General features: G+C 40.1%; 1 protein-coding gene across 1 annotated transcript; it reads left to right on the plus strand.

Annotated features, from left to right (window-relative positions):
• Positions 1 to 22,393: 22,393 nt before the first annotated feature.
• On the plus strand, positions 22,394 to 30,002 carry LOC124147764 (short-wave-sensitive opsin 1-like). The gene has a single exon (XM_046518521.2). It carries the CDS (start codon positions 23,617 to 23,619, stop codon positions 24,904 to 24,906), a length of 1,290 nt encoding a protein of 429 aa, XP_046374477.1. The 5' UTR covers positions 22,394 to 23,616; the 3' UTR covers positions 24,907 to 30,002.
• The last annotated feature ends 42,087 nt before the right edge of the window (positions 30,003 to 72,089 follow it).

Raw genomic sequence — 72,089 nt, forward strand, 5'->3', positions numbered from 1 at the left:
TACTACTGGCTGAGATGGTAACTGTGCTATTAAGTACTACTGGCTGAGATGGTAACTGTGCTATAAAGTACTATTGGCTGAGATGACCACTGTGCTATTAAGTACTATTAGCTGAGATGATTACTGTGCTATAAAGTACTACTGGCTGAGATGGTAACTGTGCTATAGAGTACTACTGGCTTAGATGGTCACTGTGCTATGAAGTACTATTAGCTGAGATTGTAACTTTGCAAAAATGTACTACTGGCTGAGATGGTCATTGTGCTATAAAGTACTACTGGCTGAGATGGTCACTGTGCTATAAAGTACTCTTGACTGAGGTGTTCACTGTGCTGTAAAGTAATATGACCGGAGGTTGTAACTGTGCTATAAAGTAGTATGACTGTGATGGTCACTTTGCTATAAAGCACTACTAGCTGATATTATCACTGTGCTACAGAGTACAACTGGCTGAGATGGTCACTGTGCTAAAAAGTACTATTAGCTGAGATGGTCACTGTGCTATAAAGTACAATAACTGAGATGGTCACTGTGCTATAAAGTAAAACTGGGTGAGATGGTAACTGTGCTGTAGAGTACTACTGGCTGAGATTGTCACAGTGCAAAAATGTACTACTGGCTGAGATGGTTACTGACCTATAAAGAACTACTGGCTGAGGTGTTCACTGTGCTGTAAGGTAATATTAGCGGAGGTGGTATCTGTGCTATAAAGTACTATGACTGTGATGGTCACTGTGCTATAAAGTACTACTAGCTGAGATAGTCATTGTGCTATAGAGTACTACTGGCTGAGATGGTCACTCTGCTAGAATGTATCACTGGCTAAGATGGACACTGTGCTATAAAGTACTATTAGCTGAGATGGTCACTGTGTTATAAAGTACAATTACTGAGATGGTCACTGTGTTATAAAGTACTACTGGCTGAGATGGTCACTGTGCTATGAAGTAATATGACTGAGATCGTCACTTTGCTATAAAGTACTACTGGCTGAGATGGTAACTGTGCTATAAAGTACTACTGGCTTTGATGGTCTCTGTGCTAAAATGTACAACTGGCTTAGATGGTCACTGTGCGATAGAGTACTACTGGCTTAGATGGTCACTGTGCTATGAAGTACTATTAGCTGAGATGGTAACTGTGCAAAAATGTACTACTGGCTGAGATGGTCACAGTGCAAAAATGTAGTACTGGCTGAGATGGTTACTGACCTATAAAGTACTACTGGTTGAGGTGATCACTGTGCTGTAAGGTAATATTAGCGGAGGTGGTATCTGTGCTACAAAGTACTATGACTGTGATGGTCACTTTGCTATAAAGTACAATTATCTGAGATGGTCACTGTGCTATAAAGTACTACTGGCTGAGATGGTAACTGTGCTATTAAGTACTACTGGCTTAGATGGTAACTGTGCTATAAAGTACTATTGGCTGAGATGACCACTGTGCTATTAAGTACTATTAGCTGAGATGATTACTGTGCTATAAAGTACTACTGGCTGAGATGGTAACTGTGCTATAGAGTACTACTGGCTTAGATGGTCACTGTGCTATGAAGTACTATTAGCTGAGATGGTAACTGTGCAAAAATGTACTACTGGCTGAGATGGTCACAGTGCAAAAATGTACTACTGGCTAAGATGGTTACTGACCTATAAAGTACTACTGGCTGAGATGATCACTGTGCTGTAAGGTAATATTAGCGGAGGTGGTATCTGTGCTATAAAGTACTATGACTGTGATGGTCACTGTGCTATAAAGTACTACTAGCTGAGATAGTCATTGTGCTGTAGAGTACTACTGGCTGAGATGGTCACTCTGCTAGAATGTACTACTGGCTGAGATGGTCACTGTGCTATAAAGTACTACTGGCTGAGATGTTAACTGTGCTGTAGAGTACTACTGGCTGAGATGGTCACTCTGCTAGAATGTATCACTGGCTGAGATGGACACTGTGCTTTAAAGTACTATGAGCTGAGATGGTCACTGTGTTATAAAGTACAATAACTGAGATGGTAACTGTGCTATAAAGTACTACTCGCTGAGATGGTCACTGTGCTATGAAGTACTATGACTGAGATGGTCACTTTGCTATAAAGTACAATTATCTGAGATGGTCACTGTGCTATAAAGTACTACTGGCTGAGATGGTAACTGTGCTATAAAGTACTATTGGCTGAGATGACCACTGTGCTATTAAGTACTATTAGCTGAGATGATTACTGTGCTATAAAGTACTACTGGCTGAGATGGTAACTGTGCTATGAAGTACTATTAGCTGAGATGGTAACTTTGCAAAAATGTACTACTGGCTGAGATGGTCATTGTGCTATAAAGTACTACTGGCTGAGATGGTCACTGTGCTATAAAGTACTCTTGACTGAGGTGTTCACTGTGCTGTAAAGTAATATTACCGGAGGTTGTAACTGTGCTATAAAGTAGTACGACTGTGATGGTCACTTTGCTATAAAGCACTACTAGCTGATATGATCACTGTGCTATATAGTACAACTGGCTGAGATGGTCACTGTGCTAAAAAGTACTATTAGCTGAGATGGTCACTGTGCTATAAAGTACAATAACTGAGATGGTCACTGTGCTATAAAGTAAAACTGGGTGAGATGGTAACTGTGCTGTAGAGTACTACTGGCCGAGATTGTCACAGTGCAAAAATGTACTACTGGCTGAGATGGTTACTGACCTATAAAGAACTACTGGCTACTGTGTTCACTGTGCTGTAAGGTAATATTAGCGGAGGTGGTATCTGTGCTATAAAGCACTATGACTGTGATGGTCACTGTGCTATAAAGTACTACTAGCTGAGATAGTCATTGTGCTATAGAGTACTACTGGCTGAGATGGTCACTCTGCTAGAATGTATCACTGGCTAAGATGGACACTGTGCTATAAAGTACTATTAGCTGAGATGGTCACTGTGTTATAAAGTACAATTACTGAGATGGTCACTGTGTTATAAAGTACTACTGGCTGAGATGGTCACTGTGCTATGAAGTAATATGACTGAGATCGTCACTTTGCTATAAAGTACTACTGGCTGAGTTTGTAACTGTGCTATAAAGTACTACTGGCTTTGATGGTCTCTGTGCTAAAATGTACTACTGGCTTAGATGGTCACTGTGCGATAGAGTACTACTGGCTGAGATGGTCACTGTGCGATAGAGTACTACTGGCTGAGATGGTCACTGTGCTATAGAGTACAACTGGGTGAGATGGCCACTTTGCTAGAATGTACTACTGGCTGAGATTATAACTGTGCTATAGACTACTACTGGCCTAGATGGTCACTTTGCTAGAATGCACTACTGACTGAGATGGTCACTGTGCTATAAAGTACTACTCGCTGAGATGGTCACTGTGCTATAAAGTACTACTGGCTGCGATGATAACTGTGCTATAGACTACTACTCGCTTAGATGGTCACTTTGCTAGAGTGTACTACTGGCTGAGTTGGAAACTGTGCTATAAAGTACTACTGGCTGAAATGGTCACTGAGCTTTTAAGTACTATTGGCTGAGATGGTCAGTGTTCTAAAAAAGCACTACTGGCTAAAATGGTCACTGTGCTATAAAGTACTACTGGGTGAGATAGTAACTGTGCTATAAAGTACTACTGGGTGAGATGGTCATTTTGCTATAAAGTGCTACTGGCTGAGATGGTCACTTTGCTTTAAAGTACTACTGGCTGAGATGGTCACTTTGCTATAAAGTGCTACTGGCTGAGATGGTCACTTTGCTATAAAGTACTACTGGCTGAGATGGTCACTCTGCTAGAATGTACTACTGGGTGAGATTGTCACTTTGCTAGAATGTACTACTGGCTGAGATGGTGACTTTGCTAAAAAGTACTACTGGCTGAGATGGTGACTTTGCTATAAAGTACTACTGGGTGAGATGGTCACTTTGCTATAAAGTACTACTGGCTGAGATGGTCACTTTGCTATAAAGTACTACTGGCTGAGATGGTCACTTTGATAGAATGTACTACTGGCTGAGATGGTCACTTTGCTAGAAAGTACTACTGGCTGAGATGGTCACTTTGCTAGAAAGTACTACTGGCTGAGATGGTGACTTTGCTATAAAGTACTACTGGCTGAGATGGTCACTGTGCTATAAAGTACTCTTGACTGAGGTTTTCACTGTGCTGTAAAGTAATATTACCGGAGGTTGTAACTGTGCTATAAAGTACTATGACTGAAATGGTCACTGTGCTATAAAGTACTACTCGCTGAGATGGTCACTTTGCTAGAATGTACTATTGGCTGAGGTGGTCACTTTGCTATAAAGTACTACTGGCTGAGATTGTCACTGTGCTATAAAGTACTACTCGCTGGATGGTCACTGTGCTATAAAGTACTACTGGCTGAGATAGTCAGTGTGCTATAAAGTACTACTGGCTGAGATGGTCAATTTGATAGAATGTAGTACTGGCTGAAATGGACACTGTACTATAAAGGACTACTCGCTGGATGGGCACTGTGCTTAAAAGTACTACACGCTGAGATGGTCAGTGTGCTAAAAAAACACTACTGGCTAAAATGGTCACTGTGCTATAAAGTACTACTGGGTGAGATGGTCACTTTGCTATAAAGTACTACTTGCTGAGATGGTCACTTTGCTATAAAGTACTACTGGGTCAGATTGTCACTTTGCTAGAATGTACTACTGGCTGAGATGGTCACTTTGCTAGAATGTACTACTGGCTGAGATGGTCACTTTGCTAGAAAGTACTACTGGCTGAGATGGCCAGTGTGCTAAAAAAACACTACTGGCTAAAATGGTCACTGTGCTATAAAGTACTATTAGCTGAGATGGTCACTGTGTTATAAAGTACAATAACTGAGATGGTCACTGTGTTATAAAGTACTACTGGCTGAGATGGTCACTGTGCTATGAAGTGATATGACTGAGATCGTCACTTTGCTATAAAGTACTACTGGCTGAGATGGTAACTGTGCTATAAAGTACTACTGGCTTTGATGGTCTCTGTGCTAAAATGTACTACTGGCTTAGATGGTCACTGTGCGATAGAGTACTACTGGCTGAGATGGTCACTGTGCGATAGAGTACTACTGGCTGAGATGGTCACTGTGCTATAAAGTACTCTTGACTGAGGTTTTCACTGTACTGTGAAGTAATATTACCGGAGGTTGTAACTGTGCTATAAAGTACTATGACTGAAATGGTTACTGTGCTATAAAGCACTACTAGCTGAGATGGTCACTGTGCTATAGAGTACAACTGGGTGAGATGGCCACTTTGCTAGAATGTACTACTGGCTGAGATTATAACTGTGCTATAGACTACTACTGGCCTAGATGGTCACTTTGCTAGAATCCACTACTGACTGAGATGGTCACTGTGCTATAAAGTACTACTGGCTGAGATTGTCACTGTGCTATAAAGTACTACTCGCTGGATGGTCACTGTGCTATAAAGTACTACTGGCTGAGATATTCAGTGTGCTATAAAGTACTACTGGCTGAGATTGTCAATTTGATAGAATGTAGTACTGGCTGAAATGGACACTGTACTATAAAGGACTACTCGCTGGATGGGCACTGTGCTAAAAAGTACTACACGCTGAGATGGTCAGTGTGCTAAAAAAACACTACTGGCTAAAATGGTCACTGTGCTATAAACTACTACTGGGTGAGATGGTCACTTTGCTATAAAGTACTACTGGCTGAGATGGTCACTTTGCTATAAAGTACTACTGGGTCAGATTGTCACTTTGCTAGAATGTACTACTGGCTGAGATGGTCACTTTGCTAGAATGTACTACTGGCTGAGATGGTCACTTTGCTATAAAGTACTACTGGCTGAGATGGCCAGTGTGCTAAAAAAACACTACTGGCTAAAATGGTCACTGTGCTATAAAGTACTATTAGCTGAGATGGTCACTGTGTTATAAAGTACAATAACTGAGATGGTCACTGTGCTATAAAGTACTACTGGCTGAGATGGTCACTGTGCTATGAAGTGATATGACTGAGATCGTCACTTTGCTATAAAGTACTATTGGCTGAGATGGTTACTGTGCTATAAAGTACTACTGGCTTTGATGGTCTCTGTGCTAAAATGTACTACTGGCTTAGATGGTCACTGTGCGATTGAGTACTACTGGGTGAGATGGTCACTTTGCTATAAAGTACTACTGGCTGAGATGGTCACTTTGCTATAAAGTACTACTGGCTGAGATGGTCACTTTGCTAGAATGTACTACTGGCTGAGATGGTCACTTTGCTAGAAAGTACTACTGGCTGAGATGGTCACTTTGCTAGAAAGTACTACTGGCTGAGATGGTCACTTTGCTAGAATGTACTACTGGCTAAAATGGTCACTGTGCTATAAAGTACTACTGGCTGAGATGGTCGCTTTGCTATAAAGTACTCCTGGGTGAGATGGTCACTTTGCTAGAATGTACTACTGGCTGAGATGGTGACTGTGCTTTAAAGTACTACTGGCTGAGATGGTAACTGTGGTATAAAGTACTATTGGCTGAGGTGGTCACTGTGCTATAAAGTACTACTCGCTGGATCGTCACTGTGCTATAAAGTACTACCGTCTGTGATGGTCACTTTGCTATAAAGTACTACTGGCTGAGATGGTCACTGTGCGATAGAGTACTACTGGCTGAGATGGTCACTGTGCGATAGAGTACTACTGGCTGAGATGGTCACTGTGCTATAAAGTACTCTTGACTGAGGTTTTCACTGTGCTGTAAAGTAATATTACCGGAGGTTGTAACTGTGCTATAAAGTACTATGACTGAAATGGTCACTGTGCTATAAAGTACTACTCGCTGGGATGGTCACTTTGCTATAAAGTACTACTGGCTGAGATGATAACTGTGCTATCGACTACTACTCGCTTAGATGGTCACTTTGCTATAAAGTACTACTGGGTGAGATGGTCACTTTGCTATAAAGTACTACTGGGTGAGATGGTCACTTTGCTATAAAGTACTACTGGCTGAGATGGTCACTTTGCTAGAAAGTACTACTGGGTGAGATGGTCACTTTGCTATAAAGTACTACTCGCTGGGATGGTCACTTTGCTATAAAGTACTACTGGCTGAGATGATAACTGTGCTATCGACTACTACTCGCTTAGATGGTCACTTTGCTATAAAGTACTACTGGGTGAGATGGTCACTGTGCTATAAAGTACTACTGGGTGAGATGGTCACTTTGCTATAAAGTGCTACTGGCTGAGATGGTCACTTTGCTAGAATGTACTACTGGGTGAGATGGTCACTTTGCTAGAATGTACTACTGGCTGAGATGGTCACTTTGCTAGAATGTACTACTGGGTGAGATGGTCACTTTGCTAGAAAGTACTACTGGCTGAGATTGTCACTTTGTTATAAAGTACTACTGGCTGAGATGGTCTCTTTGCTATAAAGTGCAACTGGCTGAGATGGTCACTTTGCTATAAAGTACTACTGGCTGAGATGGTCACTTAGCTAGAATGTACTACTGGCTGGGATGGTCACTTTGCTATAAAGTACTACTGGCTGAGATGGTCACTTTGCTATAAAGTACTACTGGGTGAGATGGTCACTTTGCTAGAATGTACTACTGGCTGAGATGGTAACGGTGCTATAAAGTACTACTGGCTGAGATGGCCACTTTGCTATAAAGTTCTACTGGCTGAGATGGTCACTTTGCTAGAATGTACTACTGGCTGAGATGGTGACTGTGCTATAAAGTACTATTGGCTGAGGTGGGCACTGTGCTATAAAGTACTACTGGCTGAGGTGGTCACTGTGCTATAAAGTACTACTCGGTGGATGGTCACTGTGCTATAAAGTACTACTGGCTGAGATAGTCAGTGTGCTATAAAGTACTACTGGCTGAGATGGTCAATTTGCTAGAATGTAGTACTGGCTGAAATGGACATTGTACTATAAAGGACTACTCGCTGGATTCGCACTTTTGTAAAAAGTACTACACGCTGAGATGGTCAGTGTGCTAAAAAAACACTACTGGCTAAAATGGTCACTGTGGTATAAAGTACTACTGGGTGAGATGGTCACTTTGCTATAAAGTACTACTGGCTGAGATGGTCACTTTGCTATAAAGTACTACTGGGTCAGATGGTCACTTTGCTAGAATGTACTACTGGCTGAGATGGTCACTTTGCTATAAAGTACTACTGGCTGAGATGGCCAGTGTGCTAAAAAAACCACTACTGGCTAAAATGGTCACTGTGCTATAAAGTACTACTGGGTGAGATGGTCACTTTGCTATAAAGTACTACTGGCTGAGATGGTAACTTTGCTATAAAATAATATTGGCTGAGGTGGTCACTGTGCTATAAAGTACTACTGGCTGAGATGGTCACTTTGCTAGAATGTACTACTGGCTGAGATGGTCACTTTGCTATAAAGTATTATTGGCTGAAATGGTCACTGTGCTCTAAAGTACTATGGCTGAGATGGGTATGGTACAAAGGATAAGGTGATGACAACATTTGTTTTCAATCTCATCGCAGAAAAATATTGATCAACAGAACAATGGCTTAAATAATTGAGAAGAGACGGAGAACAGATTAGGTATTGTCCATACCATTTCATCTCCTTTCAGCTCTTTAAGCTCAGCACAACGATACCTCCTTCTCCGGGTCTATTCTGGGGGGCTTAGCCATGGTGTTACGAACTGGATAGAATGCATTCAGGGAAAAAGCCTTTTCCTAGGTCGGATCGTGGATACTTATTTGAAAGGTTACATTAGCGTTAAGGATGATTTTATCCTGCAAAAAAATGTTTTTTATGACTGAAGAATAAACAACCACAAAGTGTGCGGTTGTAATGATTTACGTCAATGTTTCATATTAGATATATGCGTAGTTTTATAATCATATTTTAGCTAAAATGGATAGAATTATCATTAAATCGCCCGCATTCATCAGAAATGAGCGGGCCGCTGTAACTTGATAATGTCCTCATATTGCTTGACGACGGGCCATTATCACGCTCGTTGTTAGGTGACGTCATAGGGATAGGGAAAGGTGACGTCACGTTCAATAGTGACGTCATCTGGTTTGTTCCATGACGTTTCCATTTTTGTAAAAGTGGGTTAGTGAAATTCGTGTTGATTGCGCTTAATGTTTCAAAACCGATATCGTTTATTTGTATTTGATAACGAATTCTATCCATTTTAGCTATAATAACGGTAACGCTATTTTTCAGGGCATTGTCATTTGCAGAAGCGCTCTGTGCTTTCAACTGCCCTCCTTCTTCGGGCAGTTAATGGAAGACCTCGGGCTTCTGCAAATGATAATGCCCTGAAAAATAGCGTTACCCTTATAATATTTGCAAGGTTTTTTACATAAAAAAGGTTCACCTTTTTAAAAATAACAGACGTCAAATGAATTGAAAATCCCATTCAAAAGTTAATGTAATTAATTAACTTTCTACACTAAATATACATTTGAAGTTTTAGATTTTGGAAAGTGTTAGGTTTAACCGACGATGCACAATCAGTATGCACGCATACAGTCTGTTCTCTTGAAGCAACATGCGGTCCACACTCTGAAGGTGCAATCCTTCATGTCAACAATTACCAGACGGCACTATTAATCTCAATGCATCCACTGAACATGCATCACGTTGTTGTGCCTCACCACGGACTCATAAAAGACGTTAGGGTCACGGAACGAGGTGCTTTCTCATATATATGTCTCGCAGGCTTCCCTCGCTGAGGGCTGTTGAGTTGTATATAGAGTGAGAGCGAAGGTTTATGTACTGCGATGTATCAACTCAATCGAAGTCTGTGCAGACAGATTTGTACATTAATTCAATTTATAACTTAGCTTAAATACTGTTATTATATAGGTGCGGATTAGGTCATGTTGATAAGATAAATCATTTTGGAGATCTTTTTTAGCGAATCCATTGCCATTTTTCATAAGAAAAATAAAATATAACTGTTGAAGAAATGTATTTTTCCCTGCCAGGTCAGTTCATTTCTTCAGTATGTAAGAAAACCACCCTGAAAATGGTTCAATTGTGAAAGACGTGTAACCAATAAAAATTAACGAAAACAAACATTTTAATTGTTATTTTAAAGGTGCCCTTTAATGTCAGCTGCAACTTTGAACCAGTGATTGATTGTTTTGGTTTAAGTGGTCAAAGTGAGTGAAAACCTAAAGTTAGTCAGGTCGTTGAGACATAAGCCACTTTTGAGACAACGACAAGTCTATGTTTAGTGCTGACAACGACGAGTCTGGGAATAGTGATGACTCCGACGAGTCTGGGTCTAGTGCCGACAACGACGAGTCTGGGTCTAGTGCCGACAACGACGAGTCTGGGTCTAGTGCCGACAACGACGAGTCTGGGTATGGTGCTGACAACGAGTCAGTGTATGATATTGACGATCATAGTCATAGCAAATCTGGGAACGAACCAGCGCGTGACACTTTCGTTACCCACCTTCGTTACAAGCGGCCATTACAAGAATCTTGATTGCGTTTTTCCTTCAAACCCAATATGTAGTGATGTAAATTTTTGTGTATATCTGAGGGAAGGCCAACTGATTTATTTTTTCCCAGATGCATTTACGTTTGTTTGTTTCATCAGATTGGTTAGAGATTGCAGACTGACCGAAAATCTTCCCCCTTACATTCACACTATACCAATTACGTAAGAGTCAATAGTCAAATAGAATTTCAAGCTGACAAACAAAGGCTATGGGAAGTATTTCGGCGTTACGCTAGTCATTAGTCGTTTGTAAACATAACGGTCAGTCGGTTGCGAGTTCAATTCCATGTATGGTTGTAACGCGCCCAAAACATTTGGGAGCTGTGACTGGTGGCAGCGATAGTACACATTTAGAGACATCTGCGAATGGGCTATCGGAGCTTGGGTGTGCGGTAGCTGAAAGAAGCACAAGCGAGTCACCGACATCTAGATTGTAAAAGAAGGTTGTGGAAAGAGTGAGTAAGTTTTAGTAAAAGAAATTGAGCAATATAGGTGACTCGTCATTAATTATAGGGAGGGAGAATGAAACAAAGTGTTAGATATATTTGGGGGTCATGAACAAGTATCAGCAAAGTAAGACACAGCCAAACACTGGTACATGTTAATGTACATACGTTTCTTTATTTCTCGTATTTTCTTTCTGGCATTTAATGTATTAATTGTGAAAAAACATACATGTAGATCTATTGGAGAGGGCGATCTAAGTTGTGATAACTTGTGTCCAATCCTTTTCATGTGAATACTACGTGTGTAAACTAAAACCCGTATTAATTAAACTTGATTACAAATCCAAAAGAAACGTCCAGAGATTAATGAAATTAATTCGTCGTGGTGTTGTAACGTCACGCAACTTAGTAACAGTAATATGGCATCAGTCAAACACTTTGACACACACAATATCGGCTATTTCGTTAAAATTAGTGAGAGTGTACGTTGATCTTAGATATTAAACATTAAATTAAATAAGCAAACCTCATAAAAACAGAATTAAATAGTATGCATCCAATTTGCCCGGACTTGAACAATTTATTGCCCAGGAATTTCAGTAGGGGTTCATAAATGCTTAGCTTTTTCAGAACTTTCGTGGGCAAGTTACACCCTACCCATTCCATAGCCCTACCCACCCACACCATCTCCACCAGCTCGAATTATATTAAATCCAAATCAACTAACAACACAGTTTAAGAATTGAATAACATTTTTTAGTACTAAGGATAGCAAACCGATAGCTCTGTCCAAGCGCTGCTTAATTTCAAAACGAGGCTTACATTTTCGTTTTATTGTCAGCGTCACCTTTTTTCTTCACATACTCTAAACTAGTAGTTGATAGAAGTGTGTGCAGAAATGTGTATTCCATTGTGCGTATTTACGTCACGCGTTACTTAAGGTGTTTCAGCCTCGATGGCTTTCTTTAACTGTCACAAACTAGACAGCTGGATCTTGTTTACCCCAAAAATAACAAGTATTTTAATTATTGATACGCTCAGATTGCTGCTGATGAACGATGAGTCAATTCAGTACTTGTATAACACTTTGTGGAATATGAATTCAATACCAATTCTTGTGGAGTTCAAACACCCCGTAATAATTATTGCAGTGTTCAACCATCCCGTAACATCCTATAAGTAATGTATTTACCGCCGAAAACATCTTTACAAATAATAAATAAGTTGCTATCCACTTCCGAAAGTAAAGAACTTGTTATCAGTAAAAAAAATCATGTCTTCATGTTCTACAAGTTTCTAAATGCCAATCAACGACTTTAAATAACTCCAAGTAGTCTCTTCACAGAATCACTCCATCGAGTAGTTCTTCATATATTACTAAATTACTATCAGTTCAAGAGTGTAACATTCCTCCGAGTGTGGGTATTTTCAGACCCAAATGACTGGTAAACAACGTTCGGTTCATGCTCAGAAGTGACTCTTGTGGAGAGAAAGTTGACAAGAAACTATAATGTCTGAGTGTCACGTGTATCCTCTAATGAGTGAGTAGCATCACGAAAAGTGGCTAGTTATATTCGTATAGAAATTGTGAGATTGGCAAACTTTGAAACCCTCTTAAGAACTTTGGGAGTGGCACTGCGGATATACCTCCCTATATTGTCTTCGGTACTCAGTACTTCGAGTTAACAAGATGTCAGCGTACAAGTAACAGTACCGTAACAGGACCATACGAAATAGCAAAAGGAATCATGTTAACGTAATATACATTTCATGAGGTGGGAAAATATAGTGTGAAAAGTATAAAATTTAACTAACTGATAAATGTAACTGTGCTTCATATAACGTTCAATAAAAATAAATATAATTCTTAGTAATGCATCTTTCAATACATATTCTTGAATACATCTCCTCGAATTTAAGAACGTGATGAACAATTAGCACGGCGCACAATTTGGATGTTTGCGTGTTTGTTTGGAGCATGATAGTCATACACGTGTTTTAATGCTCACTTGTTGAGGCAGCATAACATGTTATAGAACATGTCTGGGATGAGATGGAGAGACGCCTACGACAGGGCCAGAACCGGTCGGTAACTATCTCAGTTGGTACAATCTTCGGTTGACATTTGGAAAAACACTCCCAGGCTGTGTTCAAAATGTTTGGTGTTTACCAATGCAAATGGTGGTCACACCCGATATTGACATTGATAATTAAGTTGTTACACCATCCTCTTTCAGGGCGTGTCGCTCTGTATCCTGTTATCAGGTATGGGTTTTGTGAATGTATTTGTTATGATGATTCGACGAATGACCAAATATCATCATGTTGTTACTATCAATAACATAATATTCATACCACTTTATCCAAGTACAGATTGCTGCAGTGCATCAACTGTTCCTCGTCATATAATGTCATATGCAGAGGAAGGACGTGGGACGAGAGGATTGGATTATTAATGTAGTTATCTTTGGGAAGAAAGTGTCTTTAAATGGTCAGCACAAGGAAAACCAGGGCAAGAAAACACACAACTGGGCCTGTCGGGCAGGCCTTGTTATATACCCACTATTGGTACCAGTAATATAAAAAAGAAATCATTGATTACAAGTCGTTTATAGTTAACACAAAGAAATGTCATTCTTAAACATGCTTTGGAGCAGATATCAATCTTTCTGGTCAAAATGCTGACTGGGTTAAATAAACTAAACTTTTGAAATAGTAAACACAAATAAATGTAATAAATCCACTGTATATAAACTTCAGTCCAGATGTAAAATTGTGTTCACGCATTCATTTGGGGATTCCCATTAATTCAACAGCAAGTTAAGAACATACAGGTTGGTCTAGTCACATATAAAAAATATCATACGTATTGTAAAAACAAAGCTCATGGGTCACATTTCTCAAAACTTCGTTTAAGTAATCACAAACTAAAAATTGAAACTAGTAGATATACAAAAACACCAACCCCACTGGAACCACGTCCATGTGAAACATGTGATGTCTTAGAAGATGAGCAACACTATGCACTGTCTTGTATAAAATACAACCAAGTAGGAGAATCACTTCTTCAAATAATCATCACTCATGCTAAAGAATTCTTAATAATTTTACTAACAGTTATCCAGAAACAATTTCAGAGATCTGTTATCATATCTACAATTATAAACAATTCCTTGTATGTACAATCACATCTACAATTATAAACAATTCCTTGTATGTACAATCACATCTACAATTATATACAATTCATTGTATGTACAATCACATCTACAATTATATACAATTCCTTGTATGTACAATCACATCTACAATTATAAACAATTCCTTGTATGTACAATCATATCTACAATTATAAACAATTTCCTTGTATGTACAACATTACCACAGTTTTGGTCAATTCTCATGTTGTTTCCACATAATTATGATACACTTGTTTTAAAATGAAACTGTTATAATGTACCTCCTTTGTATGTTGAATGTACCTGTGTGGTTTGTACTTATTGTGCATGTATTTTGTAGTTTGTGATAGTGTAATATTGCCCTGTTTCTTTACGGAATGTTATGCAGTACATATTTCATCTAAAACATCTTAGTTGTATATAGTTTGTTACAGTTGTGTACGGGGACACGGTTGGCTCAATCGTCTAAGGCGCTGCAATTCGCTATGCAGAGTTGTGTCCCTTAGGCACGCCAGAAACTTATTACAGTGTGTTCGAATCCAGGTTGGCCCCGAATATGTTTCAAGCCTTATCAGCACTATACCCGGGTTCGTGGGTATAACCAAAGTGGTGAACGTCTAAGACCTGCATCAATTCGGGCTTTCCTCCTATACCAAGCTGGCACGGAGTGATATAACTGGAATATTAATTAAAGGGGCGTCAAACCAAACTCACTCACTCGTGACTCTTGTGTACTGTTCCGTTTGGTTAACTGGGTTTGTAATGTGATTACTTCCGGTTTAGAAGTAATATATCATGCAACCTTGCTATTGCAAACTAAAGACCAACCTGTTGATTTCCTATGTATCCGGAAGCAAAGAACACATACGGGTGTGTAATCTCTGCCGGAAGTTAAAAATAAACTGTCAAAGTAATACGCCATGCAGAACCGTTAACCGCCGCATGAAACGGTATGAATCATACATTACATACAGCGAACTACTTGAAACAATACTGTGCTCAACTGTGCACAGCAAGCTCAATACATGTGATAATGAAGACAACTAATAACAAACTTCTCATATCAAACCCGTTGTTTTACATGTATTGTTTATTGTATTGTTTGTCCCACAAAAGATTGAGTGCGCGTTACATGCTTGACCTGAATTCATCCCTGGAACTTTTTCTCGCTGGCTGCTTGAATAACATACGATACATTTGCAAATGTAGAGCGCAATAGAACTATTCGTGTAAGGGACATAATCACTCACTCGCAGTGATACAGCTTGTATAAGATATGATGTACAGCACTGCAAGGGCAGTGCCTGATAAAGCTCTATACTACGCCTATAGCTAAAGGAGATAATCGCTCAATGCGCAATAGTATATTCTTACAAAATTTAGCGAAAGGAGATTTATTTCCCCGAAACATTTTTAGCTCTTTTAAAAACAAAATGAACATATTGTATGGAGTATCTACATTACGACACATGACTTAGTCACAGAATGTGACAGGCGATTGGTTAAAACATGTCAACATTAAGTCACTCTCATTTTACGGACTTTTAGGGAAACCAAAATGGCGCTCTATTTCAGTCAAAAACAAACTAACCTTTATACTTTCCCGCCTTCAGGGCCGTGAAGGATGAAGCACGGTTACGCGTTTGCTCTGGTATATGAATACAACAATATAGGCTTCACGAATCCTTTCTATGTTGATTTCATATTGCTTAATAATGTAAGGGTTTTGGTTTCAAAGTTGCCTCGAGTTTCTTATGTGGTGCTGTAATGTAAACAAATGGGAAACTGAATCTGTTCACAGGCTTGCTTCAAAATATTTTCGAGTTACTACATGGAGCAAATATGGCAAGTACGTTTAAGTGTGTATATTTAGAGGAAAAATTGCATGTATTCTTGGGGCGGTGGCTAAAGTGTTTGCTCTTGACACTGAAGGCCTGAGTTTGATTCCACACAAAGGTACAAGATGTGAAGCCCATTTCTGGTTCCTGTACTGCTGGAATAGTCCTACAAGTTGCGTGAACTCATACTCACTCACTTAATAATATACTCATGGATCCATGTGACACATACAAGCATAGATGGTATTCATCTGTCATGCCGTACAATGAAAGATATTTATAGATGTTTAAATATCTGGATGGGACTTGTCATTGTTGTAGCGTGTTACGGTGTCCAACGCGTTAACATGAATAAATACAGTCTGGGGGAACAATAATCTCAATCGGTTCAGGACAGACCTGAAACTACGTGTTCAATGTCATCACTTGCAACACTCACGACATCTATACTGGTCTATGGAGGTTTCTGTTTAAAAAACAACAACAACAACAACAACAACAACAACATTACAGTAAGAATATACTTTGGAGTAAACACATGAAACTGTATCTTGATGTTTGAAAGGCAGGCTTGTAGTTCATAGTGCTACCAGAGATGTGGATATCAACTTCTGGGTTTTCGATGTTTTTCCTGACGTCAAGGGCAAGACAAAGCCTTGTTTTTAATACCTACCCCAAATATCGTTATTAAATTCAACATTCTGCAGTATTATTAGTAATGGTATCGACGATGTATCGGTTCAACTAACATCACGTCGGAGATCGTCCTGGGATTATTATGTTTTCGGCTGCAGTCAGTTTTCAAGTGATATCACCTTGGCTCTTATATAATCAGGGGTTGATATTATGAGCAACGTCCTACGCCGTCGGGGCACGATGACAACCACATCTCCTAACCACCTGATCGATCCATTTTGGTCAGCCATTATGAAAAGCAATTGAGAGTGTTGGGGTCCTATTCTAACCATGGTCCCCGCGGGGTCGTTGACATCGAGATTGGATTTAGAATAGGATTTTATCTATACCATTAAACTACCTTCAGCCGAGACTGAAATGTTATGTTCTCATCTAACATATTAATTCGTTGATACATTTAAAAATATTTGATTGGGTTAGACAGTATGTTATTACCACAACATGACGGTACAGACCTTTGGTCTACTGAGGACAATATAAAAGTGAAAGAACTGTTAACCATCATTAAGTCCTGCAACAGATTGTAAAAGGTAGTGTGTGGCTGGGTAATTTGTGTAAAACTGAATTTGTTCAATGAAGACTGGGCTAAGAAATGTATTTAAAACCACAGGACCCCTACCATGTTTGAAATGTTGTAAATTTGTGCGTAAATAAGCATATTTATAAATTTCAAAATATAAGATGCGAACGATATCCACTAATAGTTGTGTTATTTTATTTAATTTTGAAAGGTCTTTAATCACAAATAATATCGATAAGTTAAGATATTTTCAATTTAAAAACAAACATACGATATCACCTGAGAAGTATAGTTTCTTTTACTCTACAGTTTACATACAGTAAGTTGAGGTTGACATTAAAGAATCTTTGCTTTTGATGGCGACTATTTCACATGTGTTGCAATTATTCTTCTGAAATGAGCAAATTTGTATTAAACACTTGATCTATGATATTGAACAAAGAAATTATTTTACATACAGAAATGTCATTTTTATCATTACCATATGGTGCCATTATAATTATTATTATTATTATTATTTTTATTTACAAATTAAAATAAAAAATGCAGCAAAGAGGGTTTGGGTGATCCTGGCACAGTCAGACTGGTTAGGCTCATCATCAGCTCAGGGCCCTTGCCCCCTCCACACGCAGCCCAGACAGAGAATGGGACTTCTCCCAGGAAGCGTTACCTAGTCAAACCCACCCAGAACTTTTCGGAGAATGTGAAGACTCCCTAACACTGCAGCCTTCTGCATTACCCAGATTGTCAGAAGGGCTGTATTCCTGGTAGCAAACCCGGGTACTCTCCCAATGCCAGTCAACAGATTGGGAGGTACCAAACCTAAGGCACCGAGAACAATGGAGAGTCGGACAACTTGGTACTTTGGATGCAAGCGTGTCTGACATTTCGAACGCGAGGTCTGCATATTTGCCATGTTTTTCCGCAATCTTCTCAATCACATTGGTGTCGAAAGGGACAGAAAATTCAATAATTTAAATGATTTCATTGGATTTATCAAAAAGGACAAGATCAGGTTTGTTGGCCTGGATACGTCTGAGGCTGTATACGGGCCTATTCCAAAGGATTTTGTATTTATCATTTTCCATGACGCGCTCTGCATATTCCGGGTCGTACTGTGGATGGACCTCTGTGTCAAAACCACAAGCATGGCGAAGACGGTAATATAATGATCGAGCCACGCAATCATGTCGCTTAAGATACTGTCTGTGCCACAGCTGGGCATCCACTGACAATGTGTTGGACATTAAATTCATTACATAATCTACATTTCATATTCACATTTTGATGCAAAATAACACATTGACGGTTTCGAGTGGGAAGTGACTGGTCCTGGGCAGTTCTACTCAACACACTGCACATAAAACTCGATGCAGTGGTCGTTCAAATAGCCTCTCCTTGAAAAACGGAGTCTGGGCCGATTTGATATGTCCCTTCGCTTGGTTCACACTCATTTCTGTACCGTCCATCAGTAGTGAACCACAAACAAAATCAACACTGACATTGAGATTCTGTCCCACATCCTTGGCTCGTTTAAGTAAACTGTGGAATGCCTTGTTTTGATCATGAGTCTTGACATGCTTCACAAGAGGATCATCAGACAAATAAATATGTGCAAAATTGCACAAAACAATTCAACGTTTAGCAAACCATTATTAATATTATTTACAGATCAAAATAAAAAATGCAGCAAAGAGAGTTTTGGTTATTATTATTATTATTATTATTGGGGTTTCGCGAATAGATATGGCGCACTTCACATGTTCGTTACTATTAGGAGCATTATTAGTTTCTATTAATTAGTGATTATGGTGCGGTCAAGCTTACCACATGGTCTGTCAAGGTGACCACTATGACCTTTCCGTGTCCTGCAGAGCAATATTCTCCGGTCAGCTTGTTGAACCGTCGTCTTTGACGCCATAGCTAGACGCTGTCAACCTCGTCAGCTGTCAAGCCACAAGTTGGTGCGCAGACATAAGCCCGTCCTTGTCATCCAGCGGACGTCTCACACTGACCGCCACACATCAAAGAGAACCGGTCGATATTTCATCTGGCGGCATGTCTCATATTTGATGAAATGACTGGGCTTTATTTGTACATTAAACGTTGTGTAATTAAAAGAACATGTGGTTATAATGAAACACCGCCTCTCCGACATCTGAAGCATATAAGAGTTAGTATGGCGGTATGCGGAGATCTTTATATTGCATTACCTTGCAGCTACTACATTCAGCTGACTTCAAAGAAGGTGCGTGCATGGAAAACCTATCGTATATGCTGATATAATCATATCTCCAATAAACCTTCATTTCGTTTCTTGTTCATGTGTATGAGGCAAACTTCAGTTGACAATAAACTGCCTGTGTTCTATTTTATTGTTTCCCGGAGTGTATTTATGTAAAAAAAGCCAAAAATGTATATCTTTTAGAAGATATTCTAATAGGCATGATTGATTTTCCTGACAAAACTAAATAAGACAGTGTTAAACGCTTTCACTATTAATGTATATTTTCTACGTAGGGATTCTTTGGGCAATGGTTTCATTTTGTCCATGTGAAAATGATCCATTGTACTTCCATTTCGACGTCTTTCAAAGTTCCCGATGGTGACATACACATACTTCTCTGAAAAACAGTCATTGTTATGTTGGATCTTGTCTGTTTACAGATCCTGATACAAATATATCAAATACAGCCCATGCAAGTCTATAACGTTTGTCAAGTCTAGATTACTGCAGTATCTGAAAATAAAGAGAATCTCTCTGGGCTCCTTTTTATTGTAATTTTATTAAGATCATTGACCAACTGTTTTTTCTGTAAGATATGTTCATTTCAGAAACTAGATGTTCGTCTGTGCAGGAGCCATTAATATGTTTTATTTTTATCAAAATTCTGTCCATTTGGGGGTTATGGACACAAAAAACAATATCCAGGTTGTTTTTGCTCATTGTACTATTTATATATATATATATATATATATATATATATATATATATATATATATATATATGTGCGTGTGTGTGTGTGTGTGTGTTCCCTGAAATCAATGTTATCACGATGAAAAATTGACAAAGAAGTTAATAAAATATTTCACCCATGTCTTTAAAATCAATTATCATTGACATTACGCTGACATATGTTTTCAGTATCTATACTCCGGCACTGAGTGGTCCTGGCGTGTAATGTACATAGTCTGAGACTGCATCATGGCGGGTAATATACATAGATTGCTTTATGGCGGGTGTTGCTAAATTCTGAGTCAAAACTTAAAGAATTGAGAATCCTAAACACTTCTTTGTATTAATGTTTTGACGTGGTGTAGATAAAACAATGTCGTTATCAACGGATCAGTCTCCCCCAACTGTATATGAACATTGTCACCTGTCACTCTGTGTTTGAAATAGGTGTCTGCGCGCTTGCCAAATGCCAGAGACTTTTAAACTGGGCTAATAACATTTTCGTAAAGCACGCCCGACTGCCTAGAAGAAAATTATAGTCAATACATATATACTTCTATGAATTACCAACTTATTAAGGCGTCATTTAATGTCAAAGTATGTTGTCATTTTGTTTTCATTTCTTAGTTCATCGGAAGTAGGTAAGTAAGATATGACGAGGACTTGCACCATGTTTTGCTAAGAAGCCCTCCTGGCCAGTGAACAATGGCAGGTAGTTCATTCACTGCTATCTCTGAATCCTCTACATGAAACTATTAAGAGTTTGTTATTGTGGGTGACAGTTGGAACCGCTGTTTGTGAGATATTACAGATACGACTCAGATGAGGAAGCAGGTGGCAACATAATGGTCGTCTTCCTCCTCCGTTACATTCCACAATCAGGAGTTCACAGATTCTTAGGGATATGATACTTGAAAAGTCTTCTGTCTGTTTCGTTTGCGTTTACCATACCTATAATTGATTGATAATGAAAGAGCATCATATCTCTTTCCCGTCTTCCACACGTGCATTTGTAGTCTGTTACACTCTAAGTCTGCTATTGCCACAACCTATTAATCTTTCACCTGTCAGAGTGTCGTTAGGTAACTTCGGAAATTGAATTCTATGAAAATTCATTGAACTGAATACAACAAATCGTCAGATTGTGTTTCGTGTCCTCTCTTGAAGTTGTCACAACTCACAAATAACAGACTAAAAGAAATACAGTTATCTTATTTAAGCATAAACATTAAAGATAGAAAGTAAACATCAAATGGAGCGCAGAACAATACCCACAGAGCAGAGACAATCTAGCCTTGGTAATCACTTTAGTCGTATTGTAATGTATTCTCTTTGTTCTGGGACTAAACTCACAACTCAACATATTTAAGGCATTTTCCTTGTTAAAGGTATATGATATAGTCTGTGCTGTCACTGTGACTTTATAACATAGTATACAACTCATTATCTTCTTCTAATGTTCCAGCTTCATATGGAATACTAATGAAGTGATATATACGGTCAACTTTGATAATGTTGTACATCGTCAACTATAATTAAAGTATAGAATTATTACACCTAATAATAAATAACCATAATAAACTACAATGAATAACTTTAGCCCGGTAAACGTGTGTTGGGCGTTTCATATAATGAAATAACTGTGTGTATTGCTTGAAATAAAAGTTAATGTTGACCAAGACAAATATGCATGTTATCGGAATAACAGCCTCGACTTAAAAAGACATTAACTGGCAAACCAGTAGAATTCAAACTGACCTCCTGCCTGTCATATAAACCTAAAGATACTTTCATCGTGTGAAGCACAGGGAAGTGGACATCATGTAATTGTTATCGTATGCATAGAGTCTGAAGATAGGGGCCCAATGAAAACTAAGAATATCTCTGATTGGTTAATGCGTAAATAAACAGGACGTCCTTCATCACCAAAAAAGTGTGGAAAAAAGATGGGAGCAAGCAGTTTGAAACGTCAACTATAAGATTTTAATAACGTGCATAAAAATGTGAATCAGTGACGCTGATTCGTTAGGACACCTTACAAGAAAAGGGTAATAAAACATCCATTTAGTACAGTCGCTGACGGGAGGAGCGGAGACCTAACATATCATCCCTCTAGATCCGGATCTGTGAGCTATCAGAGCTATGTATATACTCCTCCCAGCAAACATGTCCTAGATGTGACGGTAGCTTCGTCCAGTTAGCACTGGCTGAAATCAATAACCTGATTAATGTACAGAGACGGATGAATAGGATTCTCTTTTTGTTTTGGATATCAATTCAACAATTTGTGAGCAAAAACACGTGTATTGTAGTGAATTCAAGATTGAGACTAAGCCGTCTTCGTAGAAGGTTTGCATGAAAAGCGTCTAATTAACACATCTCTGAACTCCGACATGCGTGTGTACATGTTCACCGCCGAGAAGCAAGAACGCGCACTACGTATTTATGACAGCAAACTGGCTGACTATAGAACTGGCTTGTCAGCTGATGGATTTGCCCTATACACGAGTGGGAGATGCAGCTAGGCAATCACCACCTTGTTCAGATTCAATACCATTACTGTGGCTACTTCACGGCCAGTGTTGTCCAGTCTCCGCCCACGAGTCATCGTAGGTCGCCCAGAGGATTCCACACCCCACGGGATGGCCATTAAAGTCTGTGAGTAGCGACAGAGTGATCTACGTCAAGACAGAACCGATTGCTTCACACGTTGTAGGGAAACCTGTTCCTTCAAATGTTTACCTTTAACATAAATGTTTAAAACATCTGTGTACTGGGGGAAAAGCGAGTCCGCTTCATCAGCTGAGTGGTGATTTCAACCAGCTTCATCTTTGACTTGTGTGTGATCAACTTTGAAATACTTCCCCACCACCACGCGAATTTACAACTTCTATCGGAGAAATCTTTTACACTTTTACCCTACGAGGTGAAAAAGAACCTTCAGGCAGCCGTTCACGCAATCAGCTTGACGAGGTATACTGGAAGGCGCTCCGAGAGCAGGGCCTGTTGCCACTTCCTATCCCGGGTCAGTTTGCGCTACATTAAGCCGTGGACTGTGATTTGCTGCGAGTAAAAGGTGAGTTTTAAAGACCTGTCTCCTCGTAGCACTACCGTCCTCACAACACTGGTGGATCTACAAATAGAAGACGTGGTATTGAGTTACAAGCCCGAGGCGAAGAGAGGGATTGTACCACTACGCTACTACTATAGGAGCACGAGTTAGTGAGGCATGATAGATGAAACTCGCAGACAATGCATTAGCAATTCGCAGAAACGACCACTGCCACAGAGGGAAGGTGTGTTCCGGCGTGCGTTGAGTTCAGTGGAGCAGCTATATATATATGGAAGTGGTAGACTCTGATTGAATACGAAATTCTCTCCTCGGTCTGCTGTTAGGGAACGACTCGCAGAAGTATGAGGGAGATAAGCGAGCCTGTTCATTCGTGCCTCGGTCTGTGATCAAGTTGTAAATGTGGACATGCTACGAAATGCAACTGAAGTACAGTACCACACGGAATATTCACTGGAGAACGGAACCAAAGGAGACATAGGATATTTATGGTACCCAAACACACTATACATTCTCAGGGGTGTTTTTCTCACGTTGGTGTGTGTACTGGGGACGGCCTTCAATGCCTTCATGATTGTTGCTATTGTCCCCAACAGGCGACTCCGAAATGTCCGCAACATCCTACTGGTTCATCTCGGGGCGGTTGGGCTGGCGGCTTCCCTCACTACCACGTTGTACTCGGCTGTTGTTATATTCCTTAAAGAATGGTACGGCGGAGACGTTGTGTGTCAAATATACGCGTTTCTTAATTCCGTGTTTACATGTGTAATTGTGTGGACAATCACAGCGTTAAGCTGGGATAAGTATCAGACCATCGCCTCACCCCTTCACCATTCTCTCACCGCCACATTCGTCAAGATGTCGACGTGTTTCTCAGTGTTCTGGGTCTCAAGTTTAACCCTTTCACTTCCGCCGCTGTTCGGAGCTAACGAGTTCATCTTCCACCCTGCTATGGGGCTCTGTGCTGTTAACCCTTCCCACTCTGAAGGCAGGTGGTACACCATCGTATATGTCTGTGCAGTGTTTTTTCTGCCATTCTGTATAATGATTTATTGTTATGCTCATATATTCCAAATAGCTCGGACACAAAGCAGCAGAATAGCTGCAACAATGCTCCGAATGGTCAGTGTGATTCAAGCGCCTATTGCCCCTACTAATGCCACCACCTCGTTATCAATGAGAGGTACAAAAGCAATGGGAACAATTCTTCAGCTTGTGGGATCATTTGTTCTAACATACATACCATACGCTGTTGTACTGATGTACGCCGTCATAACACAAAATATGCCTGAAAGTACGTTTGTCTCCGTAGCTACAACCCTGTTCCAAGCTTCACCATGTACCAATGCTTCCGTTTATGGCCTACGTAATAAGATATTGCGGGCGTCGTTTTATCGCTATGTTCGACGGAGGCTCCAACATGCGTGTTACAAAGACAGGAGAAGAGGAAGTGTAAAATCATTAACCCGGAAGTCGTCTTCTACCCAGAAACTTTCTAATCTAAATCGGAAGTGTCAAAATGGCGTCCGGGGCCCAATGAGGCGTACACATAGCTTTCAAGTGGCATCCACGAGGTTTCAAGGTAGCCCTATTGTCAACATTAAAAAAGGCTTACCTCGGCCGCATTCCTTCTCAGTCATGGCCGTGAATGGACAACCTGTAAGTTGTTTAGAAGAGGAAATTCAAGAATGTTTGTAGTTTCATACGAAGGGATTTATACGTTGTGAATATATTTATTTTGTATTTATATGGAGCGTTACGAACGAAAGGTTGGTGGGGTCATTTTACATATTTATGTGATATTATTGACTATCTGTGTAAGAGATTTGTCTTGTCAGCTTTGCCTCGTAAATGTACAGTGACCCTTTGTTAAATGTTTGAATAATTGCTTAACAAGGTAAAAGCACGTTCTGAGATATTTGTATTTGTGATGGCCATTTTATATTTATATTTGTTTTGTATTGTTATATGTACAGTACCACCATGATGTATTACTTGAGTCCTTTTGTCCAAATCCAAAGTACTACCGTAAAGTGTGAATATACGCACTGGGTAAAATAATCAATTTGTGAAATACAGGAATATCAACATGTTTCGCTTTTTCTTACTTTAAAGTATATATTTATGAAGCCATTCTAATCATGCCCTTTATTCATCTGAAAAATGCTCAATCAGTGACCGTTGTAGTAGACCGTTCTAATTCCTCGTTCATAAAACTCTAAAGGAAAACTGAATATTGGTAGAAATATTATATACCTCCGCCTAGTCAGACTATTTGGTTGTTTACCGAGATTTTCATGTTTTGTCTGTTAAATGGGATTAATGTAACTTAGGCTGTCTATGCTGGTAAGGTTTTTCCTAAAGGAAATGCCATTTTATAGCTTCCGCATCCCCATAAATGCGTTCTAATGGGTTGTTTGAGATTCCTAACTAATGTCATTTAAAGATTAGATTCTGTTCTCGGCACTGCAACGCTCTGGCAATTATCTCAAAACACCAATTTGAACTCTCTCTAAATATATTTTAAACTGTTTGAAGATCGGGGAATAGACAGGAAGAATGCGCCGTTATTAAGCCGATAGCTCTGGCAATGTTTGTGTTAAGCGTTATGGGGGCTGTGTATACCATGCTGCAATGTTACTGCAAAGGTACTTCGGTACTTTCCAATTTTCAACTCAGATTAAACTAATTACCTGAATTATCTTGTAAATAAAGAAGTAACTTTCAAAGGTGTTTCGCTAACTATACATTAAGCCCTTACAGAAGATCGTTTCGGTAGAACACGCATTGTTTCGGTTTTGTGTAGATTACAATAATTACAACTCCAGCTATTTAAAAGAAATTTGTCTCCGCACTGTTTTACCATAGCTTCTCAACGTTCAACCCCTCAGTGATGAAAGTTTTGATGACACTTAACAATATCCAGTGAATTAATCTCTGCCCCTTCATGTCTTACAACAGTCCTGTAATTGAAGTTGATCACGTAAACACAGGTGTCAGTTCACGAACACCATATCCGACCAACATATTCAAACCTCGATCGATAGGAAAGTCGTCTGATTATTGTAGTGTGATATCCAGGGTAATAAAGTGTACGGGATTGCCACATCCCCACATGGTGGCCATGGCGTCTAGAGTAGCCTCCAGAGGTTAATGGGTTAACAAAGCTGCTGGAACGGCTTCCCAAGCGAGCCAAGCCTATATTACTAAGCTTGGTGTATATGCAGATAACTGTTGACTCTATCAGCACATGGCACCAGTAAATCGTGACATGTTCTTCGTAGCTAAGTGATTCAGACATTTATTGCATAATCCTGTGTTATAATGGATATCGTATCCAGACGGGGGTCGAAATTTAAATTGATGGGAACTGAACGCCATATTGAATACGCCGTCACTAGAAGAAGTGCACTATGTTTTAAAATGCTACATGTACACATTCAGTCAGTAATACCCAGTTTGTAGAGCGTCAGCACTGGCCTCATGTAAGGAGGATGCTGTGTCAGGAACTAATTACAGATATGTCCATCTTTATTTTCGCTTTGAGATCCACATGTTCATTACATTTACTCTTTGATGCCAACCATTACGAATAAGGAAAATTGTTGTATTAGAAAAAACGTTTCCTTTGCCCTGGTCCTCACGTATTCCTATTTTCGCTGTAATGTGTATGTAATGTTAGGCTCGATAACAAACTCATATCAATTTTGACTTTTTCATGCAGAGACTGAAACTTTTATCTTTCCTATTATTATGGATAGTTCTCGCCTCAGCTCGTATCAGGGGATTTCTGCTGAATTGCCTCTGATAAAAGCCGAAACGCAATTAAGAGATAAGACGTAGCATAATGTACACAAACTCAGTTCCATGCTAAAAAACACTAACTTCTTATTGGTACGTCATATATATCGCAACGTGTTTCACAGATAAGTTTATATATTGGTTAGCTTGCATCACGTTGCTCGCCTGTAGGCCTCAGAACTACATGTACAAAGTTGGGTATCGTACGTTGGCCCTTGTGAAATCTGAAGGCAGTCACAACTTACGATAATAACACAGTAAATACGTATGCTCTTTCTTATAGTATTTGTCTTATAATAACAGTTTCGTCCAATGAAATGTGATCAAATTCCCAGCGAGATAAAACAGTTTAGACATGTTTATGACTTCTTTGAACGATGTTGTTTCTGCACGTGAGCGGCAATAGATTAACAGATAAACGGGATGCATTCAATTTAAAAGATTTGCCGATATTGTGCTCTAAATGTCAAATCTCTTACAATTTGATATCTTTCATCAGATACCCAACCACAGACAAAGGGCATCTTTTGAAAAATTATTCCCAAAACTATACTGAAATTCAGCAAAATCAGCAACATATTTCATGTGAAAGATTTGTTATCGAAAAAAAGCCAAGTATTCTTATTACCTTCTAATGCATTAAGATAATCATAAAGACAAAGTTTAAACTATGATAACCATTAGCTGTAAAATGGTACTTCCCCAAAGTCGTTTAGGAAGTGAAACCCTACTGCGAGCTCACTGATTTACAAGAGCTGCGTCTACATAGTTGTAATTCTTCCCCTTCTGGCTCAGTATTGAGTGATAGACACCAACATCCTCTCTTCTCGGCATAAATGAGCAGTTTAATACATCGTATACCGAGGCAACCTTGAGAGATACAACCCTGTCCGGCATCAAGCCTATTCCATAAATCTGCCATCTGTTAACAGCAGTATTGTTAAGCCTGGCCAAGTGCAGGGAAGCTCTTTCAGGCGGGGACCCCTGCTAAGGTTAATTAAACTCGCAGACGCATCCCAAAGGTTCTCGACGGCATGTTAACGTTTGGGTTGAACGATTTGCTGAGGCTTGTCTTTGTTCCAACATATTTGGATCGAGGTCCTGAATTATTTGGAAACACCCTATCTGGATAGAAAATTAGGATAGGATCAAAATATGGGTCTGATATGGGTCAACGATGTAATCTCTGTTTGCGTCAGTCCATGGTAATGACACGCGAACACATAAACAAATACATGGATGGATACATAGTGTTCGAAACATCACTTGTAAATGCAGATTAGAAAGTAGCAAGTCATGTGTCGTTTGGAGATCGGGAAAAAATGAGTTACCATATTTTTGCCATTATCGTTCAAAAGGTTGTGAAGGCAATTAACCTTAGTCTTTTTGGCATTAGCATATGGTGATAGCTAGATTTGTATTTTATGTAATGCAATAGTTATGAACAGACTCGTAAGATGTCTCCACTTCAACATTAATTCAGAAATATTTAAATGGAACTTTGTCAACATTGAAAATATGAATTTATATAATAATTCCTGGTTTCAAGCATACTGGGGAAAAGACAAACTATTTCTTTGTTTACAGGCGTAAATGACTAAGAGGGAAGACCGTTTCTAAACTTCGTACTCTAAAACATGTACTGACGACATACTTAAATACAGACACCTATAGCCTATAGCTTTCCTCTAACGCGGCATTACGTGTTTCATTTTCATTGCCTTGATGGTCATTGAATCTGGCAGGGACAATATTATCTATAAAGGATTTCTATCCACCAAAATGCCTTATGCGAAATTATATATATCTATATAACTGAAACATAATAACATTATAATTCAGTCTCATTATCTTTTATACATTCAGTGATCATTGTCATGATAAATAGATACCGCCATTCATGGAATCACTGACCATGCATTGTACTGTCATTGCTTTGTTATATGTTTGGATTGAATCAAGATGGCCAATGCAACTATACCACATCAGAAACATTGTCATACGAGATGTCCCCAGCATTGTTTATGTGTAATATCACCTTTCATGTGCGTGTAAATCACTGTTTTTTTCTATGACAAACAACCTTATATATTGGATCATGGGGACCAAGTCCGCACGATGTTTTTAAAAGCCAACGTTAACAGATTTCGCTAATGGTCATGACGTTGTTTTTGTTGCTCAAAATGTTTGCTCAAAGCACATGGTACCTTGTTTAATAGTTTATGTCATTGGTGATTATTCTGCTCTGTCCGTGTAGTTGTTATTGAATTTTCTACTTCAGTGGTCATTCTATGGTATTGTTATTTATTCTCACTTGCATGCACGACTTATCGCTGCACCGCACAGAAATCAATAAATGGCTAGTGAAATAATCAGATGGTCAATTTGACTTTCAAAATATTATGTTATGTACACATGGGTGATTTTTATATATTTTGTAAGAGAGGGCATATTAGTTGAGAATGAGTGTGAGTGTTAGCATTAGTGCGGGTGGGAGTGAGTGTGTGAGGTTTGCTTCAGGCCACGAGAAGCCCTGCTGGACTGGACAAGATGCCGAGGTTGTAAAGTGTTCAATTCCAAAGGGTATTCCAGCACAATGTGGAGAGCCCCTCCGTGCTGTAACCCGCCATCTTGTTGCCAGAATGTTGCAAAAGAGGTGTAAAACTACTGTTTGATATTTTAGTTTTTTAATGAGATGTTTTGAGATGATTTTTTCAAAGTCTGAACTAACGGGATTCGTCTTTTCAAAATAACTATTTTTAGGTATTTGGTGATAAAAAGAGGTTATCACGCGAGTGTGTTTGGGGATGGTAAATATCCTGCATTAGGAATAAACATTGTATTTGGCGAGCCTTGACGAATTGCGATTTTCCTGGAAGGTGCGCATTAATATTTATTACGTCACAGGGTGAGTGATGTGTCAGTGGGACAGTGACAGTAGCCAATATAGCTCCAACTAAAATCTGTTTCTTATACAGTGGTGAATATACATATACGCAAAACAACAATTGTCTTTACTTGCCTTTCGCGGCAATCCATCGGTCTGTCCGCTAGAGTAACTGCCCTTTGTCAAAGGGAAGCTACTCTCGACCTAGTCTATGAGACGTCACGGCCACGTTCAGACGTTGTTGACAGTCGGTCTGTCCTGTCATAACGTTAAGTGTAGTCAGATGTACACACAGCGAAAAAACGAAACACGGTAACAATTCAAACATATTTCGGCCAAATCCAACCATTTTAATTTCTGGAAAAGGTTTCAAGCCGCAGAGGTTGACAAGCCCAGATATGGCTACTGATCCCGCTTGGCTAGGCCTAGTGCCCTCGCAAAATTGTTTCGAAATTTATATCTCCAAAGTTGCCAAAAGTTATAAAATACCTTAGCTACATCACAGTTAGACACTGATTTTCAGTATATTAGACTGTTCTTTTGATAATGATAGCAATTATCCCTTTGGTTTATCCAGATTCCCGATGGTTAATTCTGACTCGATCGCCGAAAGACAAGGGCGACGCCATGTTTGTTTGTAAACACTGAAAGTAGTCCCTACTTGACCTTTGATATTTGTATCTCTTTACGCATATGGCCCCACGGATATCGTTTTTATCCGTTGGCTTTATCCTGCCGAGAAACCTACCCAGTATATGATAAAATACTATATCATCTAAACATATCAAATAGATATTTCACTTGAGTCTAATAACACTTTGTTGCCGGAAATACCTTCTGCCTTATAGGCATTATGGTTTTCAGAATAAGATCAGAAACTGATGGCTTTTCTTGTCAAATGATATCTTACACTTGTAATCGTATTTCGTGATCTGAGAAAGTTGATTTTGCGCCGCTCATGAAAATATTAACTTTGTGAGGTCAACCGATGGGATAAACACCTTATTGCCCAAGAAAAGCATCGTGTTCATTTATAGTTCGTATAACATTAGTAATACAATGGTACAGTGTTCTTATTGAGTTCTGAAACAGAACGATGCGTCTGTGTTCATGGGTACATCAATAAGCAGGGCTTGGTAATAGAGGATACATGTGCTTCACGAGCATGATGCTGATCTCTGTATAATATGTTTTATCACTGACTGTGCGGAACGTGCCTGCTATTTATTTCCATGCTGAAAAGTAGAGCTATCCTAACAGCGTCACTGCACGTTAGAGTGAGGTTAAAAACTGCAAGTTTGTATTCTATAGTGTAGGAGGAAGAAGTTCGCGTTATCGGTTATTCAGTGCGATGCGTGCGGAAGGCAAACTACAACTCTTAAGTCTGTGTTTTTACTTATCAGAATCTTGTTGATATAACTCGGGTGTTGAGGCTCAGATCTCGGATGTGATATAGAGTGTCCTTTTGATATCACAATAGTTCATAATAGAAAAGTTTGAGGTCGGTTAGAGAGTGACCATATCGGGTGCGGGACGTGGGTGTGGGTGTGGGTGTGGGTGTGGGTGTGGGTGTGGGTGTGGGTGTGAGATTCAAACACGAGTTTAATTGTCTCTCTGAGCAGAAGAGGCAAATTATGTAGGAATTGCCAACAGGTGTTTACGTTTCAGAAATATATCCCGTACCCCCCGAAAATCAAATGATACGCCCAAATCTATAAGATACTTTAACAGACCTCTTGCTACAAAAAGGGCGGAATTTGAAAAAAAAGATTACGCTCTCAAGACATCATTTATAGATGATTAACGAATGTTATTGGCCGCTACTAGAACTAGTAATGTTTTTTCGAGAATATGTTTCATATAATACTCACCAGAGTATAGGAACTATTGGGCCCAGTAGTTGAATGTTTCCAAATATCTAGTGTCAGCTATGCACTGTGAAACCTCGGACCCCATTGTCCGTGACCTCGCCAGTCCGGACGAATAATGTTGGAAGCGATTAAAATACAGTGATTAAAATTATATTTTACATACCCACGATTCATTGATCCGCACATATGTGAATCCGGGCGATTTCACTGTGAACGGTATCGTCCTCGCCTGACTCACGAGGTTTCACTGTGTTTGGTATATCAATGCATATGGCGAGTAATTAGTGCCACGATCATTGTTCATGGAGAAAGTGTACTTGTTATTGTCTTGTTCATGTTTCTTGAAAGCTTTTTTAAATAAGTGATCGTTATTTATTATTTATTTTTGTCACACAGTTTACGTGACCTCTGCAATACCATGTCCGTCATGTTTTCTGGTTGTGAGCATTCACACAATTGAATATAAAATATAAAACTGGAATCTGGACTTTTTTGTCTTCTGTTCAGGTCATGAAAGGCGCCTTCCATAACCTTATCGTTGAGGAAAACATGCTTGGCAGTTGGTTTATTAGAATACCTACACCGTGTAATATTGTATAACGTCAGCTGTACTGCTGTTTTCTCATGCTTGTGTGAACGTAATGCATTTGTTCATGAGTTTCCGTGAGTATACGGTGACTGCATGAATAAACAGGTGAAGCTATTTTGATTTTTAGGAGATGTTTGTATGACATGGTATTAATACCAGACGGATCTTTGATGGCTTCTATTACATAATTCCAGCTGCATCTAGAGAAGTGAATGTTATGTTGATTAATGTTTTTTAAGAAACAATGTAGGAATTGCTCAATAATGATGTCGTAATGGAACAGTGTAAAAATTGATAAATAAAACCGACAAAACCATATTCCTATAAAGAAATCTGTTCTAAAAGCAGAGTCGATTGTACCATTTCGATTATATCAATAGCATGTGTTTATGAAACACCGTGAAATAGTGTTAGGTAAGGTACCCGTCACCGCCCATGGCACCCGGCTCAAACACATGCAAAGGCAAGTCAATTTTTCAATTGACACAAGTCAAAACAGGGCACTGCATCGTGCATTTTTCTAGTCAATGAGACGTAAAAATTGGAATCTCCTCCACATGTTTACCATTTAACTTTTTAAAAGATTTACTGAGGCTTTGATTGTTGTAACCTTGATCAAGCAACTTCTGAGCTTGAGTCGTATGACGCTCTTTGAAACCTTGATAGAAGGGGCATGCTCGGTTGTACCTCAAACGTTGTGACATGTAAACACCAAACGCTGGAGCTGCAGGAATATTGCTCAACATAAAGGGAAATTTGGCTATTTTATATTTGAAGTCATCCCTCTTGTCATACAGTCTTTATGCATGAATATAAATATGAAACAGATGAGACTGTTTCACTGGTCTCCTTTATTTCTAGTTCAGGTGGGTTAAGCAGTGAAAGGATATTGGCTATTTCATGACTATTAAACGATATCAGATCATCGATATACCTAATGCTTAAGTTATAATTACCTTGTTTTGACTTGGCAAATCCGAGAAGAAATTCGGATTCATATGCTGAAGAAACTGATCCGTAAGAATGCGAGTACAATTGGTGGTCATGGGGAAATAATGATATTATAATGGAACAATGTAGGAATTGATAAATGACGATGACATAATGAGACAATGTAGGAATTGATAAATGATGATGTCATAATGGAACAATATAGTAATTTATGAATGATAATGTCACAATGATACAATAAAGGAATTGATAAATGATCGTCATGTAATGGAACAATGTAGAAACTAATAAAAAATGATGTCATAGTGGAACAATGTAAGAATTAATAAAAAGTGTAGTCATAATGGAACAATGTAGGAATTGATAAATGATGATGTCACTATGGAACAATGTATGAATTAATAAATGATTATGACACAATGAAACAATGAAGGAATTGGTGAATGATGATGTCATCATGGAATAATGTAGGAATTGATAACTGACGATGTCAGAATGTAACTATGTAGGAAATGATAAAGAATGATAACATAATGGAACAATGTAGGAATTGGTAAATATTGACATCGTACTGGAAAAAATGATTCTTCCTAAAGCCTGATAACGCGTACATTTGACTTTTTCATTTTATGATTTCCTCGCCAAAAATGCAAAAGAATTATGTTTTACTCATATACAGTAATACCTGTTATCTGATTATCATAGATCCAACATTCCTCAACCTGTCACAACATTTTTTTGTTTATAATTTCGAAATTATATTTCTTTAGTTTACAATTTGTAATGAACTCGATTTCCCGACCAGTGCAATATGTTTCTTGCTGATGATGAAATCTGTCATCTCCCCGGCCGCCATTGTAAATACCTGCTTGCTTGCTTGTCTGTTTACGCGAACACGTCACTCACCTGTCAAAGACAGATTCCCTCAGTTCAGCCCACTTCCGGGTTCCGGTCACACCTGTCAGTCGCATGTTGAAATCAACATGTCTTTTGGATAAACTAAATTATTGACAAATAAAACTAATCATAGCCTCTATCAGCCGTAAATTGGACTTTTTGGCTCCCCAGGGACTAGGCCCCGTAGAGAGAACCCCAGCTGCTGCATATTACCAGTGCAAACAATGATAGGAATGTACCATGCGGTACACAAGAAGTAAATGTTCACGTTTCTTGTATGAAGATCTTGTGTGGAGAGTTGTATGCCAAAACGATCAAAATGCATAAATAAACACGTTACAATTTACATACGGGAAAGACATCAGTGAATATTTGTGTTTCTGCGTTCTTCAAACTAATCAAAACTAGTCACGTTGGAAATACGACACATTACGTGACATTGTGTGACGTCCGTTTATTGTTTAACTTACAACTCACAATTGCATGACAGATTCATACGGGTTCAGTTGTGTACATACTCAACTGTTAACATATTTTATTGTGTACACATATACAACGGGGTATAGGTTTAACTGTGTACAGTCCAAATTGTCAACATAATTCATCTTCTACTCAGCTATTACCAGACACACCTGTGTGCACCCTTAACTGTGTACTGAAGCAACTGTTAATATTATGGACTGTACACAGTCAACTGTGTGTAGATTCAACTGTATACAAGATCAGCTGTGTATAGGTGCAACTATGTATAGACGTAACTGTGTATTGTATCAACTGTGTACAGACCCATGTGTGTACAGACATAACTGTGTACAGACTCGACCGGCTACTGACTCAACTGTGTACAAACTCAACTGGCTACTGACTCAACTGTGTGCAGACTAAACCGGCTACTGACTTAAGTGTGTGCAGACTCAACCGGCTACTGACTCAACTGTGTACAAACTCAACCAGCTACCGACTCAATTGTGTGCAGACTCAACCGGCTACTGATTCAACTGTGTACAAACTCAACGTCTACTGACTTAACTGTGTACAGACTCAACCGGCTACTGACTCAACTTTGTGCAGACTCAACCGGCTATTGACTCAACTGTGTACAGACTCAACCGGCTACTGACTCAACTGTGTACAGAGTCAACCGGCTACTGACTCAACTGTGTGCAGAGTCAACCGGCCACTGACTCAACTGTGTACAGACTCAACCGGGTACTGACTCAACTGTGTACAGACTCAACCGGGTACTGACTCAACTGTGTACAGACTCAACCGGCTACTGACTCAACTGTGTACAGACTCAACCGGCCACTGACTAAACTGTGTACAGACTCAACCGGGTACTGACTCAACTGTGTGCAGACTCAACCGGCTACTGACTCAACTGTGTACAGACTCAACCGGCTACTGACTCAACTGTGTACAGACTCAACCGGCTACCGACTCAATTGTGTGCAGACTCAACCGGCTACTGATTCAACTGTGTACAAACTCAACGTCTACTGACTTAACTGTGTACAGACTCAACCGGCTACCGACTCAACTGTGTACAGACTCAACCGGCCACTGACTCAACTGTGTGCAGACTCAACCGGCCACTGACTCAACTGTGTACAGACTCAACCGGCTACTGACTCAACTGTGTGCAGACTCAACCGGCCACTGACTCAACTGTTTGCAGACCCAAATGTCAACATATTCCTTACAAACGCAACCATGAACAGTCTTATCCTTGTACAGACACTACTGTGTTAACTATGTTCAGACGTAAAGTGTTTACAGACTTAACTGTGTGGGCTCAGCCTCTCCTTGTACATACATAACCTCTGGCGGTTCGGATGTCCCTAGAGTTACGCAACTAACACGATCTAACGGTAGTGTGATTGAGCTTACTAATGAAACGGTCTGGCCATCGCATATCGCTTGTTAGCTTTGTGTTTGCAAGAGAAAACAAGATGACAGTATTATCCATCCACGAAACAGTGTTCCACTGATTGAACACCCCAGGCCTAGTCAATGAACGCTCTGGACCCCTGCTAACGGTTGTCAATCAACAATCGATTTCTCATCAACCCCCTATGGGTGATCCGCTGGACCCCCAACAGCGATATGAAACAACAATTGCCGATGCGCTAAAACACCACCGGTTGTAGTCATTATGCTTATTACAAGATGTTTAAGTTGACATTTTTTTAAACCTCTGGCGTGATTTCGTGAAATAAAACCTGAACTAGAGTTCTGTAAAGAGTTTTTTAACGGTTCGTCAAGTTGTTAAACAGAGGTGTTTAACAAGGGTTAGAGCGTTCTCAATGAAAATTGCTTCCTTAACGTTAAAAGTGAGGCATCTTCACATTGGTGGGTTCAATATTTATCTTCAGCACACACCATGAAACAAGATCGCCGTCACAAGGGAAATTGTGCTCGGGCTCCCCTTCTGACATTGGACACGCGGGGAAAAGCTTCGCTTATCTTTGTTTTGAATCCCATGTTCCCACCTACGTGATCTGTGTTCTGCCAGCATTCCACAATAACACTTCATTTTTTAGCACAAGGTACAACAGGTAGGTAATGAAATCAGGGAGAGGTGGTTCAACATTGTACTTCAATTACCACATGTGTACACAATGTGTGTCCATGCTGGGATATTGCTGGGATATTGCTGAAAGCGGTGTAAAGCCATAACCAAGCACGCAAGAATGTAATCCGAACAATTACTGATGGTTTCATTTCGAATTCTAACCTTATACTTACAATAATAATAATAATAATAATAATAATAATAATAATAATAACAATAATAGAGTGTCCAGGTTTATTACCAGGATAACAGCCCTTCTGACAATCCTGGTAATGCAGAAGGCTGCAGTGTTTGGTAGTCTTGAAATTCTCCGAAAAATTCTGGGTGGTTTCGACTAGGCAGCGCTTCCTGTTAGAAGTTCCATTCGCTGTCTGGGATGCGTGTAGAGGGGGCTGATGATGAGCCTAACCAGCCTGACTATGGCAGGAACTCCCAAACCCTCTTTGCTGCATTTTTCTATTTTAATCTGTACATAATATTACCCCGGTCAGAGACCATATACCGAGTATATAGTCTCTGTCCTTGTCAATTGATCAGTTTGCACTCGGTTTTCATTCTCAGCTTCCTGGGGCGTATACAAGCGCTAGAAGGTTAACACTCACATTACCATCACACCCTACCGGATATTCATTTTTACTGCTGGGTAAACAGGCATACCTCGAAGAAAGTCCCTTTCAAGGACACACCATATGTGTTAAGTGTGCTTCAGTGAGGGGCAGGACCGAAGTTCTAAGAACTCTCAGCGAGGTGTCAAGCTGCCGAATGCGGTCAGCCATCCAACTACTTTCCCTGACCGACGTGTGACCTGTGCGCTGTGCACGGAACCACTTGCCATCGTACACATATTACAACAACGACGCCCGATGTTATCAGAGTCATTTCATAATGTCGAAAACTTAAGATGGATTCCTAAATAACTACTTATATTTGGAATACAACCGAAGTCATGAAAAGCAAGAACTTCACTAAACTCTCAGATTCGTCGTGGGAAGACGCATGTCTGTTTGTACAATAGTCATGTTGTTCTAGGATGACGAACACCAAGAAAAGCATCAAGCGTTATACACAAGCAAACAACACATTCACCATCTTCAACTTCAGTCCAAATGGCATAGTCTGAAGGATATCACCATGATATACATGTAAGCATTACACAGACACACACAGGCACACACACACACCTCACACAAACACGCGCCATTTCCTTCATGGCTGAATTCCAACTATTAGCGCACGAGGCTGACTAATGGACCACCTGTCCTTGCGGGCATACAATATGCCCCTTTTCAATCAGTGTGTATGCCCCAGTAACCTACAAAATCATCCCTAAACACGCACCTCATAGGCGATAGATGTCCGACGTGTATATTATAAACAGCATATGATTCTGATCTAACTCGTCCAATGCTGGTTCTGCTTCCTGTAAACTTCGCGTACTATCTCCAGCTCGAGGTAATTGTAGCCTTGCCGCGGCTGTGTCCTTCAACCGTAATATTTTATTAATTACAGTCATAGCACACTGCCGACTGCCTGTGTTCTAATTAGACACTTACTTCGGTCAAGGGGAGGTGAAATCGCATCGGTTGTGTTAACAAAGCATTGCCTTTTGCAGTATCTTCGTCTGAATGTAGGCAGTACATGTATCAGTTCGTCCGGTCTTTAATCAGCATTCGGAAGATTGATTGATATTTTGAGAGAGAGAGAGAGAGAGAGAGAGAGAGAGAGAGAGAGAGAGAGAGAGAGAGAGAGAGAGAGAGAGAGAGCCATATTGGAAGGTAATGCATTACATTGTTCTGTTTACATTGACCTAATATTCTCGGTGTATTTACAAAAACTGTGGGGGGGGGGGGGGGGGGGTGGGGGGGGTGGGGGGGGGGGGGGGGGGTGTTAATGCTGCAGGGTCCGGACAACCACAGGTTGTGTGTGAGACAAATTAACGGCGTAGTCATGTACATGTAGTTGATCAACCCAATACAGGCTTCCTTTACTTGTACGTATTATTGCTTCTATAATTATCTCCTCTATTTCTGGGTAACAGCTGACGGAATCATTTATGCAACCGAGAGTCAGTCCGGCACACAGTAGTGGTTGTAGTACCATCAAGAGTGCTCTTCTAGCCGTAGATAAGTAAAGCATCTCAGCGAAAGATCAGTGGAACGTCCATAAAAATAAGGCGAAGAGAGCCGTTAGCAAACATCTCGAGATTCCATGTGGTAATTTGCGAGATATTGAGTAGCATTCACCTGAGTAGTTTTGCAACAGTAGCTATAGATCGAGAGGAAGAGAAACCAGCAGCTAATCATATGCATCATCATCATCATCATCATCCATCAATATCTGCCTTTCCATCTATATTATCATTATTAATTTTGATATCGTCACCCATATACATTGTTACTACATTATCATATCATCGTTATCGCGATCATGGTCATCAATCATCATCATCATCATCATCACCATCATCACGTGATGATACTCATCGTCATTGCCTTTTTAAAATAATCGCCGTGTTTTGGCTAAAATATTGCTTAAAGCGGCTTAAAACCGTAACGACCCCCTTCCATCATATTAATCATAACCGGTATCAACATCATCATGTCAACACATTGTTGATAAAAGCCGTATTTTAAAAATATGATTTAGTCACTGGTTAGTGATAGTTGTATTGTAATCTTACAATTACGTAAATTCGAAACACAGAATGTTCATCTCCTACATAATGTATATTTATGTCAAAGCATATCTACAATATGCATACATATACACAGGATACAAACTCATAATGGCCAAAGACAACATTATTGCTGCGAAGCGTCCTATTCTAAAAATACACATGTATATCACATTGCAAATATGCCCTGAGTAGGCAGCGAGGCATCAGTAGATTTAGTAGCCTGACATTTAGTGTCTGGGAGACTGACTATAGAAGTAGTAACGATGGCATATGAAGTGTTTTAGCCCTACATTACATCGTGTAACAAGGTATATAGAAGTCAGATTATTACTATCACGTGTGTACACGAGTACAGAAAGGGGGGACCACCTGGAGGTACCTCTAGAGCACCAACACGACTAATCATAGGGGGCGTTGTAAGCGAAGAACGGCTTGAAGTGATGTACCAGAAACATGATATGGTTTCCATCAGATACTCAACCCACAGCTTATACGATATCAATCATTCGCTAATAAAGATATCTTAGGGACTATTTCAAAGATAATCATTATCTCTGTCAGTGCTACAAACGGTTCCACTTGTGCTGGATGCGGATCAGAGGATGTGTTTGTGTCGCCGGATCCGCCTCCCTACTGTCTGTTTTCACAACTCTCTGTTTCACTCTAATGAGTATCCAATAGCAAATTCTTCATCAGTTACCGCTTTTTATGGGCCGGAATGAGATAATGGTGTATCGTAGAACCACCCATCCCTTCAACCGGAGTCATGTCGTGAACTGGAGTTTATCTTTAGGTAAACAAGTGCAATATGAGACAGCGTAACATTACATCCCCTCCACTCCCACTCCATGGGACGCTTCATCAAGCGGTCGCTGCCGCACGGTGCCGCTATGCCTTACGTTGCTGAGAACGCATTTGTCTAAATTAGCGCCATGTGTTTATCCAAATAAAAACGTTTGGCTTCGAAAAGTTTTGTGTTTTTCACGCTGGTAAGACATATTGAGCTCAGGTTTAAACGTGAAAATACTTTTAGCACACGTCCCGACGCCATTTAGTTGTGCACATGTCAGTTGTGCATTCACTGTTGGTTGTTTACAAACTTTGAAATTGCGTTCTCGAGGAAGGTTTCCTTTTCCAGTGTATGACTGTTCGGGAAAATAGCTTGCATGGAACTTCTTAACCTGCACTATATATGTTGCCCCGGCCCTTGACATTGTTTCCTGGTTATATGCACCATTGGGACATGTTCATGAACACATGTCCTAGTGCCATTTCCGTTATAATATATTCATGAACACATATCCTAGCTGAATGTCCGTTATAAAAGATTAATCAACACGTGTCCTAGCTCCATTACCGTCATAATATATTCCTCAACACATGTCTTGGAACCATTTCCATTGTAACAGATTCATTAACACATGTCCCAGCTTCATCTTCATTATGTCTTTTTGTAGAACAAAGTCCTAATTCCATTTTTGTTATAAAATATTCATGAACACATGTCCTATTTCCATCTTCGTTATGACATATTGTTCCATGTTCGAAGTAATATCTACTACTTAAAGTTTCCTAAGGGTCACCACTTTAAATGGTAATTCTTCAAAATGTGTGTTTCTGTTGAAAAAGTCAAAGACAATATTTCGTGAAGACAGGTTTAATGAACAAACGTCCGTTGTCATGCGGCAACACATGTGACCAGTAATCAGTCAGATCACCCGTCAAAAATGAGAGTCTCTGACCAAAAATGAAACGTAAAACAACACGAAAACAAATTCATTGTGGAAAAAACAACTCTCAGTTGCGCGTATGTGATCCACGTGATGCGGTCACAGCCTGGCAGTGTGGTCTCGTGGTCACATGTGTTCGATTGTTCGAGGGTTGAGGTCTGGTGACGGGGTTGGCCACTCCTCGAGGACAATGGGTTTCTGCTTTAAGTAGTCATCAACGACCCTGTTACGATGGGTTCGTGCGTTATCGTCCATGTGGATGAAGTCCGGTCCGATTGCACCAGCATACGGTCTCACGGACTCATCCAAAATTCATGTAGCGCATACCTGTTATCGTGCCCCGCTAGGTCCTTCAAGCTCTACTGATCCCACCCCAAATCATGTTTGAGCCCCCTACATAGCAATCATGTTCGGCGACCCTGGAATCCTGAAATCCTTCTCTTAGGCTACATGTACTGTACACTAGAGCACGACGATCTGTAAAGTCTAGACAGTATATCGATTCATCAGTGAAAATTCCTGGTCTGTCGAATTGACGTGGTCTTCAGCATGCCTGTGATGTCGGGTCAGTGCCAGAGGATAACGCACTGTCTGTGCAGAAACGTTAACGCCATATGCGTTATGCAGGTCATTTCTGACTGTGGTGGCAGCCACGAAAGGTGGACGTCTTTCTGCAATCAGGACAAAACCCGCATGTCACTGGGTAGCCGATCCAAACGCCTGGTATCGAATCCACGCCCTGCTGATCACTCTTTGGCTCACATCAAAGATGTTTGCAAAGGGAAGTTGTGTTCACCCAGTTTCAAGCATGCCTATGCATCTGCCTTATTCTTCCGTCGTCAAACGATTTTTTGACGCTAAGGGGACATACGTGCATTCAGTTGCTGCAATCCTCAGTGGCAAATGTTGTGCTATTTTATTATGATGTGCAACGTATCCAAACACATGTTTTCGAGGACCTCATGCACATCGTCCCCATGACTGCATGCCTCTGTCCGTCCATCAAGAAACTGAGGCCCTATAAGGGTTACTCAACCATTGTGTACCGGAATATTATTTATTTGTTGGATGATCTATTGATATCATCACAACTCGATCATTGGCAAACTTTGAGTAGTATATAGCCATGATAACACGTCCTGGTGATTCCCACGTAAACAAATATCGTTAAATATTGGACATATGCCCGCAACAATATTACAACGAGAAATCGGAAATACAAATTAGGGTATGTGTCATAATCGAATATGTACTTGCAGGTATTGCCAATAGTAAAAAAATATCTTAGAATACTCTATAGAGAACATGTAGATCTTGGTGTAACCATATTGCCGAAATTTTCACTCTAGCTTCTACATAAGCTGACATGTTAAGTGTATATCAGAATATGTATGCATGGTACATGTAGATATGATTTTAAAAGTTTAGATGTTGGCCATAGCGGTTAATACATATTAAGGTGTAAACGTCTTAAATTTGGCGAATGATTACATTGTATTAATCATATATGTATGGCATTTAAAACAGCAGGGAATAGGTCCGGCAAGCTGCCCTACTGTCTGCTATTATCCTGTCGTTGTGTAAAGGGTAATAGGAACAATGAGTGACTACTAATTTTCGCAGCAATCAGCAACATTAAAGCCATATCGCAACGGCTTGTCAATAATGGAATCTATGTCAGGAAAACCAGTGGTTGACAGCATGAGCAAGGATCCACGTCGTCGGAGTTTACGATGACACACAACCAAGTTACGCATTGTGGCCATCTTGTCCTCATCACCGCCAGCACTTACGACAAGCATGTGATCATTGGCTACCTTTTCTGGTTCGTTCATGACCATGTGTGCTTGGTTGCGGCAAGTGTTTATAAGTTCTCATGAATTATGGAAAAGATTTTGTCGCTTTTATAGTCACTATACCACAAAACTTCAGAACACACATAATTTCAGTAAGCAAGGTTTTGCGATGATTATAATATTCCAGCTATATAACAGCGAGATATACAAAAATCGGCTTCACACATCGTACTCATGATCATGTGGGGAATAAGAGTCAGGCTTCTAGAGTGACGGGCGAATGTTATTATTACCACTGGGATAGTAACATCTCGAAAGTGTAAAACATCATAAAAGCATAGCGGCCGACTCGTCATTACGCGATGCAGCTTGCCAAGGGAGATAACTTTGAATATCCTTATCTTGTTTACGCCTATCTCGTGAGATTTGATCGTGCTTCTTCAGAGCAGGCAATGGAGGGTATCGAGGCATGGCTTGTGTCGTTACGGGGCACTTGAGATGTGTATACACAATCTCATATCTTCTGTACGCGTTGACGCTTGCCCAGGCAAATAGCAGATTCATTTATGCTATATTTTGTTTCATGAATATATCAGGCATCACCTGGATTATGACGAGAGACGTTAATAAGAGCTGCTGTATGAATAAAATACATGTACTAAGCCAAATATGTGCACCGCGGTATATTATAATACCATAGAGATTTAGGCGAGTGTAGTCACGACGAAAGAAACTATTTCTGTGGACATAGTAACAAAATGAACACATCAGGTGAAATTACCCGACATGACGAACTCCGGGGATAACGAACTTGGACCAGATTACGTCTATGAGGAAAACAGGGCTTATACACCCCCATACTCCAACATCCGTTCCTAGCAGTTATTTAACATACCTGCTTGATTCTAAACGGTATACTCGGCAATATTCTAGCTCTATGACGGCGGCCTGTGAATAGTTGAGCCCGGACCAGACAATTCAATGATTTATCTTATGAGCAACGTGGCACGCAATCAAATAAGTCACTGGATCCTTAATCCATTAAGTCGCTTAACCCGTAATCTCCACGGGTCAAACTACTGTTACCATATATTTTTCTGCAAAAAAAAATATTTATGCATAAGCAGTAAAATCGAGTGTTTCCGACATCCATGCAAATTTAATACCAAAAACGAATTGGTCATTTCCGCATGGATTGGAGCACGTAAGAGCCTGGTACCGAAACACACTAACATGACATGCACTTGCAACATCGCGTGTTGGGTTATAAAAACGTTGGGATTTCATTTACATGCCACCACAATCTTACAGCAAGTGAACGACGAAAACATGCCACGACTTACGAAAGCACGATTACAAGACTGGAACCATTATCAGACGCACGGGACAACACTACTTTTACAGCTTCGGCAATACTATGATTGCGTAGGATATCAGCCCAGACAGTGAGGAACCGTTTACGCGCTGAAGGTATTCGCGCTAGACGACCAGTTCGAGATGTCATTTTGACGGACCTGCATCGTCGGCTGCGACGTCAATATTGTCAAGGTCACAGAGTATGGAGACGATGGAGACGTTGGGTCCCGTTTTATGTTTCGCCTTATGGATGGGAGACGCCGTGTTTACTGATGCCGCGGGGAACGTTATTAACGAAACTACATTCAGAAAGTGGACAGATTTGGTGTTGGCAGTGGGATCATGTGGGCAGCCATCTCCTTCACTGGTAGAACAGACTTGATCCAAGTTCTGTGGATTTGTTTTCGGCCACACGTCCTTCCCATTGTGCTACAAGCAAACGTCATTTTCCTAAAAGACAACGCCCGATCTCACACGGCAAGTCTGACAACAGCCTTTTCAGGAATCACAACATCCAGGTCCTGCCATGGACCTCCAGATCTCAACTTTTAAACTCAATCGAACATTTTATGGAATGCACTGGATCAACGACTGCGAGCACGTCAGCAACAACCAAAGAACCTCCGACAGTTGGCACAAACACTGCAGGGTGAACATTCCCCAGGCCACAATTCGAGATCTGATTGCTTCCATGGTACGACGATGCTAGACAGTTGTGGACTGTAATGGTGGCCATACAAGATATTGCGACATGTGTGCCATATGGAACCTGGATCAATGACATTGATGTGTGCCAGTTTTGAACAATCGATTAACATCTGTTGATTATTTATATGATGTATAAAATCTACATTTAAATCACTGTTGCACTTTACGTTTTGCAGTGTATTAGTTAAATACTTCAAACAAGGAAATAAACACGTCGGTTTAAAAATGTTTACTAAGACAACACAGCAAACTACGGTTATAACGAACTCAAAGGGACCAAAGGGACCAATAACTCGAAATATCCGTAGTTCGTCATAATCATATACACAGCATATGACCGGGACCAAATACAGTTCGTTATATCAGTCAGATGGTTTTAATCGTTTGTGACGTCAGGAACAATCATGATGACGTCATCTACAACACTTCGTCTTCAACAATTTGCCACAATACGTTCATATGACGTCAGGTTGCTGTGGACATCTTCGCAAACAATGAAAACAATGGAACAATTGGACAAAGTAGCCAGTCAGCATTATAATGCTCAGTGAGAATGACTGAAACTAGTGTCACCTTTATCCGCGCTCCTATTGGCAATATGCAGGAAAGAACAGATGTTCAATATTCGTAATTATATCTAGTCTATGAGTCATAGAAACTCTCAACAAAGAATGTGATCTCGGAGAAAGTCTGCTTGTATCGTGATGCCTATAGCATCACAACGAGGTCTGCTTGAACATAAAAACGTCTTCTTTACCAACAATCAGTATTCACGAAGACGTTACTTCCTTTGAACAGTCAGACCCATTTACCATAAATAACTGACAAATTATGCGCATGGGTGAACGCATGCGCACATGTGACATTTTTTAGCTAAATAGCTTCACATTACGTCCCGAGAATGGATCCTTTAGAACTTCCAGATAGTCATCCCTCACTTGCCCCGAAAATCGTTGTCATGCAGCAGACAGCTTTATAACAACCACAAGACAAAGCAGACATCATGTAAACATGATATAATTGTTCACCACCTCCTCCGCCCGAACATGTGCCGTCACGTGACACCTTGGCACGCGAACTGACGCAGGGCGCGTGATCTCACATAAACAGTGTCAATGGTTAAATCGTGTGGCGAACCGCACGACTGGGGGCGGAAAACTGTATGCTTGTAAAACGAAAAACAGATACTGACTCACAAAATATCCATTAATTGAGAGGATACGGATAAGGAGATCATTCAGTGTTTTGCTTCTTATATTGCCTTTGTGAAGAACTGAATAGTAAATGAACCTAACGTCTGAGACTAACATCACTTCGGACTTTCCTCCCACATCAAGCTGACACGTGATCATAAATGATTATGAAATAATGTTTAAAGCGACGTTAAGACACACTCACTCACTAGAGTAGTGATATTGCATGAGTTCGCTGTAAACCATGCAACGCCATATATAGTTCGTACAAACATGACGGCCCTTTGTATTGACAGCCTACTCTATGCTTAACAGACATTAAGTATACGCTTTAATTTGAAGACAAAAGAAAACGGAAACTATCTGAACCGGTAATGTATGTTCACGTCTGTCGCCTGGCTGTGGTGTATTATGTGACAGTCACGTGCACGAAACTATTTTACAACATGGATTCCAGTACTGGCCGAGGTCCTCCGAGTGTGACCCGGGGACAACACCTCCTCACACAGGCCAGAAACACCCTCCAAAATGCAAAAAAAGATGCTTTTACCCTGAACTACCGACCAATAGACAATGCATTGTACAGAACATCCTATAATATGCACTTCAGAACTAACATTGTCTCCGTCGCTGCTTCCAGGCATACCCACTTGTCCATGAATGGAAGAACCAAACACAGTTTGGAGGAGCCACAATAGGATTATTTGAGGACATCCGGGATGTGCAGTGAATAATGTCTTTCTAGGTATACACTGGGACCCAATTACATCACAACAGGGACCACCACCCTCCCCACAGTATTTCAATTTCAGTAAATATTAATTGTTATTGCAAGAGAATAATCAGCCTAGATTTTCTGCCGAAACAGATTCCACTTGGCGTAAAGGGCAAAATAGCTGTGGAAATTTTATGAATGGACCACTGAAAATCAGTGATGACACCAGGTGTTCGCGAAAAGTGTAGGCATGTCCCGCCCTGCCGGTAGCACCCGCCATTCATACAATTTGCATAAAACTGTCAGTATTTATTGCATGACGCAGCACATGCAGCCATGCGACGTCGGCCTGTAAAACAAAGCAGACAATCAAGTGATCGATGAACTAGAAAATCCAGAAACACGAGAGTACCATTACTGAGTTTGTTGAAACTAATAAAAACGGTATGTTAATTTTGAATTACGTCTGCTGTCTATTAGTGCAGAGATTTTGCTGTTTATAAGTTAAACGTAAAGAAATATATTCGTTTTGCAACCAGTAATAACACTGTCTCCCATCATCTATGCTATTTAACAGAAAACTTACAATCTCAATGTTTTCTTATGTCAAATATTTCCTTTGCATATTTTTACTTTATTTTCCTACTTTCACATGCTAGTGACAGTTAATGTATCACTGGTCTGGTTTAACCAACTTCATTCCTTATCTACATAAGTCGCCCATTTGGGGGAACCCTTTTTTCTAACCAAACATCTACTTCCGGGTGGGTAAATAATTTAACTCCTTTTTCTTATATGTTTTTACATTAATTTAGGGCATTTTAACGCATTATTATACAACGATATATAAAAAGATAGTGCTTGTGTTGACATATCCTTTTCATTGATAATATGTCGCTCCCTTACGCTGTTGTTCCTGTTGCGCTCCGAGTATATTGTACTTATGTCATTCAGTTTTTTTTATCGTCCACCCGGCGCCAGTGTGTGTGTGTGTGTGTGTGTGTGTGTGTGTGTGTGTGTGTGTGTGCCATTGATAACGGCCATCACTCACGTGTGCCACTAGTCTTAAATCTGTCAAACTTGTACACTTCAGCTTTGACATTTAAATGTGTAATTCATGTAATATTATAGCCATTGATCCGGTATATATGGTTGCAGGCATGGCGCAACGTTTTCCACGTTGATGGTATATTTGAACCCCCTAGAGCAAGGTGATGCATAACGTTACAGAAATAGTTTTAATAATTCGAAGAATGATATCTTAACTGAAATAGAACCTGCGACTTCTCTCCGATTGGTCAGTGGAATTCAATAAACAGCTGTTTATGTATAAAAATGAAACCTTAAATGTATGTCTGAGTCTCCAAGGGATAAGTCGGGAATTGCGTCGAAGAGGTGAGCGACGGGATGTTGGAGAATCAAGCAAGAAAAAACACTCGTCTTTTAATCACATCGTTATAAAAGTTTAAGGGTTAAATGTTTAGTATGACTGACGGATGCATCCTGATTGTACTTGCAGAATGTGGTCCCAACGAATGCCGGGTTCGATTCCCAACATTGGTACAAAGTGTGTCGCCAATTTCTGTTATCCCCCGCCGTGCTATTGCTTTGGTATTGCTAAAAGCGGAATGTGGAATTTGAAATCAAGTGAGCCCGATATTAATAATCTCGCGGTAAGAACAAGGTGCTGCCAAGGGACACAACTCTGCAAAGCGAATTGTGAACCACTACGCTACTCTCGCCCCCGGGAGTGTTGAAACAAAATTTTGAATAATTTATTTCTTTCAGTTTATCTTTGTTTTCAATAAATCTAGGAATCTACTCTCGAAGCGCAATCTTATTAAGGTGACAATAAACAACACTATACGATTTCACGCCGGAAATTATGTGCAGTCTATCGGAATATTTCATACTTTTGCCATCATATCAGTATTAATAACTTATCTTATCCTTCAGTGTAACCAAACCATAGTTTGTTGGAATTCATGTTCGTTCGTTTCATATTTGATTTACTGTTTTTATACGAAATTTTACGTTAAGACTGTTACGTTGTGACATTATTTATTAATATGGTCAAATATTTGGCATCTATCCGTGTTTAGACCATCCGTACATATCTTCAAGAACCAAAGTCAAGATATATTTTTCAGAAATACAGCAGAGTGAATGAATTTTTCTTAACGCCGCAACTGAAAAAAGACTGTATATCGCAATATCCTGTAAATAATTGAGTCGAATCAGACAAGTGGTTAATACGATGCTTAACGGTCCCATCCGTCGGTATATGATGACAAGCTATCAGATATCTCCTTCACTATGACCATCCAATCCATATTACAGTCGACACCCACACCAAGCACGGAATGCTTGAGACCTGTTCTAGGGTTGTGATGTAGCGGTGGCGGGCTGTAGAAATGAGTTTGAAACATGGTACATTTGGAACCGAGCTTGTATCTTGGAATGAGCGAACACTTTAGCTTCTTGGATACCTCATCTCAGGCAGCCTCATACAAAGCACATTTTCAAACAAAGCGTACCAAGGTGAAGAACTTTCACAAATTCTCTGCGACGTTTGCTTAAATTAAAACTAATGGTATACTTCCATAACTGGACATGTTTCTCTGAGCAGATTTATGTCCCCTTGGCGTGCCATCATCTGCTGCTCTTTGGCTTGAGATCTCAGACAGGCTCGTATTATGATCCAAAACGCTAAACGCGACTAGAGTGGATATCCAGCCACAGTAACATGAGTTTAATGTGATATACTGCAACATGTGGCGTTAACCCACTCACCCACTCGGTGTTCAGCGTTTTCCTAAGAGAACGGACTGTTCTGGCAAGTAATATGAGTATCAGATGCTGCAAAAGTTTCTTTCTAACCAGACAAATAACCTTCATGAATTATACTTGAGTCCCCAAAATAGACGAAGTGTAAGCTTATCATAAAGTATCCGTTACATCTGATACAGTTTCTGTGTTACATCAAGCAAATGGCTGCCTTGGTCGCCTCGAAGACAACAGTTCCAATGTAATATAATTACAATCTCTTTTGATAGATGTATTTTGGTATGTTTTAACTGTAGAAGCATCGAAAACCGTTTTAGGAATATGAGAAACTGTTCATGTATAAGCACACCATTACATCATCTTTAATAGATTCTGCAGTATTATGTAAGTAATAATTCTATATGATCGGGAAACTTCTAACATTATTTCATCACACAAAACAAATAGAAATTGCTCGTTTTACAGCGGAAACATCGACATTCTCTTGACCTTTCTTTGAACAAAAATAACACTGAAAGTAAAGTCATGACTTAGAAGAGACGAATTGAGTAAATGATTACATCACCAGTGATATACTCTGCAGCCTACATTAACGCCAGCCTATTCACAATAGAACGTAAAACGTCTGCACGCATGTTGGATATGATTAACGATAACGACAACACTCATGTTTCGTAAAGACATGGAGATCTAATTGCAGCTGCACCAGGTGAAGCATTGTAACATGGGAGGTCATACGATCAGACGAGTTGTTCTGTGGTCATTTCTCTGGAGAACAACAAGGGACACAGGCTGTTATCATGCACAAGTTGTACGTGGGCGGAAGGAGAGCTTATTGTGCCATGTTAAAAATCAAGTAAAGAAATAATTTGTGATAAAAGAAGCCCAGTAACGTATCGCGGTTTGCGGTGTCTCACCTGTTTATCTCTTGGATGTTGTGAATGTTTTGTAACCAATTAGTTTTGGGTAGTCGCGTCACGCATTTACCCTACCACCTGCAGAGTTCAGAGCTTGGTACCCACGCCCACACTAAACACGCTCACATGTCAAGCAATAGTAAAGATGGAGAATGTGATACACTTATCGAAGAACACCCGTCACCATTATCTAAACTTAGCACTACTGTCTTTCTCAGAAAGGATGGGTTTATTCGAGTGGTGCATCAAGTTCAAGTTATAAGCTTCTTGGGAAAGGAGGCACGAGTGGCCCACTATTTGTTGTGTAGAGTTGCGTCCCTTTGAACTATATGAAAACCTATACTATAACGCGTTCGAATCACGGTTCGTCGTGTTTATGCTTCTGGGTTTGTCAGATCCTCGATTATCTTTATTCTATTATGATAAAAACATAGTTTTGTCTTGAGTCCGATTACAATAGGGTGTAGCTAAAGATAGCCGTCAACCACACACATCTGAAGAGCGAGAGAACTTCTGGGTGGTGACGTCACTTCCGAAAAGAAGCTATGGTCGCGAATTGGTCTTGGGTAAATAGAATTGAGATATCATACAATGCGTAATCGAAACCTAATTCGTGGATTTCATCAAAGTGAACCAGATTCTTCAAACTATCACGCCATGATGTACTATTAAAAATACGATACGATATTGTAAAGCGCTTTAATGAATAGTTATTGTTAATTTGGAGTACATTCCCTTCACAGCGTCCGCATAGGTCTGTCAATATTCTGTTCAAACAGCGTAATGCAATTATATGTCGGGCAGAAGTATGTAACAGTGAGTTATCATGCATAATGTCCCTTCACCTGTGTCCCGCAAGATTGTCCTGCAAAGCGTTTGCTAAACATCCCGGCTGATATTTACTGCACTCTTTGATCAGGAGGAAACGCAGATGAAAGTATGTGTATTGTCACATGCACGCGGACTACTCCCAGGCCTAGAAGAACAGTTGTTTGAAAGTTGTTAATTTTGACACTGGTTTGGCTATCTTATGGTACCGATTTAATGTGGTTCTACATTGTCAGGGCGGTTCGATGATACCTTTCCTTTGGCTTTGCCCTTTCACCTTCTAAAAATGTCATTTACCACATTCTGGCCGTTGACATTTGGAAACCACCTTTTCCCATAATTTCTTTCCCTTCTCAAAGGAGACAAGCAAAAGGACCCAAATAGACAAATCATTTATTGAAACAATTGTAAATTTCAAAACAAGGAATACATATAGAAGGATCATTCTAGTCAGTCTTAGCAGATATTTGTGTGCAAAACAAGAATGGCAATGCGACATCGTTGTCAGAAGACCACATCATATCAGACAAATTATGGAGGTAGAGCCGATGTTTCAAACGATCATGAAGTTCTTTTTATGAGAACTTGAGTGCCGCCTTTTCTGCACTAGATCTCTATAATATGTAATTGTTGGTTTAAAATAACTGTTCTAACAAGACGAATTAGAGATAATGGTTTAGAAACAGCTGCAACATCGACTTTTGAGTTGCCACACGTTTGCTGTATACAACACTGAAAAACAATCATATTCGTAGGTCCCATGCCAATATCCATGTTGTATCACAATCAGTTACACATCGTGTTAGCGTTGACATATAAAACCAGTACTTTTTTCATGTCTGCGTTCTATCAAATACCTTCCAAGGCACCTAACAGAGTATGGTGCGCCATCCGAAAGAAAAAAATAAGATTTTTTTTAATAGATGAGGTCAGCCTCCTGCCGTCATATATATGAGGGTTCGACTGATGCGAAATGAAGAAACTCTTTTACACGCCCACCCACCAGTAAACACTCCCTGCATGACCCTCTTTGAATCTTAGTGGAAAGAGCACGCTCCATTGTACCTGAAAAGGTGTTGAAATGTAAACACTAAAGTCTGGAGCTGCTGGAATATTGCTCGACATATGGGTAAGGTTGACTTTTGGAATGTTGAAGTCACCCCACTTGTCATACAATCTTGTGGACATTGTCTGAATCTTTATGTATAGATGAAACAGAGGAGGGGGAATCGTTGGTCTCCTTTATTTTTAGTTCAGGTGGGTAAAACAGTGGAAGGGAGTTGGCAATTTGATGGTTATTGAACGCTATCAGAACATCGGCATACCTGAAGCTAGACATCTTGGCCGAATTACCTTGTTCCTGTGCATACATACCCACAAGAAGGGGAGAACAATTGGTGCCCATCAAGATGCCTACTACTTGCCTACATCAATGCAGTATCACACTGCACTTGATTCACCTTCGTCTTTAATCTTGAAATTAGAAACAGGGTCAATGAAAATCACGACCCACCACAATACGATTTAATAAGCCCCAGTCATCATTGCAAGTAAAAAGAACGTCCTCCTTTGCGAAATACAGTATAATTTCTTTGTAAAGCCATACTTGCAATGGGAGCATTTCTTATGAATTCAACATGTAGGTTGGTAAGACCTTTCCAACATTTCCAATTAACAGCCGACTGACAAGGGTTTATCGTCAGTGTTTCTGGATCATTTGTTGTTAGGTAATTAGCTGTTACACTCGTCACTGTAATGAGTATGAATATTGTATATAGAGTATGCTTTGACGGGACACTGGCATGTGCATTTAAAGTGAGTAAAAATAGGCTACACAATATACGTTGCATTTCTAGAGATTTGTCTTGATTACATAGCAACAAGTATATAGTCATAAGTGTGCTTACAAGGTTTCGTGTTCTGACAACATAGTATCACTATATAATAATATTCTTCTGTCGTTTGTCATGTTTTTCTTCTATAATAAGAACCTTGAATAATATTCTGCCACTTGATGAAAACTCTACATAATTCAGGGTCAAGGATAATTCGATTGCTCCTAAATATTTTTCATTTTGTATGAGAAAATTATCTACAACTCCTTCAAATTAAGCCATATATGACTAAGCAATTAAAGTACGATTAATACAGAATAGGCATTATTAGAGATGCAACGACGTCGCGTTATTGTGGTGATCCATGTGTAATTGTAAATTATATCCTCGCCAAGGCAATGAGTTGATAATTTTGAATAATGTAGATGTAAACACATTTGCTATGGACATATAAAGATAAATGACCTTGTAAAGCAACGGAGATCGTTCAGTGAAGGGCAATAATTTACCCTGAAAAGGTCGTTACAGAGGTGAGGTAAGGTGAAATGGGTTTCATCGTCGCGATTATTGCACTTATCTTTAAAAGAATAAAGAAGTTGGTGTCCATAACAAGTTTCATCTCTGCATGTCATATCTCGCCAAAAGATGTGTCTAAAAACACTTGCAATCCTAATGAAACAACACTTTAAGGGTTTGCGGGTTTTCTTCAAAATCTTACATTGCTTTTCTTCTGTAACGAAACAAAATCGCAGCCAATACATTTGCCATTTACAAACAAGAACCATAAGTTGCAATGTCGTCTGTTTGATCTAATCAGTCATCATATACATGTATCCGAAAGATGATTAATATTTAATGGGAATCTGTGAACCACACTGAGGGACTACTTTGTGGCCGACATTTGGATATTCTGTACCCGAAAATACTGGCGAATGCTTAGGTACTCAATTTTTACCTGAAAAATTAAATTTATCACTTGGCATACTGAGTGTACATGAACTGAGAACTAATATGAATTGGAAAGAATATATTCTTTCGTTCCTCCTTTACGTCTTGAAGCGCTGGCTGAGAAATTATCGTAATTTCAAACTGTAATTCCATCCTGGAACCGAGACTCGCATTGGTGCAGTTGGAAACCCCACACACTGTACTGGAAGAGTTACCACGCATTTAACATAACAACGCTATACAGTGTCGACAGTTCATGAAGATTTCTTTGATCTGGTTCAAACAAATGGATTACATGGAAAGCATCACGTATTCACAATTGAGGATATGTTATATCTGGTGCCATGTATGGTCTGATTTGCTGCCAAAGTGAAATATGTTGAGCTAACAGCTGGACACGGGAATAACAACAAACACAAATTATGAATTATTAATTGAGTAAAAACAGTTTGTTAAACACTGGAAGTAAACGTAGGGTAACTAGACATGATGCCACTGTTTGTAATACAGGTGCACATGTTCATGGTTTGCAGATGTGCTTCAATGTGTAGGGAAGGGGTAATGGTGACTAATGGGGCCATGGAATGGCCAGGTGATGTTGCTGGACATGATCCCGATGGCTAACTTGGCATCAATCAACACACTACACGTTCCGCTGTAGCTGCCCACGGGGATGGTTGCGTTGGGGAATTTGAAGAATTTGAATTTGAAGGGTAGCACATTTTTTATGTAATCCCTTTAAACAACACCCGCCGGTGTATACTCCCTTTGACCTCAGCAGAACTGGGACAATAATTTGTAAGTTGTTGAGATAAAAGGTTTCTTGGTTGTGCGGATGCCATTGCCAGGTGATAAAAATAAAATACGCCATACAAACAACAGCGAAAGGTTGCCAGTTTTAAGGGTGTTTCATGAGCTTCCTTTATTTATGGTTCAACCTTGCGTGATTTATTATCAACTGTTTTCTCCAACATCAAAGTTCACGTTTCGTGAGTTTCCTTGTGTTGCCGAACCTGATGATAAGCTTAAATTCTTTTTTATATTCCAGATATTTGTCTTTTTTAATGACTTCCTGACCTTTATTCGAAAAGGTGATATCCACAAGAGCACCGTAAACAAATATGACGACATATATAAGTGAATCAAGACGTACATGTTTACAACTTTGATGAAATATACAAGCACGGCTATAGTGCTAACATGAGGAAGCGTTACCGCATACCATTGGACCAGCTGTGATGCCTTCAGCAGCATGAATGCATCCTGCGTTGTTTAAGGGGTGAGGGAATGTGATTTTAAGCCGCTTAAATACCAATATTCCAGCAACATTATGGCGGCAGACACCACACATAACCTTCACATATTATATCCTCTTTGGAAATGAAACTCGACATTCAGCGTAGCGAGCGAACGCAATTAATATTAATCAAATCTGTGTGCCGATGCCATCCCTGTTTAAGAAGGAATCTGTTGCACCTGCAAGGGCCCTACAGATATACTACATCGTACTGATATTCAGCCATTTGAAAATTACCTACGTAATGGTGACACGCTGTGATATACAAAGCCTCAAACCAGTATACATTGATATCTCAAAACGTACAACAAAGTATAGGGATGGGAAACGTGTTGCTCGACAGGCGGTCGATTACTTTGAAGGAAGAGACCAATACCAGAAGCACTGAAACCCTCCTTTGCACAATGTTATATCCATGGTAACTGTTAATCTGGAACCCTCCTAAATCAACCGTTACATCACAGCGGTGACAGATTCAAAGACGTGGAATCTTAGAAAACTAATAGCATGGCTCAGCCATTTCCCCCCATAACCACCTGGCTTTGATATCCGCATTATAAACAATGTATTTGTCACATAAATCAGTCAAACCAAGGTAGCCTAATTTCATGACACGCCATGTATTGAATGCTTATCCAAAAGAGAGTAGTAATATAATAAAGTGTAAGGTCTTGAATAAAATGGTATTTATGGGATCTTTTCACTGGCATACAGTGAAAATGTCGGTACTCCGCTTCTCTCGAACTACTGATTAATTGAAATGTATGACATGATCCCATGGACTTATGATTGCAATGCATCAATACATTTGTGTTGGCGTTTCAGTCACTGATATGCATGTGTCACATTCGATTAGTAACAGGTCGTGGAATATTGCTGACTGAGCGAGGAAGCAATAATTAATGCTTTTAACACATAAAAGTTTGACGCCTTTGAGTAGACCGCCTCCGTGATCTCGGGGTAAAGCATCTTCCCGGAGAGCGGAAGGTCGAGGGTTCGATCAAGGATTTGTCGGCTCGGAGTCAGTACATTATGTCTGAGTGGGGTATTCATGGTAATCTGCGACATTGTATCTAGTGGGCTAGCACTATAAAATCGGAATTAGTGCAAGCAGCCAGTCACACACACACACACACACACACACACACACACACACACACACACACACACTCAACACATACACACATGCCCGTCGTTTTATAAGTGCAATAATCTTAAATGCGACGTTTAACCCTATTTCACGTCACGTCACCTCACCTTTCAGTATGCGCTTTATAAAATATTGCACGACAAGCACGGCCGCTTGAAGATGCACCTATACCTTCTTAGACTCTCTCGAGAATTTAGACACTGTACATCTGATCTATTTATATGTTCAGCTAAATGTCGTTAATCATTTAGGAGACTTGACTTCAATTAAGCCAATCACGATAAGATCTGATATATGTTACCTTCTCGACATGTATGTAAGTAATCAATGGAGGTGTGACGGATTATTCATGTGTCCATGTGTTGAATATAGATGAATATTCTAGTTGTGAAGAGGGAAAACAATCGTTGGAACGTGTGATGATGGTCCCCATGTCAGTGACGTGACTCTTGTACTAAACTATGTACAGCTTGCTTAATTTACTAGTACAATTACATCAGTTTGGCAAATGTTCTTTGGTTCTTTGCCTGCTTCTACTGAATCGTTACCTAGATTGCGAGATTGCAGATGGTTTATTCACGACCTGCTGGCTCACGGTATAAGAAACATAGGAGTAACACTCCCCAATAAACCAGCTGTCCCACTGCGGCCTGTATATATAACATATCAGGGCAAGACAAACCCGTGGTCGATAGCATGAACGCGACGTTGAGCCATACTTCTACGGCCTCAATGAATGTAACGCGCAAAACAAAGAATTTGTGTTCAGAAAAAATAGCTTTTGCGTTTGTGATAATGGAGGGATGAGGCACCTCAACTGCTACCTTCCTATGGTAGAGGACTGGGAACAGAGGTGCATGTGCTCACAGGGAGCTGCAGGGTTTTAGCGAGCCAACTATGCCGTTAATTACGTGAGAGAACTGCCCTCCTTGATGACGGTAACACATGATGCGGAAGAACTGAATCATCCAAAGCGTTGTTTCATCACTGGAGAAAAACGATGCAGTATTGTGTTATAGACAGCCCGAAAGGAACAATGTCAATGGTGCCTTTGGTTCTTGGCACTGCTACTGTTACTGCTGATGTCATTAATTATTCTGGAGTACTCAGAACAAATATATCTATTTTGAAGTCATGGTATACATGACAGCAACCCATCGCCACAATTGTACGTGTTCTTGCAGCACAGATACACTATACTGTAGATGACTGATTGAGCAGTATCATGAATCATCCAGATCTAAGAATCGATCATCGGCCTAAGTGTGTCGAGCGAACGCTCCAGCTACTCGACTACTTATCTTTTAAATATGTATATGACTGTAATTATAACGAAAGGTTATTGTTGTTTTACATATTTGTCTTTATCGGTGTAAACATTTTAAAGGATAATTTATATTAATTAGTTTCGATATAAAATATAATTATTTGTGTGTAAAATTTTCCGTTTCAATCTTATGAAAAGCCCGTTGAGTTACAAGTTAGAAACAATCTATGCTTGTACGAGGTAACTGTTGATTGCATCTCAACGTATCCCGACAGCTTGGGATGCTGCTCATGATATCACTGGATTGTCGGGTCCACAATCGATTATATCTAAGCTGGAATATTTCTGCACAAACAAATATCTTTGTCCACAAACAAACTCAAATTATTTTATTAATTTACTGATTAGTCTTTGTGTGACCATCACTGACTATTATCTATTTTACTCATTATGTAACTGACAACTTTATGTATTGCATAACATTATTTCTTACTATCATTACAATAAGTCGATTGTTCGATCCCCGACCGCGTCATACCAAGAAGGTAAGAGATTGTAACCTGTCACTCACCATGCTGCTGTGACTGGTGCACAGCATGAAGGGATGAAACACGTCAATATACTGCTTCAGAGTGGGATATCCATGCTAAAGGGCGGCATGACATCTCAGTGAGCGCGCACCATAAAAGAGGCATAAGTCCGGACTGGTCCAAGCCAAATAACACCCGAAGGAAGATGGCCATGGACGCAAAACAAGTCAGCTCGATAAGCTTGCTCATATAAGTGCTTGCATGATAATACATGGGTAGATCGGACTGGACAAACGGAGTAGCATCTACACCGGTAACTTTAAAGCCTATCCCACAAGATTTGTTAAGCTGACCAGGAATATGACGGTCAAGTATCATGCGAGATTGAACGCATAGATAAAAGTAATGAGTTTAGCACAACGACTAACCTATTGACAGGCACTTGGGGATTGTGAACTATAGGTGTTGAATTGGGTAGATTTGGTTTAAACGACCTGGACTGAGGACATACAGAATACAACTTGTGGACTCGGAGACTTGTGCTCTCTTTGAGCATTAAGATCTACTTGGTATTCTACTTTGGTATAACATTTGTGCGTTTCATGTAAAACACGTTGACTTTTTTTTGTTTTGCAAGAGACATTAATTAAAAGTACAGTTATTTATTAATCGTGACGCCAGGGCTGTGACGCTCCCCATTATTTTGAACCTCTAAAGGGTTGGCTGAAAAGTTCTGAACCTAAAGTTGGTTGCTAATTGATTTTCCCTCCGATGTACCCGATGTATTTCTGCCATCGATGCTTGAGTGCCTGGAGCCCACTAGTGTAGTAAGCTTCCTCTGGTGGTGTAAACAGCCCTCCACGAAAATAATGAAATCATCAATTTTGTATAATGTTTTCCAGATAGTTTTGGAAGATGTTGAAATCTGACGGTGCCAAATCTGGTGAATACGGAGGATGTTTAATGCGTTCACAGCCACATTTAGTGAGTGTTTCCAAGCCTTGATATTCTCACGCAGTGTCTTCGCAGATTGGCATACAATTGGCCATTAATGGTCTGTCCGTCAAAAGAATGCCTTTGGAATTTCAATAACCGAAGCCACCACTTACAAGCTGATAGAACAGAGTTTGCCTTCTTCGGAGGAGGAGACGTTAGGTGTTTCCACTGCTTTGACTGTTATTTAGTCCCTAAATGATGGCTAAGACTCATCAAGGGTTACAAATCGCTCAACAAAATCAACTGGGTCTGCTTCAAAACGACGCAAATTCTCACGAGAGAAGATGAATCTGGAGCGTTACTGATCAGGAGTCTTGGATCCCAGCGTGCTGAAACCTTTGTCATGCCCAGTTCATTCCTCATCAGACATCTAAACTGTACTGGCTATGTGACGTGGCATCCATACTGTACTAGCTATGTGACGTGTGGTGAGTCGTCGACCATCATATATTTTATCACCATCCTGGCAGTTCAAGGTCTTAGTGATCTTAGATCATCTTCGAGGCTCTCTTCCCTCACAGAACTCACATGACAACCCCTTAACAGTGACAGTTTGGAACATGTTCATGAACAGAAAATATATAGTCAGTTTGATGCCTGTAGACACATGCTTCCTACTTGAATATTGGGTTCAACTGCAGCGTGTAAGCATGAACAGCCTTGTACTCAATGCATGCAATATGTGTTAAGGGTGTACGTATCAGCGACCCCTGATACAGTGACTGTAGCCATAGTTTGGCACATTTCGTCTGCCACAAAACATGGCTCGGCTATTTCTGTCGAGATCTGTTTCACTGTCGGAAGAGTTCATCACTGAGGGTCAATGGAGGTCGTTGAACCGTCTTGAAGATGTCCCACGATATCACCGACGTAACTGCTTCTACCAGTAACATCCGCGGTCAAAAGATCATACAATCAGTTCCACTTAACTTACAACAGCGGAAGTGACAGGTAGAACGGACTTTGGCTCCTCATTACGTATTGCCTGACTTAAGCATGCCTGTTACGATGTGTGTTGGATTAGGATGATGTGAGGAGTTTGAAATGTGAAAAGGGAATTTGTTTAGTTAGTTATTAACTTCACAGTACGTGTTTTTCTTGGTCTCTTGTAATTATCCCCTCAATGTTTAAAATGTTGTGTTTCTAATAATAGTGGGCTTGTCACGTGAGTCTTCCCCACCTGTAACTCAAAGCCATGAAGAGAACTTTAGACATCAGGGCCAGCTCGACCTTATAAAACTCGTATCTCCGTGCATCCATGTTGGGTCTTCAAGTGATTAGTAAAGTGTCTCTTGGTATGTTGTGCGTCCCTGCCAAGACGAAATTTCAGAGGTTTTTCGTAGCAAAGATTCCGGAGTCCCAGTCTTAATACGTACGTGCATAAATGCACTGTGCACATTGAGATGTGTCCCTTTGGCGTGTCAGAATCCGATTATCACGTTCAGATGTAATCAGATGAAGACAGTTTGAGACAGTTTTGTCATGTTGATGTATGGTACGAAACATTTTAGTTTATAGGATGCATAGTATAAAAACAGTTTAGTTTTGAGGATGCATGGTATGAAACATTATAGTTCTGAGGATGCATGGTATCAAAGGTTTTAATTCTCAGGATGCATGGTATCAAACAGTTTAGTTCTGAGGATGCATAATGTAGAACAGTTTAGTTCTGAAGATACATGATGTCGAACAGTTTAGTTCTGAGGATGCATAATGTCGAACAGTTTAGTTCTGAGGAGGCATGGTGTCAAACAGTTTAGTTCTGAGGATGAATGGTATCAAACAGTTTAGTTCTTAGGATGCATGGTGTTGAACAGTTTAATTCTGAGGATGCATGGTGTCGAACAGTTAAGTTCTGAGGATGCATAATGTCGAACAGTTTAGTTATGAGGAGGCATGGTGTCGAACAGTTTAGTTCTGAGGATGCATAATGTCGAACAGTTTAGTTCTGAGGATGCATGGTGCCGAACAGTTTAGTTCTGAGGATGCATAATGTCGAACAGTTTAGTTCAGAGGAGGCATGGTGTCGAACAGTTTAGTTCTGAAGATGCATTATGTCGAACAGTTTAGTTCTGAGGATACATGATGTCGAACAGTTTAGTTCTGAGGATGCATGATATCAAACATTTGTGTCATTTTATACATGGTATCAAACAGTCTTGTTATGAAAGTGCATGATATCAAACAACTGAACATATCAAATAATAGTTTATAGTCAGTTTCGAGTGGCGTTGATGATGGTTTAAGTTGCTACAGTGTGTTGTAAAAAATACAAGCGAAGAATATTTCTGTGACACTGATAAAGCCTAAACATCAAACTCTCCCCATCGAAGAGCATTTGTAACACTCCAGACATAACTCTAACACCCATATAACTCTAAACAAGCTAACTAATGATGTACCCCGGGGGTCATGTAACATCATAGACCAAGTTATGTCTCTGGTCAAACAAGCACTCGTAAAACCGCTTTACATTATTTACAATAACGGAGGCGGTAGGTAGAATTAAGCCTACTCTTCATAACACATTCCTCGGTTGAATTCTTACGATGAGAGAGGCGGCCAGGTGTCGGGACAGTGAAGTGAAGTGGATAGGTTAAGTTAGTAGTTTTGGTCTGCTGTGATTATCCCTGGCGTTGGGAGTGTTGGAGACTTTGATAGATCCTGTCAGGCGTATATCTTCTTAACTGCAATGAGAAATTTAAAACTTACAATGACAACACCTTTTGATATGAGGGTTATCCATGAGTTCACACTGGACATAAGTGATAACAGTTGAAACTATATCCGAAAATTACATTTTCCGTATCTTGGGAGGCAACAAATGAATGAGGATAAACTTATTGGATTGATAAATAACGTAGTTTAAGCACATAGTCTGAAGTAACCCATCTAAACCGCGTGAATGAATATTGTTTTCCAGTTGTGTCCTGAATACATGACGTGTGCTTCTAATCAAAGGGGAGGTGAAATAGCGACTTACATGTACGCGCGCGCGTGTGTGTGTGTGTGTGTGCGTGCGTGCGTGCGTGCGTACGTACGTGTGTGTATGTGTATGTGTTTGTGTGTGTGGTGTGTGAGGCTGCTTGTATTGTTATAGTCCGGACAAAAGCCGATTTTATAGTGCTAACCTACTGAGATACCATGCCGCAGTTTAACATGAATACCCCACTCAGACACAGTATACTGACTCTGAGCCGACCAGTCCTTGTATAAGCCCCTTAATGACGTGTGCAAGGCAGGGTAAGAACAAGTACCATCTTTCAACGTCTTTGGTATGACGCGGCCGTGGATGACCCCCGACCCCCGACCCTCTGGTGTCCGGGCGGACCTCTACCCTTTACCCGGAGGCTGTCTTCTGATCAAAGAACATGCTCCAACCTGTATCAGTTGCTGCCTGGCGTTTCACTAGCGAACCTTCTCATTGAATAGACTTGTTCCTTGCTGAATCGTGACGTTATCTACGCTACGTCACTGATTGCTTCGTTTCAAAATCCAAAAGAAGGCCAACACAATCGTTATGAGGCAATCTAGATATGAGTTGGACCACTTTTCTAATTTATTCTCTTGGGTCTGGGAGACAGACCAACGGAATGGTTACTCTCTAGCTTATTGTAAACAGATCGTACTGAGTGATACCTTACGCAGTGGTCGTATAAGTACATAAAGGTTTTCAACTTTAGTAGTAATGTTGTACACATAGTCCTCAGAAAATCCTTTTGATTCTGAAACAAATAACGAAACATGACCTATTGCCAGCCAATAATAAAGAACAAACATTCCCCTACTCGAAAGAAACATCTTAAAAATCTACTTTAGACTATATAAATAATCTAAATTGAAAAGCTGATTTTGATGCGGTTTTACGCGCAAGGTTCGCCAGTTCTAGAAGTGGCTTTTGGGTCGTGCTGCGCATATGGTGCCCGCAGATTCTGCTTGCAGTAATGATGAGCATGAAACCCTCACTATCATCCTTTCCCAGCATGGTGGCTGTGGTTGTAGTGCAAAACGCGTCATGATGTTGGCCCAATTGCATGCTGTATGCGCAGGTAAAGGGAGCAAAGAAAAGCGTTAGCTGGTTTACAAAGATTCCTGAATGTATGTTTTGAAATGGTTGCTTTGTTCTTTGTCTTGTGGCAGTTATATAAATGTTTCAATATGAATACCATTGAGCCGTTAAAAATATTAAGTTGGATAAAGGTCGATCAGACCTGATATATTATGATGACTCATTTTACTCTTGTCTCGACAACTCAAACTACAGATCCGTAAGTTATCATTGAAGAACTCTCTCATCACCCATACACCCCGACCCGTCATTAAATAACAGCGTACTCTCTCATCACCCTTACACAGCGACCCATCATTGAATAACAGCGTAATCTCCCATCACCCTTACACCCCGACCCATCATTGAATAACAGCGTAATCTCCCATCATCCTTACACAGCGACCCACCATTGAATAACAGCGTAATCTCCCATCATCCTTACACAGCGACCCATCATTGAATAACAGCGTAATCTCCCATCATCATTACACCCCGACCCATCATTGAATAACAGCGTAATCTCCCATCACCCTTACACCCCGACCCATCATTGAATAACAGCGTAATCTCCCATCATCCCTACACAGCGACCCATCATTGAATAACAGCGTAATCTCCCATCACCCTTACACCCCGACCCATCATTGAATAACAGCGTAATCTCCCATCATCCTTACACAGCGACCCATCATTGAATAACAGTGTACTCTCTCATCACCCTTACACCCTGACCCATCATTGAATAACAGCGTACTCTCTCATCACCCTTACACCCCGACCCATCATTGAATAACAGCGTAATCTCCCATCATCCTTACACAGCGACCCATCATTGAATAACAGCGTAATCTCCCTTCACCCTTAAACCCCGACCCATCATTGAATAACAGCGTAATCTCACATCATCCTTACACAGCGACCCATCATTGAATAACAGTGTACTCTCTCATCACCCTTACACCCTGACCCATCATTGAATAACAGTGTACTCTCTCATCACCCTTACACCCCGACCCATCATTGAATAACAGCGTAATCTCCCATCATCCTTACACAGCGACCCATCATTGAATAACAGCGTAATCTCACATCACCCTTACACCCCGATCCATCATTGAATAACAGCGTAATCTCACATCATCCTTACACAGCGACCCATCATTGAATAACAGTGTACTCTCTCATCACCCTTACACCCCGACCCATCATTGAATAACAGCGTAATCTCCCATCATCCTTACACAGCGACCCATCATTGAATAACAGCGTAATCTCACATCACCCTTACACCCCGATCCATCATTGAATAACAGCGTAATCTCCCATCATCCTTACACCCCGACCCATCATTGAATAACAGCGTAATCTCCCATCACCCTTACACCCCGACCCATCATTGAATAACAGCGTAATCTCCCATCATCCTTACACAGCGACCCATCATTGAATAACAGTGTACTCTCTCATCACCCTTACACCCCGACCCATCATTGAATAACGGCGTAATCTCCCATCACCCTTACGCCCTGACCAATCATTGAATAACAGCGTAATCTCCCATCATCCTTACACAGCGACCCATCATTGAATAACAACGTCATCTCCAATCACCCTTACACCCTGACCCATCATTGAATAACAGCGTAATCTCCAATCACCCTTACAACCCGACCCAATCCTGAATAACAGCTTAATCTCCAACCACCTCCACCCCGAACCATCATTGAATAACAGATACATCCATTCTTGGCACGTGTGAAAACGATCGGAATCAGCAGGTGCCAGGATGTAGTAATCGATAAATAAAACACTATAGGGGTTCACATGCCCTTATCAAGTGTACTTCTCAGTGTTAGCGTGTTTCTTCCTCGTCGGATGCGTTACAGATTAATCTTAAAGGTTTATCATCAACCGATGTGTTTCCAACATCAAAGTAAAACACTTGTGAAGCTGCTGTAGTGTCTGATAATCAAATACTGATTGGTTTTGCATGCATGTTGTAGGCATTACTATTTGAAGTTCTATCTTCTTGATTTACCATCAGCTATAAATATGCGCGATACAATGACTGCGCACAGTGTACACGAATTTTGTCTTCACGTTTTCCGAAATATTGTTTCCAGACGGGGCGTCATGCATAAGGCAGGGTACTGGACCGTCAGGTCCACTGTGAGGTACCTTAACTCTGGCCTTTAGCCCTGTTTAATAGTACATAATGTACAAAATGATAAATTAGATGAACAAAACCAAAAAGGTTACTGTTTAATTTTCAACCTATGATACTCATATTTTAGTACCTTAGTATGATAATAACAAGCGTTATATTTGTACTAACTCACTGACATATATTGTCAATCAATGATATTAGACAGCAAGATGGTGCAATGGTGCAAATATTAATAAAATTGCAACAAAAGGTGTTAAATAATAATAACGATTTATTATGAAATACGTAATCACATGCATTGTGAAAAGATAGAAATATCCATAGAACTGCTGCAAGTTACAACACACACACACACACACACACACACACACACACACACACACACACACACACACACACACACACACATTCATACATACATACATAGTTTAATGTACTTCTTTTTAGCAGACGCACGTGCACTCTCACCTCTGGAACACAACGTGACAACAACTAAGCTAACACAGATAAACAACTTCCCCTTGACACACTACCAGATAGGCCGTGATAGCTCTTAATACTTCTTAAAGCAACAATTAGGCCCCACGTGTTTTGGAAGTGAAGATGAACGCGTGTTGTACCTTGAGTCAAGTAGGTATGAACTCCTTTCAGCATCACGATAACTGGATTTGTTCCCAGGTATATTAGAGTCAAGCCGATTTCCCTGGTAAGGACTGTCGTTGTAGATTGTCTGTAGAGTGGCCTCGACGGGTGCTACCGGTAGGTCAGGACATACTTATCCATTCTGGGAAGTGGTGGCATCATCACTGTGAAGTTGAAATAATTCGTGAGTGAAACATTGTTGTTCTAGTTTGTGTTACCTTATGATACATTTCATTCAGAGATGTGAGCATAATTATGCCTAGGAGGTGGCGAGTAAAAATATAAATATAAAGAATGTACCTATGTTCCATTACGGATACTATGAAGATGAGATACACGTAGCATTCTGATGTGTGAGAAGATTAATACGAATGCTTTAGAAGACAATAATAGTAAAATGCTTACGAAGATATTATTATGAGGTTATTAACGTTTAAACCAAGAGAATGTCCATGATTGCGACTTTCTACTCCATGATAATCATGTACAGCCACAATTGTTGATATATAAAATACTTTGGAAGGTTTCCCATGTTGTGCTGAGAGAAACTCATAAATCATATTCATTTAATAATAGTTATTTATGTGTAAAATAAACTATCAGAATGTCCTTGCTTATCCGTATCTGTCTCCTCGCAATTCTTTACCATCATGTAACTATGTTCAACTCGTCAATTTTTTTATGTCACATTGAGACATAACGAGAAGAATGTCTTTGTGATTTACGATTGAAAACAAGTAAAGTTTGTATGTGCGCTTGTATCATATGTCATGAGACGTGTGTGCGTTAATCAAACCTCTAATGTCATGTTCTTATTACCAAACCAAAACTTCACTCGTGAAGATTCGGGTTAGACTAACAGAATCGGTTGGTCGGGCTCGTTGAATTGGTTTATGCATGTCATCGTATGCCAATTGCGTAGATCGATGCTCATGATGTCAATCACGAGATTGTCTGGTCCAGACTCGATTATTTCCTGACCGCCGTCATACAGCTGGAATAATGATCGGTGCCTCGCTAAACAACAAACAAACAAACTGACAGAAACTATAAACACGACAGCGTTCAGTAAAACATTTCCAACACGTTTCAAAATTTATACCTACATTAACACTTTCAAGACTATCAGTCATGTTGTATCAAACATTCTAAATATCAATAACACAAACAACAACTCTCTACATTCCAACCACAAGATATAAGGGCGTTCATACATGCCTGTGATGGCCATGAAGGTCGACGTCGGCATAGAGTTCCATGACCCCCAAGGTCATGAAATTAGTCAGGCATTTTTGAACAGTAATTTCTCAACATTACTTACACAAGTGGAAGCGGCAGATGGGATACAGTACATATGTAGAACTCCACATTACTCGTTCCACTGTGCAATTATTGCTGAGGTGATTGTGTCCATGAGGAGTTTAAGAGGATGGGCGGCTGGTAGGTTAGTCATGACAAGGGTACCAAGTACCTGGATACGGTGTGTGCCTGTGATGGGTTGTCTTTCTGTCGTGGAGAATCTAATGTTAGCTGGTCTTTTCATGATTATTACATATCACGTAACACGGAATAAAGTGTGTGACTGAATAAGGTTTTACGCTGCTTTTAGCAATATTTCAGTTATCTCGTGGTGTGTGTGTGTGTGTGTGTGTGTGTGTGTGTGTGTGTGTGTGTGTGTGTGTGTGTGTGTGTGTGTGTGTGTGTGTGTGTGAGTGAGTGTGTGTGTGTGTGAGTGTGTGTCTGCTTGTACAAGTTCGGACCGATGCCCACTGAGATACCATGCCTCAGTTTAACATGAATATCCCACGCATACTCACTCAGAGATGACTAGTCCTTGTTTTAGCCCCTTAATGCCGAGCGCCAGACAGGGTAGCAGCAAATACCATCTTTAAGGTCTTTTGGAATGGCGTGGCCGGGGATTGAACCCCGGACCTTCCGCTGTCCGAGTGGACGCCCTACCACTACACCACGGAGGCGGTCTTGAAATTATTGAACCTAAATTAAACTTGAAATATGAAATCGTACCGATGAGACATATTATCGCTATATCTGATTAAAATGATATTGCCTTTGTTTCCTCCATCCAGACTTAAATCCATTTTCAAGCAACTGTTATAACGTAAAATATTATTCAAATATTGATGATATTTTTAGTGAAGCATCTTTTGAACAGGTCACATATCCTTTTGATGTACCTGCTCACGGCTGTGCCTTACACAATTGAGGAGTCACATTGGCTTGTAAAAACAACATGACTTGAATATGCTGGTGCAAGGAGATGCAAATCGATAAATCAGTGGAGGGTCTTATCAGCAGCAGCAAAGTGATGCTTGTCAGCGATGAGGTTTTTTCTTTCATCTTTTTCATGAATTAATCTTGCAAGATTTATCATTAGCTGTTTCTCAAGAAAAAAGGAAAACACTTTTGAAGGTCTTGTTGCACTTGTCTAATATAAAGTTTTTTAGTACATGGGGAATTCTTTAGTCCGGACTCAGTCGCTTTCTGAAAGGTATGTCTATAACTATACGATCCGTGAAGATTCCGGGTAGAATAGGTCTTCAGCAACCCATGCTTGCCGTAAAAGGTGACTATGCTTGTCGTAAAAGGGGACTAACGGGATCGGGTGGTCAGACTTGGTTGATGCATGTCATCAATCCCAATTGCGTGGATCGATGTTCATGATATCAATCACTGGATTGTCTGGTCTAGACTCGATTATTTACAGAACGCCTTCATATAGCTGGAATATTGCTGAGTGCGGCGTTCAACAACAAACCAACCAACCAACTATAACTACTAGTATACAATGACATTAGGAGGGTACTAGGGTCTCCATATCGGTGATTCGTTAGATCAGGCGACTTCAAGATACTGTCTGGATTATTGGGGTTTCATGTTATTTTTAATTGTTTCAGGAAATGGTTGTTTATGCCTGAATATAATTTTTAGAAAGAAGCTCACTTAAATACTGAAATGATTCACACACGAAGTCGCAATCGTCTCTATAAAGAGACGGATAGATATGATTTTTCAAATTGAAATATTTTGTCGACAACAGGGCAAATCCATGAATACATGATCCTTTTTTTATGGAAAGTAACTTCTTTTATCCTTTGCCACGACGTTTCAGAGCTACTTCATGCCCCTAACATCAGGTAAATGCTGAGTAAGTGCATAGAGTTTATTTATGTAGTGGGTAGCATGTACAAAGATAACAAAATAATGACAAATTCAATGAGTTATAAGAGGGAGGCTTTAATTAAGTACACTGGAGGTGTAGTGACAACAAGGAGCTGGCTATTGTAACACAAGCAATAAGGCAATCAAGATATCCTTTGTGGTTGAGGATGCGATTATAGCACAGTGGAGTACACACTGGGAAGGTTGTCTTGGTCTCTGTTCATGGCTGGCTTCTTTCTTTGGATTGCGATGCTTTCTTGAAGTTGAGTGACGTACATGACGGTGAATAGAAAGGTGTTCATGTTGACTGAAAGAGTGACGTACATGACGGTGAATAGAAAGGTGTTCATGTTGACAGATAGAGTGACGTACATGACGGTGAATAGAAAGGTGTTCATGTTGACAGATAGAGTGACGTACATGACGATGAATAGAAAGGTGTTCATGTTGACAGACAGAGTGACGTACATGACGGTGAATAGAAAGGTGTTCATGTTGACAGATAGAGTAACGTACATGACGGTGAATAGAAAGATGTTTACGTAGACAGATAGAGTGACGGACTTTTAGGAAGAACAGACGAGCTTTTATGTAAACAGATACAGTGATGGATAAGATATATTATGACAGATGAAGCCACGTACATGGCGAGGAATAAAACGTGTTCATTTGGACAGATAAAGTGACGGATATGGCGGTGAATAGACGGGTGTTCTGCAGACAGATCAAATGTCGGTCTTGACGGCTAATAATACGGTTTTTCATAGGGACCATGCAAAAAACACTCGAAAACTACTCTGTCTCATGTTGCGCCTTTGGAGAATATTAATAGGCGAACTCTACTAAATCAGGTGCTACGTTATGGTCGCGACATTCACAAAAACATGGGCAATCTCAGCACGTAATAGCATGCCTCCATTATTCCTCTATAGTGTGTGAAATCTTCATCAAAGCAACTTGTGATATAAATCAGTTTTGCTAATGTCTCAGATGACGATCCATAGTAAGTGAATCGTTACGTAACTTTAATTTGTAAAACAACCATTATAGAATGACGTTAAAAGACGTCGTCTTCTCTACAGCGTCAAATTTATGTTCTTCCTTTGATTATCAGGAACGCCATGTCATCTAATGCCCTCGTAAACATGTACATTCGAGTTTGTTTCTGGCCTAATTGTTGTTACACAATGTTGCGAGAGACAAACCGCTTTGACTCTCTGATTGATACATATATAGAGCTGTTATATTGCCGACCACGCCATTCGCTAATTCACCCTTGACCGATCAAGTTGTCATAGTTTCAGCTGCACGAGAACCGATTCGCATTCCTTTCTCCAATGACTGTCCTAACGTTTATTAGAATATAACATACACTGATTAGAATATTCACTCATGAGCGCAGTACCAAAGTTTAACTGGACTTAAGACGTCTATGAACTATTTCGAAAGACGGATTCGGATCGAGGATTTAACAAATATTAAAAGCACACGAGGGCAGACGTAACGTGTCCTAAATACTATCCCGCAGCCTCTTTGGATGTGACAATCTATGGCAAGTACTGTTGACGAATGAGTACACAATTCAATTATATCACTGCGCGTGAACCTGGTGTGCCAGGCAAAAAAATAGATATAAAATATAGATGTTTACCACTTTTTTACAAACCCACAAGAAAGGATACATTGTTGAGTGTCTAAGGATTATGGTCGCTGGGTGTGCAGGATCCGAACCTACGATAAGCAAATCCTGTCCACTACGGAATGCAACTGTACACAATGAGTTCCGACAGACTCACTTGTGCTTCCTGAAATGTTAAGCAGGAGAATGTACGAATGTATCTGTCTTGATATTCAATCAACATTCCATAAAATCAGTGGTGGGGCGGGGAAATGGTTAAAGCTTACGCTCGTCACGCCGAAGACCCGGGTTCGATTCCCTACATGGATACATTGTGTGAAGGCCAATTTCTGGTGTTCCCCGCCTTGATATTCCTGGAACATCGTTAAAAGCGGCGTAAAACCATACTCACTCACACACTCCATAAAATGGATGCCTGGTTTAATGGTTATTCTAGGCATTCAGGTAATTAATTTCCGCTTACTCAAAAGACGGCTTATAAATGTCAACGTCTTTTTCTGACAAGAAAGCATGCGAAAAACGTCAGTGATTAGACGAACAATCATCAATCGGTGACACTATTTCAAGCAGCATTGGGCAACAAAATGTTCTAAACATGGCCGACTCCTTACAATGATGCATGAGGTCAAGAGGTTTGCATTATTACATGAACTGTATGATGTAGTGTTAAATACCGCGGACATCGGCGTGAAAGGTAATCTTGTGGAGCCATCAGATTAGCCTGAACGTGGTCGAGGAAGTCTCAGGCGAGTCGCTGTAATGGGGATGATCCTTAGGACTGACATTGATGTAAGACATCACTGCTCCACCAAATGTTACTGGCCCTCACTACCCTCGTTAGGAACTTCACAAGTCACCGATAGCGTCTGAAACCAATTACACAAATCCTCGGAGAGACAGT

Source organism: Haliotis rufescens, unplaced genomic scaffold (genome assembly GCF_023055435.1).
Source record: "Haliotis rufescens isolate VD_foot unplaced genomic scaffold, xgHalRufe1.0.p SCAF_36, whole genome shotgun sequence".
NCBI lineage: Eukaryota > Metazoa > Mollusca > Gastropoda > Lepetellida > Haliotidae > Haliotis > Haliotis rufescens.

Bases quoted from the DNA above. Each gene is read 5' to 3' on its own strand.
- LOC124147764 (XM_046518521.2), top strand. From the start codon at position 23,617: ATGCTACGAAATGCAACTGAAGTACAGTACCACACGGAATATTCACTG.